This window comes from Oncorhynchus tshawytscha, linkage group LG05 (genome assembly GCF_018296145.1).
Source record: "Oncorhynchus tshawytscha isolate Ot180627B linkage group LG05, Otsh_v2.0, whole genome shotgun sequence".
NCBI classification, from domain to species: domain Eukaryota; kingdom Metazoa; phylum Chordata; class Actinopteri; order Salmoniformes; family Salmonidae; genus Oncorhynchus; species Oncorhynchus tshawytscha.
Genome location: NC_056433.1, coordinates 48,460,625 through 48,532,713, shown reverse-complemented (window position 1 = coordinate 48,532,713; position 72,089 = coordinate 48,460,625). Strand labels below are relative to the sequence as shown.

The 72,089-nt window shown below is 42.1% G+C and overlaps 2 protein-coding genes across 5 annotated transcripts in view; one reads left to right on the top strand and one right to left on the bottom strand.

Annotated features, from left to right (window-relative positions):
* The window catches only part of misp (mitotic spindle positioning), a 15,300-nt gene extending 13,040 nt beyond the window's left edge, over positions 1–2,260 (top strand). For both annotated transcript variants that reach the window (XM_042322017.1, XM_024421094.2), the window contains 3 exons: positions 878–1,134; positions 1,368–1,406; positions 1,512–2,260. In XM_042322017.1, the coding sequence (XP_042177951.1) occupies positions 878–1,134; positions 1,368–1,406; positions 1,512–1,601 (386 nt within the window). In that variant the 3' untranslated portion in view covers positions 1,602–2,260. The remainder of the gene's footprint in view (positions 1–877; positions 1,135–1,367; positions 1,407–1,511) is intronic.
* A 15,354-nt stretch (positions 2,261–17,614) lies between these two features.
* Positions 17,615–63,103, bottom strand: LOC112250717 (microtubule-associated protein 1S). 3 transcript variants are annotated; one of them, XM_024421092.2, is made up of 7 exons: positions 62,939–63,103; positions 46,326–46,427; positions 30,107–30,189; positions 28,930–29,070; positions 25,435–28,750; positions 20,758–20,981; positions 17,615–20,637 (listed from the first exon to the last, which is right to left on the bottom strand). In XM_024421092.2, exons 1-7 carry the CDS (start codon positions 63,093–63,095, stop codon positions 20,482–20,484), a joined length of 4,179 nt encoding a protein of 1,392 aa, XP_024276860.1. In that variant the 5' UTR covers positions 63,096–63,103; the 3' UTR covers positions 17,615–20,481. The 3 variants fall into 3 exon arrangements, with proteins under 3 accessions (XP_024276860.1, XP_024276858.1, XP_024276859.1); XM_024421090.2 differs by having other exon boundaries at positions 17,615–20,981; XM_024421091.2 differs by having other exon boundaries at positions 17,615–20,981; positions 25,531–28,750.
* Between the last annotated feature and the right edge of the window lie 8,986 nt (positions 63,104–72,089).

Below are 72,089 nucleotides of genomic sequence, written 5' to 3'. Positions count from 1 at the left end.
ACTTCTCTCTAGCTCACCACAAGCCTTGATAATTCAGTTCAGTTGTAGGCATCCGATTTGCAAAATAAGTCTTTACATCCGATTTGCAAAATAAGTCTTTACACTGATATTCTGATGTTCGTACAAGAACCCAATCGATCATTAGAACACGTGCTCTCGACAATCAACATATTCATGTATTTAACTGGAACTCTGGCCAAAACTCTCCCCTTCAGATGGTCAGTCAATCTGAGATGACCGTGTCTTAAAGTAATGATGGACTGTCTTTTCTCTTTGCTTATTTGAGCTGTTCTTGCCATAATATGGACTTGGTCTTTTACCAAATAGGGGGTTTCTTCTTGTATACTACCCCTACCTTGTCAAAACACAAATGATTGGCTCAAATGCATTAAGATGAAAAAAAATTCCAGAAATGTAACTTAACATGGCACACCCGCTAATTGAAATGCATTCCAGGTGACTACCTCATGAAGCTGGTTGAGAGAATGCCAAGAGTGTGCAAAGCTGTCATCAAGGCAAAGGGTGGCTACTTTGAAGAATCTCATAAATATATTTAGAATATTCATTTTTTTACATGATTCCATATGTGTTATTTCATAGTTATGTCTTAACTATTCTTCAATGTAGAAAAAATAACAATTCAACTTTGACATTACGGGGTGTTGTGTGTGTGTGTAGGCCAGTAAAACAATCTCAATTTAATCCACCTTAAATTCAAGCTGTAACACAACGTAGAAAAAGTCAAGGGGTGTACTTTCTGAAGGCACTGTAGTTTTCATGTTGCTTTCGACTTACATTTCGAATGTACTCTTAACACAATTACAAGCATGTGTGTTAACTCAATGTTTCTCTTTCTCTCCCCCTCCCCCCGATAAAGTGGACAGCGCATCTCGCTTTTCCACCTCCATTCGTCCCACTGCCCGTCTTCCCTCCTTTTCCATAGTCACTGCCCAGCCATGGGGCTCCCCAAGGCCCAGCTCCCCTGTGGTGAGCAGGGTTGCCCCCCTGTTGCCTGCTAGCCCGTGGGTAGAGATGGGTGGCTCCCCTGGGATCCCCACGCAAAAAGGCCTGACCGAAACACTGCTAGAGGACTTTGAGGAGAGGAGAATCAAACTGAAGCTGGAAGAGAATGCTGTGAGGAAAGACTGTAGTTATTGATGCTGTCTACATACATTGAAAATCCATTATAGACATAAGACATTTAGGCACAGTTTGGAAAGAAATACAGCAATGCAATATGCCTACAAAAGAGTACTGATAGTGTTGGCGAAACCATGTACATCTTGTGAAACTTCTCAATTCATAGGTTTTGTATCCTACAATGACAGTGTGCTAGTTGTTGAATTAGACTTTTCTGTTACCTCTAGTATGCAGGAATTCAGCCTACTGACGATGTGAACAATGAAGTAAGTGGTTGCTCTTCTCTCTGCTGATATCCATTGATTCATTTGTCTCCGAAGGCCTTTTATCACAGGTCCAATATGATATTGATGCTATTTCTTCCATTGCAGGTGTTGGAGGCGACCCGCGTCACCAGGCACAAAAACCAGCGGGCACTGCGCTGGGAGGCTGGCGACTACACAAAGGAGGACAGCCAATGAGTCCACCAGCCTTCTCCACTGGAGGGTGAGCGAGCATGGAAAGGAGAAGAGGAGATGGAACAACAGGCATTTTAGGGAAGTTGTCCCATCTCAGCACATAAGAATATACTCCGTCTACACACTACCTGGCTGAACTAATGATTGGTCAACTTTGTGATAAACCCCCCCCCGTCCATCATCTGCCACCCGAGCATTGCCCTGACTAGGGCAGGTACCCTTTCACGATTTAGAAGCGAAAGGTGAACTGAAAAATATGTAATAGATGAGACAGGTTTTTAGCTGAGGCAGAAAATGGAATGGAAGTGGAATTTAAGAGGAGTTCTGCGCCTGCTTAGAATGCATTGCCTTGTTTTGGGATAGAAAGGTGTATGAGTTATTTTTAAGTCTGGCAGTCACTGCTAGGTAGCTTTGATTAGGCCCATCCGCCCTCAAAAGGCTGCATAGAAAATGAGTGAGGGAGCTATTTTTGTCTTGTCAGTTGTGCTTTGCAAAGCAAAAACAAGCAAGAAACCATCGGATATCCATTATGTATTTAATAAAGCAAACATTTCCAAACCAATATCCAGTCCAATGAAGCACTTGCAGAAGTCTTCAGGAAATGTTGACTTTTGTCTAATTTAATATGAAATAATATCTAATAAAGAGTTAGCTACAGCTGATACCAGTATGTTTGTGTTCTTAATTGACTTGTATGTGCTGTGAGAGCAGAAATTTGTGCAAGACTTGAACCCGCCAGGTTCTTAGGTAATGTGTTTATAAAAATATTTAAGTACTACTAAAGTTGTTTTTTGGGGTAATTGTACTTTTACTATTTTATATTTTTGGCAACTTTTACTACATTACTGAAGAATTTACTTTTTACTCCATACATTTTCCTTGAAACACAAAAGTACTTGTTACATTTTTCTTAGCAGGACAGGAAAATGGTCTAATTCATACACTTAGCAAGAGAACATCCCTGGTCCTCCCTACTGCCTCTGATCTGGCGGACTCACCAAACACATGCTTCGTTTGTAAATTGTCTGAGTGTTGGAGCGTGCCCTAACTATCCGTAAATTAAAAAAGAAAGAAAATGGTGCCGTCTGGTTTGCTTAATATAAGGAATTTGAAATGATTTCTAGTTTTACTTTTGATACTTAAGTATATTTAAAACCAAATACTTTTACTCAAATAGGATTTTACTGGATGACTTACTTGTCATTTTCTATTAAGGTATCCTGACTTTTTACTCAAGTATGATAATTGGGTACTTTTTCCACCACTGGTTATATGAATGTAGCCTAGCAGTTAAGAGCCTTGGGCCAGTAACCGAATGGTCGCTGGTTTGAATCTTCAAGGTGAAAGAATCTGGCGACGTGCCCTTGGCAACCCTAGTTGATCTGGATAAGAGGGTCTGTTAAATTACTAAATTGTTATGTAAGTTCAATGACAAGTTTAATCACACTCTAAACCGGACTGTTTGCAACATGACACTATCTGGTTTTGATGGAAAGACTACGGTATGACTTACTGCTGAGAATAGCCCAGGGAATGTAGATGAGATTCAACTCTGCTACATTTGGTGGTAGCGGTGGGATACACTGCTTAAACGAGCGGCGATGTCAAATCGGATGCATTGTAGATGAATAAGAGAATGTCAAACTGATTCAAATGGAGTAAGACATTGCCATCTCCTGGGCAGACACTTGAACTGATTGTAGGGGATTTGAGTGGTTAACTGTAACGTTGAAACTGAAAAAGTATGACCATAAGTATGTGGACACCCCTTCAAATTAGTGGCTGTTTCAGCCACACCCATTGCTGACAGGTGTATACGATCGACAACACAGCCATGAAATCTCCATAGACAGAATGGCCCGTACTGATGAGCTTAGTGACTTTCAACGTGGCATCGTCATTGTCACCTCTCCGACAAGTCAGTTAGTAAAACTTCTGACCTGCTAGAGCTGCCCCAGTCAACTGTAAGTGCTGTTATTGTGAAGTGGAAACATCTAGGAGCAGCAACGGCTCAGCTGTGAAATGGTAGGCCACACAAGCTCACAGAACGGGATCGCCGAGTGCATAGAGTAAAAATCGTCTGTCCTCGGTTGCAGCACTCGCTACCGAGTTACAAACTGCCTCTGGAAGCAATGTCCGGACAATAACTGTTAGTCGGGAGCTTCATGAAATGGGTTTCAATGGCCAAGCAGCTGCACACAAGCCTAAGATCATCGTGCACAATGCCAAGCATCTGCTGGATTGGTGTAAAGCTCGCCGCAATTGGACTATGGAGCAGTGGAAATGTTTTCTGGAGTGACGAATCAATCATACTTCACCATCTGGTATTCTAACGGACAAATCTAGGTTTGGTGGATGCCAGAACGCTACCTGCCAGAATGCATAGTGCCAAATGTAGAGTTTGGTGGAGGAGGAATAATGGTCTGGGGCTGTTTTTCATTGTTCGGGCTAGGCCCCTTAGTTCCAGTGAAGGGAAATCTTAACGTTACGTCATACATTCTAGACATTTCTTTTCTTCCATCTATGTGGTAACAGTTGGGGGAAGGCCCTTTCCTGTTTCAGCATGACTGTTTCAGCATTCAGTGATACAACCTGGATTCGAACCAGAGTGTCTGTAGTGACGCCTCTAGCACTGAGATGCAGTGCCTTAGACAGCTGCGCTTCTCCAGAGCCCAATGACACCGTACACAGCGAAGTCCATACAGAAATGGTTTTTCGAGATCGGTGTGGAAGAACTTGACTGGCTTGCACAGAGCCCTGAACTCAAACCCAATTGAACACCTTTGGGATGAATTGGAACACCTACTGCGAGCCAGGCCTAATCACCCAACATCAGTGCCCGACCTCACTAATGCTCTTGTGGCTGAAAGGAGGCAAGTCCCCCAGCAATTTTCCAACATCTAGTGGAAAGCCTTCCCAGAAGAGTGGAGGCTTTTATAGCAGCAAAGGGGGGGACCAACTCCATATTAATGCCCATGATTTTGGAATGAGATGTCCGATGAGCAGGTGTCCACATACTTTGGTCATGTAGTGTATTTAAAGGGCAACTGCACCTGCTGATTTGGCATTGTTTTTTTGGCTTGCTCCACAAATGCTGGTGGCCATGAAAGAAGCCAAATGTGATTTGGCTTGGGGGTGTGGTTTGGTGTGGGTGTTCCTAGGGTGTGTCATTGCTGACGTTGTCAATCGAGCAGTGAATTGAGAGCTTCAACATTGTGCGGCCCTTGCTCTTTCCTAGTATTCCCAGCACCTATGTTTTTAAGGATGTGCGTATGACCACAAATGCTTCTGGTGTCCTGTATACAACATGAGTTTCCTGATCCTGGTGCCGACTACACAGGGTTTCTTCAACCCCATATTGACTGATACCGTTCAATTCAATAATAAAAGACCATTCAAGTAAAAGTGAACTACTGAAAATGTTATTCAGAGTGCCAGGTCTCTCTCCATTTAGAGACCTCAATATCAAGCCAATCTGCAGTGGTGTAAAGTACTTACCCCCAAAAAAACTACTTATCTGTACTTTACTATTTATATTTGACTACTTTTTCTCCACTACATTCCTAAACAAAATATTTACCTTTTACACCCATACATTTTCTCTGACACCCAAAGGTACTCTTAACATTTTGAATGCTCAGGCAGGACAGTAATATGGTCTGATTCACACACTTATCAATATAACGCATTGTCATCCCTGCTGCCTCTGATCTGGCAGACTCACTAAACACACATACTGTGTTTGTAAATTATGTTGGAGTGTTGAAGTGTGCCGATCAGTCCATAATTTAAAAAACAAGAAAAGCATTCCTTATGGTTAGCTTATTATAAGGGATTTAATGTATAGCATTTACTTTGTACTTTTATCCATGTATGACAATTTAGTACTTTTCCCACCACTCTACTTAAGTACATTTAAAACTAGATACTTTTAGACTTTTACTGAAGTAGTATTTTACTGGGTGACTTTTCTATTAAGTTATCTTTACTTCTACTCAAGTATGAATATTGAGTACTTTTTCCACCACTGCCTGTCTGTCAGTCTGCAAGTCTTCAAGTGCTGGCTCCATAGATGCATCTGTGAACACATACACAGTCACTGTTCTATTACCAATGGCAGTTAGTATAGGCAATATCTGACATACATACAGTGCCTTCAGAAAATATTCATACCCCTATACTTTGTTCCACATTTTGTTGTGTTGCAGTCTGAATTCAAAATTGATTAAATCTTTTTTTTCTCACCCATCTACACACAATAACCCATAATGACAAAGTGAAAACATGTTTTTTGAAATGTTTGTTTTTTGAAAATAAAATACAGAAATCCATAATTTACATAATCCTTTCACTCTGTCAACTAAATTAGGTCCGTATTGTGCAGTAACTACAATGTTGTTGATCCTCAGTTTCCATCACATCCATTAATCTCTGTTTTAGCCTCATGGTTAAAACTCAGAGGTTTCCTTTCTCTCCGGTAACTAAGTTAAGAAAGACGCCTGTATATTTGTAATGACTGGGTGTATTGATGCACCATCCAAAAAGTGTAATTAACTTCATCATGCTCAAAGGGATATTCAATGTCTGTTTTATTTTATTTTACCCATCTACCAAAAGATGCCCTTCTTCCAAGGCATTGGAAAACGTCCCTGGTCTTTGTGGTTGAATCTGTGTTTGAAATTCCCTGCTCGACTGAGGGACCTTATAGATAATTCTATGTTTGGAATACAGAGATGAGGTAGTCATTCAAAAATCATGTTAAACACTATTATTGCACACTGAGTGAGTCCATGCAACTTATGTGACTTGTTAACCACATTTTTACTCCTGAACTTATTTAGGCTTGCAATAACAAATGGGTTGAACCCTTATTGACCTAAGGTATTTCAGATTTCCATTTAAAGTAAAATCAAAAAACATAATTCCACTTTGACATTATGGGGTACTGTGTGTAGGCAGGCCATTGGCAAAAAAAATCTAAATTTAATCACTTTTAAATTAATGCCGTAACACAAAATGTGGGCAATAAAATCAAGGGGTGTGAATACTTTCTGCAGGCACAGTATGCTACAGTATGTTGAAGTTTGAACAGGTCAGACTAAACCTACCTAATACTGGTCTCCCCATTGCCAACCGTTGGTGAGCAGGCAAAAGGTGAGGCTGGAAGTAAGGACTTTGCCAGCGCCCCATTGATGAGCATGGCATGTCAGCTCTTGGTAACTCTGTTGCATGTTCAGCTGCAAACTGGACATCTCTTGAACAACTGCAGTAGGCAATCCTCCTAAAAAAAATGTGCTTCCTCATCTTATGTGGTGTTGACAGAGGCCCGTGACAGGGTGAAAACAATTGACAGCCAAGTGGTAAATTGCATTTTGTTATAAAGGACAAAGACTTTTGATAATGCACTTCACAACCAAAATGACTCTACTGCTTGTATCTGCTTGGCTGGGTAATTAATCTACTAGTTTATCAAACCTGGTATTTTTTCAAACAACTTTTCACATAACTGTTGAGGAAGCAGTCTGTGTCATTGGGGCAGTAACTTGGGACAAGCTAAAAAAAATACAGCAAGAGTCGCAGCACAGAATGAAGAAATAAAATAGTACTAAAATGTGTATTGGTTAGTTTCACCACTGTTGTTAGGGAAAACAATAACATTTCTCTTAACTCCCCGCCAATCAATACATGTCTAAGATTTCTTCCTGAGATTGCTATAATAGGTCAGATCTAGCCAGTAACTACAGGGGGGTGGAATACTTTGGTATCTCTTTGCATTCTAAAGTTCTGGCAGAAGCTGTAAAAGTTGGAACGATTCTACTTAAGTCACAAGCAGAATCAGATAAAGAAACTGAAAAGAAACAAACCAACCACCCTGTACAGCACAGTGCAATATTATTTGGTGGCAGGTTATAAACTTAATTTTTTTGTAATTAATCTACTAGTTTATCAAACCTGGTATTTTTTCAAACAACTTTTCACATAACTGTTGAGGAAGCAGTCTGTGTCATTGGGGCAGTAACTTGGGACAAGCTAATTCTAGGTGATCACTAGTTACCACACCAACAAAGTCAGAAGACCGCCTATTTCTACAATCCCGTCTTAAAATGTGATTCTAACCCTAACCACATTGATCCTGGTTTTGTGTTTGAGTTTCTTTGCCCTAGCACTATACAGGTGATTAAAATGAGTTGGTTATTTGAAATCAGTTGTGTAGCACTAGGGCAAAAGAAACTTGCATCGGGTGGGGGTTGAGTTTGGTAAACCCTGAGTTAGCTAGCCTGCCCTGCTAGATTATCAAATTATAACATTACATAGCCAGCTACATGTATAAGCTGCTAACTAGCTAGCTAACTTTACTGTATAGCTAAGTAAATCAAATAGCATCATTGTAAATTAAAAACACAAGCTCCAAATGTATTTGTAGATAACAGCCATGGAAGGGGGTGAAAGGACTGAAGCTCCAGCTGTCAGTTTCAAGCCCTAGTAAGGAAAACTATCAGGACAGAGAGACAATAGCAACATAATATTCAGTGCTGTGTAATTCTGTGATGTTTTATGCCTTCAGATACGGAGAGCTGTAAAAGCCTGTCCGCAGATGAAGAGGTCCCAATGAATGTCCCAAGAGACTAGGGGTATATCGTTGTATACCACTGGTTATGTGTACCTATTAGCAAATGTTGTATACTTGAGCAATATGGCCCGAGGGGGTGTGGTATAAGGCCAATATAATCACAAACCCTCGAGGTGCCTTATTGCTATTATAAACTGGTTACCAACATAATTACAGCAGTAAAAATAAATGTTTTGTCATACCCTTGGTATACGGTCTGATATACCACGGCTTTCAACCAATCAGCATTCAGGGCTCGAACTACCCAGTTTATAAAGTTAAACATTGCACAATGTATAACCCTATTACAACTGGAGCAGGCCAACCCTGCTCCTGGAGGTCTGCTGGCTTCTGTTCCAGTCCAGCACTAACACACCTGATTCACATAGTGCAAAGTGGTGGAATAAGGGAACTGTTTGTCAAATGTTGAAAGGGGAAAATATACAGTATTTTAAAATGTGATATTGTGAAAGCAATAATTTAATACTTTTTCATTGCATGAATTCACAATGGAAATACAACATATCTTGACATGCTATATCATTTCAACACCACTGCATTTGTTATAATAATCCATATAAAGTAACGTACAGTAATTTGTTAAATTAGAGGTACATTTGAAAGTAAAACCATTGTTGAAATACTATAAAAGACTGAGAGATGGCTGATCTTACTGTGTTGGAAGATTTGGCATATCACAGCCCTCTGAGTCAATGTTTTGGATGCAACAATCAGCTAAATGAACGGTAACATACAATTTCCATACACCATTGTGCAACAGATTGAAGTCAAGAGGGGTTTGTTACTTTGCAATGATGCCTTCCAACCTGGTATCAGAGCATTTTGTATTCTGTATGTAAATCTGAGACATGATAGTATGGTATGTATTTATTTGTGGATGACCCATTTCATATTATACATTACGAATTTGCAAAACCTAGAATATGTTACAAATTCTTGCTAGGTGGCTAACATTAGCTAGGCTAGGGGTTAAGTTTAGGTTAAAGGGTAAGGATGAGCAAAAGGGTTAGCTAAAAGGATTAAGGTTAGGGTTAGCTAACATGCTAAGTTGAAAAGTTGCTAATTAGCTAAAATACTAAAGTTGTCTGCGATGAGATTGGAACTCGCAACCACCCACCCTTTTATTTTTGCCTTAAGTAACCAAGTCTTATATAACCATACCAAATATAACGTATCATACTAGATGGAGTGTCGACTTAATGTACATAATACAACACGCTCAGACCAGGTTGGCGTTTAACACCTGGATTTGTTAGCAGTCAATGTCAACTAGGGATATCATGTCACTTCTCTGCAGTCCGGCGCAAGCAGGATCATACGGCCTACATTTAGGCCTATCCAGCAGCGGTTGCAGGATCATACGGCCTACATTTAGGCCTATCCAGCAGCGGTTGCAGGATCAGATGGAAAGCACTATCCGTCTTTAGTCTTTCTTCCTCACAAATATCGTAATCAATTCACGGGAATATGTTACATCTTCATCCCATGTAATGAAGGTAGTGCGATTTCACAGCTCTCTTTAGACATAAGCAGTACTACCACTGAGGTTTATAACCCACCCAAACTATGCCTATCTGAAATGTGAACATTATTAATGAAATCACCAGGTAGCTTACTGTCATGTACAGTCATTTAGCAGATGCTTTTACCCAGAGGCGAAGATGCGTCCGTAGCAGTTTGCTAAATTGTACTTTATATGAATATTATTAAAGTAGGTAGGCTACTATGTTTTTGCCAGGCTAAACCGGAGAAATTTAAACAAGCGCTACCTGGTCACTAATCTGGGTATGTGCGACCACTTTTGCGTTCCAATGCTGATGACTGGACATTGGTCAAATCAAACAACAGTCAAGACTTGCAACTTTTTGGTTCTGAAGCACAGATAAATAAATACGTGACCAGAACGATTAAGCAAAGGTATGAACATAAAAAATGGTAGGCTATATGTAGCCTATTAAAATATGTATGACTTGTTTCCCCCATTCAGTTTCACACTTGCAACCCCCGAAAACATTCTCACTGCTAGCTCAAATGACCTGTGTCGTTTCAGTTTGCTGGTCCAAATCAGAAGGCTGTGTGTTTCACTATAGCGTTTTATTTTTTTGCAAGTGCGATACCGTCTCTGGCTTAGTGGAGAGTAAATCCACTGGAGACCCAAATCCACAAAACCTGGCCAGATCATTTCAAGTCATCAGTCTCAAGTCAAAGTCCAGAGTCTTGAGGCACCCAAGTCAAAAAGTCACTTTATTTTCTATCAAGTTAGCAAATCTGTGACTCAAGTCCACACCTCTGGGATGCAGTTACCCCAGGGGGCTAGGTACCCCACGTTACCCTATAATGCCAGGAGCCGATATACGGTCATTCTGGCGTCTGTATTGGCCAAATCGCATTTACTGTGATGCAGGCCCCTGCAGAAGTCAGGGCATGCACTTCGCAGAGCTGTTGTGAAGGAAGTTGTCAAAAAAGTGAGTTGTGTGTTTATACAGGACGTACTGCCCGACCTACCGTTCAACCAATTATGGCAATGCGGAGCCCTTCGCATTGTTATCAGATTTGGAAGGCGCACAGCGATGCGGTAGAGCTTTATTTCGCCTGCGCCAGTCTCCAGAGACTTCACAACCTCCATACGGCGCCTCCGGATCGCATTGCCAGAGCAAGCATAAATGGGCTTTTACATGGCTTGAAGCAGATCTGATTGAATAAAGACCTTAACAGTATTATTATTCATGTGTCTTTTCCCTGCCAAGCAGTTCTTTAATTTGAACGTTTTTCTCTGGTAGCTAGCCTCCCTCAAGGTCTTCACCTCCACCTCTGGATGCATTACTTTCTCTGAAATGAGTAAAGACGATAATCCGTAATTATGGTAGCATCCACATGAAATGTAGAAGTTTTCAGAAACATTCTATTATTTACCATACAAAGGGACTCCAAATTGATCCAAATTATTTACCATACAAAGGGACTCCAAATTGACCCAAATTATTTACACAATTAATTTCTATTGGGCACAACACAATCCGAAACAAAACCAAAACAAATGGCAAATGCATCCAACAAGTCTTGTAGAGTCACGTGTTAGGAATATGGGACCAAACACTCAACTTTCTACAAAATGTCCAAATACTTATGACACCTTCAAAATGGGGGTGACGGGGACGACTAAATACATGCATTAATTTATAAAACGGTAATAGAGTCATATGAAAATACCCTCAAACAAAATTTGACATCGGTACTGTAGCCTCATAAAACATTTAATCTCAAATCCAAAATGGAGTAGAGCCAAATTAACAAATTTAGCTTCACTGTCCAAATAAATACAAATCAAATCAAATTTTATTTGTCACATACACACGGTTAGCAGATGTTAATGCGAGTGTAGCAAAATGCTTGTGCTTCTAGTTCCGACAATGCAGTAATAAACAACAAGTAATCTAACTAACAATTCCAAAACTACTGTCTTATACACAGTGTAAGGGGATAAAGAATATGTACATAAGGATATATGAATGAGTGATGGTACAGAGCAGCATAGGCAAGATACAGTAGCTGATATCAAGTACAGTATATACATATGAGATGAGTATGTAAACAAAGTGGCATAGTTAAAGTGGCTAGTGATACATGTATTACATAAGGATGCAGTCGATGATATAGAGTACAGTATATACGTATGCATATGAGATGAATAATGTAGGGTATATAAACATTATATAAAGGTAGCATTGTTTAAAGTGGCTAGTGATATATTTACATCATTTCCCATCAATTCCCATTATTAAAGTGGCTGGAGTTGTGTCAGTGTCAGTGTGTTGGCAGCAGCCACTCAATGTTAGTGGTGGCTGTTTAACAGTCTGATTGCCTTGAGATAGAAGCTGTTTTTCTGTCTCTCGGTCCCAGCTTTGATGCACCTGTACTGACCTCGCCTTCTGGATGATAGCGGGGTGAACAGGCAGTGGCTCGGGTGGTTGATGTCCTTGATGATCTTTATGGCCTTCCTGTAACATCGGGTGGTGTAGGTGTCCTGGAGGGCAGGTAGTTTGCCCCCGGTGATGCGTTGTGCAGACCTCACTACCCTCTGGAGAGCCTTACGGTTGAGGGCGGAGCAGTTACCGTACCAGGCGGTGATACAGCCCGCCAGGATGCTCTCGATTGTGCATCTGTAGAAGTTTGTGAGTGCTTTTGGTGACAAGCCGAATTTCTTCAGCCTCCTGAGGTTGAAGAGGCGCTGCTGCGCCTTCTTCACGATGCTGTCTGTGTGAGTGGACCAATTCAGTTTGTCTGTGATGTGTATGCCGAGGAACTTAAAACTTGCTACCCTCTCCACTACTGTTCCATCGATGTGGATAGGGGGGTGTTCCCTCTGCTGTTTCCTGAAGTCCACAATCATCTCCTTAGTTTTGTTGACGTTGAGTGTGAGGTTATTTTCCTGACACCACACTCCGAGGGCCCTCACCTCCTCCCTGTAGGCTGTCTCGTCGTTGTTGGTAATCAAGCCTACCACTGTTGTGTCGTCCGCAAACTTGATGATTGAGTTGGAGGCGTGCGTGGCCACGCAGTCGTGGGTGAACAGGGAGTACAGGAGAGGGCTCAGAACGCACCCTTGTGGGGCCCCAGTGTTGAGGATCAGCGGGGAGGAGATGTTGTTGCCTACCCTCACCACCTGGGGGCGGCCCGTCAGGAAGTCCAGTACCCAGTTGCACAGGGCGGGGTCGAGACCCAGGGTCTCGAGCTTGATGACGAGCTTGGAGGGTACTATGGTGTTGAATGCCGAGCTGTAGTCGATGAACAGCATTCTCACATAGGTATTCCTCTTGTCCAGATGGGTTAGGGCAGTGTGCAGTGTGGTTGAGATTGCATCGTCTGTGGACCTATTTGGGCGGTAAGCAAATTGGAGTGGGTCTAGGGTGTCAGGTAGGGTGGAGGTGATATGGTCCTTGACTAGTCTCTCAAAGCACTTCATGATGACGGATGTGAGTGCTACGGGCGGTAGTCGTTTAGCTCAGTTACCTTAGCTTTCTTGGGAACAGGAACAATGGTGGCCCTCTTGAAGCATGTGGGAACAGCAGACTGGTATAGGGATTGATTGAATATGTCCGTAAACACACCGGCCAGCTGGTCTGCGCATGCTCTGAGGGCGCGGCTGGGGATGCCGTCTGGGCCTGCAGCCTTGCGAGGGTTAACACGTTTAAATGTCTTACTCACCTCGGCTGCAGTGAAGGAGAGACCGCATGTTTTCATTGCAGGCCGTGTCAGTGGCACTGTATTGTCCTCAAAGCGGGCAAAAAGTTATTTAGTCTGCCTGGGAGCAAGACATCCTGGTCCGTGACTGGGCTGGATTTCTTCCTGTAGTCCGTGATTGACTGTAGACCCTGCCACATGCCTCTTGTGTCTGAGCCGTTGAATTGAGATTCTACTTTGTCTCTGTACTGACGCTTAGCTTGTTTAATAGCCTTGCGGAGGGAATAGCTGCACTGTTTGTATTCAGTCATGTTACCAGACACCTTGCCCTGATTAAAAGCAGTGGTTTGCGCTTTCAGTTTCACACGAATGCTGCCATCAATCCACGGTTTCTGGTTAGGGAATGTTTTAATCGTTGCTATGGGAACGTCATCTTCAACACACGTTCTAATGAATCTACATACAGGTGTACATTGTTTGACTTAATTGTATACAACATTTGCTAAATATGTACACATAACCTGTGGCATACAAGTATATAGCCTTAGTCTCTTGGGACATTCATAGGGACCTCTTCATCTGCGGACAGAAAACAAAAAAAACAGGCTTCATTATACTAAAATTTGACTGCACTGAATATTATGCTATTATCGCTGTCTAATAGTTGTCCTGACTAGGGTCTGGAACTGGAGAATATCTTCATAATGTCCTCCCACAAAATAACATACCCTATGCAGTCCTTTCACCCCTTCAATGTCTGTTATCTAAAATGCATTTGGAGCTTGTTTTTAATTTCTAATGATAAACATCAAGATAGTTAGCTAATAAGAAGTTTAGCTATACAGTGAAGTTAGCTAGCTAGCTAGCTGCTCATACCCAGTGGTACCTGCAGTTACTGTAGTTCGGTAGTGATTACATAAAACTACATCTTTTTTTTTAAGACTAAATGTATTTACTTACGTTTTTAGTTTTTTTGAAAAACAACGATTTGTTCCGGTCTCTTAGCATGTATTTCGGCTAATGGAAATCTCATTATGAATAAGAGTGCAAGGGTGAAAAAGAGAAGTAAGGCTCGACTCAATCAGGGGTGATAACTGATCAATGCAGGGTGGATGCTTGACTAGGGGAGGGTTGAGATTTGACTTGTGCAGGTTTGATACATGACTAGTGGAGGGGGAAAGTCTGAGGCGGAGGAATGAGGAAGTTCCTAATATGTATAGCAATTGATGAAAAGATCCAAGCCCCTTTCACTTGGATGTTTACCTCCAATGTGTTTTGAGAAAGAGGTGAGGAGAGAGGACAAAGAATTGAGGGAGAATTAGAATTGTTAGACATTGCAGCAGACTTTAAAAGCAAGTCATCACCTTGCATCATAAATAACTACTCAACAGTCAGTCAGTCATAATGATACATCATGGTTTTGATGCTGTTGAACACAGCCAACAACTGAGTTTCAAATCGGATCTTGCATGGTCGACAATGCAGCTTTTAAAAGGGACAATCAGCAGTTGCTACATACATTTTTGGACTTGTAAATGAATATGTTCCCATTGATTCTTGAAGAATATAACTCATAAATGCCTCATTAGCTTAGTCAACCTGTCGTATCCCAGCAGAACCAAAAATATAGGGCTCTAATTAATCTGTATCGCTGAAGCATTACATGTTTAAATTTCAATCACGCTGTCAAGCTGAACTTCTGCGATACGGATTGAATAGAGGGCATAAGCTTGTTTTAAATCAAAATCTAATTTTTCACATACGAATACAACAGGTGTACCTTACCGTGAAATGCTTACTTACAAGCCCTTAACCAACAATGCAGTTCAAGAAATAGTTAAGAAAATATTTACTAAATCAAATAAAGTAAAACAAAATAACGAGGCTATATACAGGGGGTACCGGTACCAAGTCAATGTGTGGGGGTACAGGTTAGTCAAGGTAAATTGTACATGTAGGTAGGGGTAACGTGACTATACATAGATAATAAACTGAGAGAAGCGGCAGTGTAAAAAAAAAAAAAAAGGGGGGGCAATGTAAATAGTCCAGGTGGCCATTTGATCAATTGTTCAGCAATATTGTGGCTTGGGGGTAGAAATTGTTGACGAGCCTTTTGGTCCTAGACTTGGCACTACCACTTGCCATGCGGTAGCAGAGAGAACAGTCTATGGGTGACTGGAGTCTGACGATTTGTGGGGCCTTCCAGGACCTATATACTAGGCGGTGTCAGAGGATGGCAGGAAGCTTGTCCCCAGTGATGTATGGGGCCATACGCACTACTTTCTGTAGTGCCTTACGGTAGGATGCCGAGCAGTTGCCATTCCAGGCGGCGATGCAACCGGTCAGGATGCTCTCGATGGTCCAGCTGTATAACTTTTTGTCAAATCTTTTCAGTCGACCGTCTTTGGACCATGATAGTTTGTTGGTGATGTGGACACCAAGGAACTTGAAACTCTCGACCTGCTCCACTACAGCCCCGTCGATGTTAATGGGGGCCTGTTTGGCCCTCCAGTAGTCAACGATCAGCTCCTTTGTCGTGTTCACATTGAGGGAGAGGTGGTTGTTCTGGCACCACACCGCCAGGTCTCTGACCTCCTCCCTATAGGGTGTCTCATCGTTGTCCGTGATCAGGCCTACCTCGATATATACCCTCAAAACATGGTTAAATCAGATGTTGAAATCGTGGATAGTAAGTCCTCGAATCCATAGCTCAGTCTATGAAGTTGAGAATGATGACATTCTCCAGCCCTATCCCAAAGCTTTTTACCGAAACAGTGGCGGGTCACCTGCTTTGCTATTGTTTCAACTGCTGACTGACCCTTTAAAAGGTCAATTCAGATTGCGGGAACATTGCCTTTAAAAGCAGCGAAGCCTATATCCCAAGATTCAAATTGAATCCCAGTGTGGTGATACTGGTTTGTTGGGACTGATGGTTTCTACAGTTGTGACTTTACGTAGCATGTTAGAACTAACGTAGCAGGTTAGGAGAATTAGGTTAAGGTTAGGAAAAGGCCAAGGCTTAGCTAAAACACTAGTTATCAACATTTGTTATCAACATTTCTTGTCCCAACACGACAACTAGATGGAGCTGTACTCCATCTAGCCACAACTGTAGAAACAGTGTGTTCTGATGGCAACTCCGCCTCCAGGGCACTGGCAGATACGAATGTGATTGGTTGGATGAAAGCTCAGTGGGCAGAGCAACAGGTCAGTGGGTGGAGTTTACAGGTGAGAGAAAAAAAAAGAGAAAAGAGGGCAGGTTGGTGGTGGATGGAGCGCGTTAAAACACAGGTTATGACAGACAAGATCGCCAGTTCGAATCCCAATACAGGTTGTTATCCGACATAACTAATCTACTGAAAAAAGGAGTGGTGCCCTACTGACGTAGTGGACTGTGATAGGGATCAGAAGGTCACAGGTTTTTTAAATTTTACCTTTATTTAACTAGGCAAGTCAGTTAAGAACAAAATTCTTATTTTCAATGACAGCCTATGAACAGTGGGTTAACTGCCTTGTTCAGGGGCAGAACAACAGATTTTTGTCAGGTCAGGGATTTGATCTTGCAACCTTTTGGTTACAAGTCCAACGCTCTAACCACTAGGCTACCTGCTTGAAAAGTCAGGGAAACAACACCAATTAAGCACACACATTTATAAAAGGGGTATATATATACTGCAAACCAAAACACTAAAATTAGTGTTTCAATACTGAATCAATCCACCCTGTCATTATTAATCTAACCACCACGCTCACGTGACACCGCTGAAACAGTCTAATGACATTTTTACAGACATTCATAGCATTTCCTGGGTGAATTCCAGACACTTGCAAGGGATGTGTGAACCACCAACAGGTTATGTAAATAGACAAACATACATGTATAGGTGCAAGGGAAAAGAGGTGTCTAAGTATAAAAAAATGTAGCGCCAAAAACTGAAATATAAAGGCTTTAAAGAAATGATATACCATCTCCCAAAATGTGCTGTTCAAGTTGGTTGCCAAAGACCAATACAACATATTAATCTCAATGGGCTTAGTTATGTTGCGGCGTGATTTACAGGTATGTACACCTATGTCCATGCAAAGTGCTACGGTCACTTAAATCGTGACTGAAGCGCAGGAGTGCCTCAGATTTCGACAAGAGGTTTCTCATTCACCTAGTTTTATTATAATGGGGGCAGGGACTGAAACAGAGAAACACAGGACCATTCTTTAGAATTATTATTTTGTTCTTCTATTGATTCCAATGAGCCAAATATACCACTGAACATGGCTTTCAGAATATTGTGACAATGAGGGAGAATCAATAGGTGGTAGTAGACATTCTGGGACACATCTTTGAGAACAAAGCCAAGTCATGTTATCAACAGCGGGTGTTACGAGACACACAATATCCAAACCAATGCATTGAGTCCAGAATCTGATATATAGAATGTCGTGATATATGGTGCACACAAATACAGACATGATGGATTGTCAAACGTTAAGTAATATATCTCATACTAATCTTAACTCCAGTAGTGTGAAATAGCTATCTAAATAAGTGATCAGTGTCATGCAACCCACTTTCAATCCTTTTTGCTCAGACTTATAGCTAATGCCAAAAAACATGTTGCCGTTAAACACTCTTCCGTGTGACAATGTGAGCTCGGTTCCACTTACTTTGTCCGGCCATTGGCTAATGATATCATGCGAGTAGCCTGTTGCTAATCAAATGATAGTAAGTGATAAAGTAGCCACACCACATTATTGATATACAGAAAACTCAATTTAGGAAAAACAAAAATAGAATTGCTAATGGATTGATAAAAGAAAAACAGATGACACTACATTTTTCTGTATGAAATAATTAGAATGATATGATCTGCCAACATGTGGCTGGCTGAACACACCCTTTTCACATATTTTCAAATGTACACGGTGCTCTCAAAGAGCCATGGCATTTAATTAAATTCAAATTAGATTTTAACTTGTGAGATCTGCATGCTTGTACATGGCCCAAAAATATTAATTTCAAGTGTAAGTAAAACAAAACACAAAAACAAGTACATTTCTCCAAGAATAACATTTAACCCAAGTGAAAAAAAAGTTTAAAATCCTTTCATATCCCTTCTCCTTGAATAAAATGAAAATATCCTTTGTAACAAAGAGCAATATAACATAAGTGCTTGGTCTGCAAGCAAAGTGGTGGGCATGGATGTGCAAGCAGTGCTGACATGCATTTGGACTCAATCTGCTTTGATAGAGAGCTAAAAGCGTCAACATTCACAGATAACATCATTTACATTTTACTGCAATTAACCAGATACACAAGCGATTGCTGATATAACGGTGATTTTCCATTCTTGTTAAAAATCATATGTTTAGCATTTCCTTTAGTTCACTTAGGCACAATAATAACCACTCTGTGATAAATGGAATGGACTGTCTTGCAAAGGATTGCTAATGACTTCTCATTTTGTGAATCCCTCTTCAGTGAAGCTTAACCTCTGGCGCATGTGACATTCATTGGTCCCATTGACATGGCATATTTAAGAAACAAGGCTCGAGGAGGTTTGGTATATGGCCAATATACCACGGCTAAGGCTGTTCTTACGCACGACGAAACACAGATTGCCTGGATACAGCCAGTAGCTGTAGTATATTGGCCATATACCAAAAAACTCAGAGGTGCCTTAATGCTATTATAAACTGGTTACCAACGTAATTAGAACAGCAAAAATATTTTTGGGGAAATACCTATGGTATTCGGTCTGATATACCTCGGCTTTCAGAAAAACAGCAGTCAGGACTCAACCCTCCCAGTTTATAATTAAAGGATGGTGACATCATGCAGCTTCTCTATGATAAAAACAACTCTGGTCTTGAAGAGGGACTCAAATAGAGGTTTGGATACAGTCGGTTTATTAGTGTGGAAATATACTGTACTGTTAACACTTCATTTAAAGTGCATTTTTTTCACGAAATAACTACTCGGTACTAGAACTGTAATTCAGTCATGCGAGTTGGTACATAAATGACTCAATTGTCTATTGACTTCCATCTAAAACTACTTACGAGTATTTATTTTGAGTACAAATTATTACCTAGTATTTACCAAGCCATTTAATTTAAAAACACACTGTCAAAAGAGTATACCACAGTATGCGCTCTAGATGAAGGGTTAAAGTGACTGATCTGAATGTTACACAAAAATACTGCACATTTCATGATTTCTTAAAACAATGGAAGTCCACGTTTCATCAATGTCAGAGTAATCCTTCTGTTCACATGCATACCATTACCTTCCAAGACATTGGCGATCTCCTTAATGTTCATAGACCGTCTATGAAACTCAAAATGGGATGTCGAAACATGTCGTCGTCCTTCAGTAAGTGCTGAGGTCTCTGCACGACTACATGTGCACCAGGAGACAACAAAGGTCCCATCTTCACCTCACACACCCTCTGCCTTTTTTAGTTTTTGATGGACATTCTATTCTATTGTAACACTGATTCTCTCACTGCGGTCCCCTTGTCTGTGGAAATTGATAACTGTGCAAATGGGTGCAGGGCTAAATATACCTATGAAATGCTATACGGATGAAATGATTCATCGTTGAAGGAAGAACTCAGGAGTTCAGCCCCAAGGAGGCAGAGGGTTTCCTACAGCTGTCGACTAGTTTTCTCTGGGCTGTTGCGGATTTGGATCACAACTACCTGGCTGCTGATAAGAAGTGTGAGGAACTTCGATTAGTATTGCCAGTCTAAGTCCACCTTACCTAGCATTCATAATGAACAACATTTCTTCATGTTGGTAGACCAAAGACTCTTGGATATCTTCATGTTCTGCCTTCATATCCATGGTATAGATGTACCCAGGCAAAGATGCTGGAGTCCGCTCTATATTAATAAGATTGAAAGGAGGAGAAAAGCCTGGTAATCCACCAGGCTATACGTGATGCATGCTAGGGTGGGAAATCGTCAGTTCAGAGGGGGGAAATGAGTCCATCACAATTTAAGAGTAGATAAAGTGAGGGGGATACTTTGGTGGATAAGAGTGCAGGGATCTGAAGATTCATCTTGTTCTCTCTCAGAACTCCACTTTACATGCAGGGAAGGTCTCCTCTTGCATGGCCACAGTGCTGTTGCTGCCCAGCACGGTAATGCCCAGCTCCCCCTGCCTCTCGTGGGTCTCCTGGTACCACTCATGCATCGTCATTGAGTCAAAAGTGGGGATCAGGGTCACCTGAGTAGAAAGGTAGATGGGTAAATAAAATGAGAGCATGAGTACATAGAAGTAGAGACTTGACAACGTACTACAAATAGGGAAAATGAGAAATAAGAGGAGAGGGGGGGAGAGGGTGACCTGCACATCGGGCCAGGCTGTCTTCCCGTCCAGTAGGGCATCAAGAATAGGTCTCATGACAGACTCCTTCAGGTGTTCATTGCCACTGACGATGTAGCAGGAGGAACGCAGGCGTCGGAAGAACTCCACGTCAATGGTGGTAGAGGCACAACCAGATGGGAGATAAGCCAGGTCCAAATAAACTGGTGCCCCTCCAGCTGCACTGGCCTTGCTGCCCACAGAACCTGTAGGACACAAAGCAGAGTTAGGCATAAAACACAATGTACACAGATTGTACAAAAAATTAGGAACCACATGCTCTTTCCATGACAGACTGACCAGGTGAAAGCTATGATCCCTTATTGAGGTCACTTGTTAAATCCACTTAGACAAGAATGCTAGACAAGAATCCACGTAGACAAGAATGCTGTTCATTGAACGCCTAGCTGTAGTCGACGCCATAGTACCATCCCAGCTCCTCATTAAGCTGGAGGCCCTGGGTCTCAACCCCGCACTGTGCAATCGGGTCCTGGACTTTGACGGGCCGCCATCCCAGGTGGGTAAGGTAGGAAACAACATCTCCACTTCCCTGACCCTCAATGCTGGGGCCCCACAAGGGTGCGTGCTCAGCCCCCACCTGTACTCCCTATTCACCTATGACTGCGTGGCCATGCACGCCTCCAACGCAATCATCAAGTTCGCAGACGACACAACAGTATTGGGCTTGATTACCAACAACGACGAGAAAGCCTACAGGGAGGTGGTGAGGGCATTCGGAGTGTGGTGTCAGGAAAACAACCTCAACAAAACAAAGGAGATGATCGTGAACTTTAGGAAACAGCAGAGGGAGCACCCCCCCATCCACATCAAAGGGACAATAGTGGAGAAGGTGGAAAGTTCCTCGGCGTACACGTCACAGACAAACTGAAATGGTCCACCCACAGACAGTTTGGTGAAGGCACAACAGCGCCTCTTCAACCTCAAGAGGCTGAAGAAATTTGGCTTGTCACCTAAAACCCTGACAAAATTTTACAGATGCACAATTGAGAGCATCCTGTCAGGCTGTATCACAGCCTAGTACGGCAACTACACCGCCCTCAACCGCAAGGCTCTCCAGAGGGTGGTGCGGTCTGCACAATGCATCACTGGGGGCAAACTGTCTGCCCTCCAGGACACCTACAGCACCCAATGTCACAGGAAGGACAAAAAGATCATCAAGGACAACAATCACCGGCGCCACTAACTGTTCACCCTGCAGAAATCCAGAAGGCGAAGTCAGTACAGGTGCATCAAAGCTGGGACAGAGAGACTGAAAAACAGCTTATATCTCAAGGCCATCACTGGCACATTAGAGGTTGCTGCCTACATAGACACTCACTAGTCACTTTAAACAATGCCACTTTAATAACATATCTTACATTACTTATGTCATATGTATATAGTGTATTTATACCATTTATTACATCTTGCCTATGCTGCTCAGCCATTGCTTATCCATATATTTATACATTCTTATTCCATCCCTTGAGATTTGTGTGTATTAAGTAGTTGTTGGGGAATTGTTTGATTACTTGTTAGATATTACTGCACTGTCGGAACGAGAAGCACAAGCATTTTGCTACACTTGCATTAACATCTGCTAACCATGTGTATGTGACCAATAAAATTTGATTTGATGAAGGGGAGGAGACCGGTTAAAGAAGGATGTTTAAGCTTTGAGAGACATGGATTGTGGATGTGTGCCATTGAGAGGGTGAATAGGAAAAACAAAAGATGTAAGCGCCTTTGAATGGGGTATAGTACTAGGTGCCAGGAGCACCGGTTTGTGTCGAACTGCAACGCTGTTGGGTTTTTCACGCTCAACAGTTTCCTGTGTATCAACAATGGTCTACCGCCCAAAGGACATCCAACCAACTTGACAACTGTGGGAAGCATCGGAGACATCATGAGCCAGCATCCCTGTGGAACGCTTTCGACACCTTGTAGAGTCCATGCCCTGACGAATTGAGGCTGTTTGGAGGGCAGAAGGAGGGTGAGGGGTGCAACTCAATATGTGACCGACTGGCTTGATTGTCTTATGTTACAACATTTGTAATGGATAAAAGTACAAATTAGAGCTAGAAAATGGTATATCATACACTGCAGTTGAGGAACAATGGAAAAGTAATTCTGCATTGAAAGTTGATAAACTTGTTACCTCACTTTTGAGAAAATGGCCCTTGAATGCTTTGGTTCACCTACTGGAGAGCTCTTCTTTGTCTACACCCATTCAGCATCATTCACACCCTCTAAAGCTTTAGCACCACCCATCTCCTTAAGCATTCACATGTGAGGCCATGTACTAAATAACCAAAGACTTCAAAACAATGCCTGGTTCATACTACGTGTGTGTTGGTAAATTTTATCTGGAGTGCCAGAGTGTTTTTTTATATAACCTTTATTAAACTAGGCAAGTCAGTTAAGAACAAACTCTTATTTACAATGACGGCCTACCGGGGAACAGTGGGTTAACTGCCTTGTTCAGGGGCAGAACAACAAGATTTTTACCTAGTCAGTTTGGGGATTCGATCCAGCAACCTTTCAGTTACTGGCCCAATGCTCTAACCACTGGGCTACCTGCCAGGTTCAATGATATCTAGCTAACATTAGAATATAACTAGCAATTCAAATGGCTCTGCGATATGAATAATATTACTACACAGATCATACACCTACTGTTAGCTAGTGAGCCAGCCAATGGTTGCCCTTAGTTTGAAGATGTATAAAGCACCTGTCTCTGGATTACAACGGCCTTCTGTGTTCTCTTTTCGACTATGTCTGCATATTTGCAATCAAACGCCAGAATTTTCTCCATCTCCTTAGCTATTATACTCAAATTCCACTCATTTCAAAACTCGCCCTCCAGAAAGTGGAGAGCAACACTTATGCAGTTCTACTATGTGATATCGTCCAAAAAAGACACGTTAAAAAGGATTACCTACACATACTGACCAGCTCATGTTATAGACAGAAGTGTACTACATGGCAGACCAATCCGAACTCATCTCTCGGCATGTCCAGCCCACTCATTATTCCAGCCAATTATTGCTAGCAGGAAGGTTGCTAATTTTTTCCGTGGCTAAACCAACTAGGTTTGTAATTTACCAATTTTATACGTGTTTAAGGCAGAAGAACGTTCAAATGTTCTAGAAGGCATTTCTGCCCAAAAAGCATTTTGATTAACTTCATTGGGATAGGGGGCAGCATTTTCACTTTTGGATGAAAAGCGTGCCCAGAGTAAACTGCCTCCTACTCAGTCCCAGATGCTAATTTATGCATATTATTAGTAGTATTGGATAGAAAACTCTGAAGTTTCTAAAACTGTTTGAATGATGTCTGAGTATAACAGAACTCATATGGCAGGCAAAAACCTGAGAGAAAATCCAAACAGGAAGTGGGAAATCTGAGGTTTGTAGTTTTTCAACTCAGCCCCTATTGAAGATACAGTAGGATATTTGTTATGTTGCACTTCCTAAGTCTTCCACTAGATGTCAACAGTCTTTAGAACGTTGTTTGATTGCTTTTCTACAGACAATGGAATTCTCCGGTTGGAACATTTATGATAAAAACATCCTAAAGATGGATTCTATACATCGTTTGATATGTTTCTACGACCAGTAATATAACTTTTTGGATTTTTCATCCGACCTTTCCGCTGGAAGTTGCACGCGATTTGTTTACCAAATGCCCTAACACAAGGAGGTATATGGACATAAATGATGAACTTTATCGAACAAATCAAACATTTATTGTGGAACTGGGATTCCTGGGAGTGCATGCCGATGAAGATCATGAAAGTGAATATTTATAATACTATTTCTGACTAATGTTGACTGTGCAACATGGTGGATATTTATTTTGGCTGGTTTGGGCTCTGAGCTCTGTACTCAGATTATTGCATGGTATGCTTTTTCAGTAAAGTTTTTTTAAATCTGACACAGCAGTTGCATTAAAATAAGGGGAAGTTTATCTAAAGTTCCATGCATAAAACTTGTATTTTCATCCACATTTATAATGAGTATTTCTGTAAGTTGATGTGGCTCTGCAAAATCACCGCATGTTTTGAAACTACTGAACATAACACGCCAATGTAAAATTAGAATTTTGGACATAAATATGCACTTTATCGAACAAAACATACATGTATTGTGTAACATGAAGTCCTATGAGTGTCATCTGATGAAGATCATCAAAGGTTAGTGATTAATTTAATCTCTATTTGTACTTTTTGTGACTCCTCTCTTTGGCTGGAAAAATGGCTAGGTCTTTCTGTGACTTGGTGGTGACCTAACAATTGTTTGTGGAGCTTTTGCTGTAAAGCATTTTTGAAATCAGACACTGGCTGGATTAGTGGCTGGATTAAACAAGAATTGTATCTTGAAATTTGATTTATGAGATTTCTGTTGATTTGGATTTGGTGCCCTGCAATTTCATTGGCTGTTGGCGAGGGGTTCCGCTACGTTCCCAGACAGGTTAAAAAGTTTACATTCAAATTACTCTCCTGTGAAGTAGTGAAGCTCGACATACGCCTAGCTTCCCGAAAAGAGTCACATATCTGGAAGGTGTTCCTATAATGCTTTGTAAATTGATTTTAGAAATCAAGTAATAAAAGATTATCAAATGTCATCGTTCTAAGTGTAAAACACTGACTGTGCCTACCTGAAGAAGTTGACCTTGCAGTCCCAGGTCTGGAGCCATTAGTGATATTGCGGGATGAAGGCCTTGTGTCAAGACTTGAGGTGATTTTCAACGTACCAGTTGTGCTGCCAGTCTTGGTCTTGCTGTTCAGAGTCGTACTGGTGGCTGACGTTAACCTGTGTGTGACCCCAGCTGGTTTCTTGGTTTTTGTGGCACTGCTCTTTGAGGTCTTGCTTGGAGCATCAGCCTCAGGGTCAGCCATGCAGGCACCGGGCTGGGGCGGCAAGGGTGGAAGGTCCTTCATTGGGGCTGGGGGAGGGTCCTGAGAGGAATGTTGAGCTCCCCTGTTGGAGGAGTGAGAGCTGGGATGGTCGTGTGGATGGTGGGGTGGGAAACTCCCAGAATCCTCATCAGAGTCCATGTCTGCAGTGATGGAGGGGCAGTCTTCAGTCCCTGGGGGTATGTCTGAATCTGTGGCTGTGTTGAGGGACTCACTAGCAGATGTGGGTGGAGTCTCCTGACCTTGTGGCGAATGTCGATCACTATGAATGACGCTTTGTGGCTTAGCTAGGTCCTGGGAGTGGTCGCTGTTTTCTGATAGTTCTCGCGGGCTACCTGTCGCTAGCCCCGGAGACAGATGCTGTTGTTGGTTCTCTGGGGATTTTGGGTGCTTGAATTCACAAGGTGAGACCAGGCAGAGGTCGACGTCATGGGGAACGTCAGGGAGAAGACCCTGAAATCCAGTAAGGCGTTCCTCTGAGCCGTCCCCTGGCGGACGCATGTTATGACATGTCCTCAAAGGTAAGGACATCCCCATTTTGGGGTCAGGATCAGCAAAATGCCCATTAGAGTAGGACCTGTCCATATGGTCTCCCTTGGGTGACTCATCAATAGATGGGAGCACCTGTTCAAAAGACACGGAAAGAGACTCATCAACTTCTGTTGAGTGTGGGGAACCGATTTCAGCAGGCATAGAGGTAATATTGGGGGAGACAGAGTCCGGCAGCATGAAGGGACTCAGTGTCAAAAGGCTTGATTGCTTCTCCTGGGACGATGTAGAGTTCTCTAGGTTCCCCTTCAAGGAGCCTACCTCAGAGTTCCTGCAAGAACCCATGACATGGCAGTCTTCAAACCCAAGGCTAGGCACCCTTCCCCCGAGACTACTGTCCTCACCAGAGCCCTGAGCATCCTCTTCAGGTGATTGGTGGAAAGGGGTATGCCCAGCGCTATTAGGGGCTGAGTCAGCAGGGGAGACCAACTCTAAAGTCTTCTCATCTGAGCTGGCACATGCATCTTGTCCATTTCGCAGGGCCCCATCAAGAAGTCTGTATTCAGTTGGTGTAATATCAAAGTTCACACTGCGGTCACTTTTAGGAGTTTTGGCAAGAGGTGAAGTGGTTCCCAGGGCCTTCTCTGGATTTGGGAGTGTCTCCATGCAGCGGAACTTTTCTGGACTTTCCAAGATGTCGCCCTTCTCTGCATTTTCTCTTGATCCATTCTCTGTTTCAGGTTGCGACATTCCTTCATTGTTAGCTATAGTGCTCACTACAACAGCAGTCTTTTTCTCTGACTCTCCATTTTCTGCTCTGAGCTTCTCGAATTCCGCTGTCATGTCTTCAGGCGTTGACATCTTAGAACGATCCGCATCCCCTTCAGAGGCTGAAGCTTTTTGATTCTCTGTCTTTTTACTCGTCTTTGACTTCCCCACCTTGTTCAATGAGTCTTTCTTGGGGATTGCATCCTTCTTCAAAGTTCCATTCTTGCCTACGGGTTTTTTTGCTTCTGCGTTTCCTAATGAAGGTCCAGCTGTCACTTTTTTGACATCCTTGCTGACAGGTTTTGTTGGTTTCTTCTCATCTGGCTTGATTTCCTTCTTGATCTCTTTCTTTGGATCAGGTTTGATGTCTTTCTTTGGTTTTAGACCAAGAGGTTCTTTCTTAATTGGTTCTCTCTTTTTCTCCACATTCTCATCCTTTTTGGCAACACCTGCAGAGGCTTTCTCATCCCTCTTTTTGACTTCTTTTTTCTCATCCTTTAAAGGTTCCTTCTTTGTCATAAGCTTTTCGGGCTTTGGAAGTCTTTGTTTAGCATCCACATCCTTCAGTTTCAACTTCTCATCCCCTTCCTTTTCTTTAGGAGCAATGTCACTTGGGCCTTTGGGCTTGGTCTTCACGTCTTGTTTCCTAAGGTCCCCACGTCCAAGTTTGTCCTTCAGCAAGGCACTGCTAGGTCTGGAGTCCTTGGGAAGGGACTTAAGGCTCTCCCGACTCTCTGCACGTTTTGGTTGTTTATCTGATTTGGATGCTTCAAGGTCCCTAAGGCTCACGGCGGGGTGTTTCAGGAATTCTAGATGCTTTACTTTGTCAAGTCCTTCAAGAATCTTGGCCTGCGGAGTACACCCAGGGAAGAGAACTCGAATGATCTTCTCATGAGTACTGGCAGGATGCCACACCAATAGAGCACAGATGGAGACAAGGCAAGGCAGGGGTATCTCTGAGCCTTTCATGTTAGATCCATTGCCGGGCCAGTTCTTCATCAAAGCCTCAAGCTCTTTACTGCCTTTGACTGGGTTAAGAACATACAGCTCTAGACGACCGACTCCCATCTTCTGGAAAAGTATAACAGGCTCAATGGTGGGTCCATTTGAGCGACTAAGAGGCTCTGAATTGATTGTTAGCCTGTCAAGGTGCTGCAACGTGAGTGCCACCTGATCGCAGCTCCGCAGTTCTTTGGGATCACCCTCGAATGACTTCAATCTCTCTGGAGCATTAAGAAAAACTATGCCAATATCAGGAGAAATTAGATTTTTCATCCAGTCCTCATTGATCTGAGAGTCGGCAGAATGTTCATCCTCCAGTTCTACCACTTTCCTTTGGAGAAGACTGTTCACCCCTGGAAGATTGTCAGTACCGATGTGGGTGAGGAGCAGGCAGTCAACTCTGTCCAGATGTCTAACCAGTTTCCAGAAACAGGAGCGTGGATCGGACCCACCGTTGACCAGGATGTTGAAACCGTTAACAGCAAAGAAGGCAGAGTCTCCTCTCCCACCTGGAAATACGTAACAGCAGGGGCGAGAGAGTTTGAGGAAGCCCACAGTACTGGGGGGCTCCAGCAGCTCAAAAGAAGACTGTGGCTCCAGGGACTCGGAGAGGTATTCTGTGAACTCTTGCAGACCTTCCATTTCAGGTAGCACTGATGGCAGGTTTGTTTTGATGTCAATGAAGTCTTGTAGGTTGTGTTTCTCCAACACTGAGTTCTTCCACACTCCAGTGTTAGGACAACTCAGTGTGAGGCTAGCTTTTTGTGTAGGGTCTGCCGAGCTCAATAACTCTCCAATCTATTCAAAAAGATAGAATGGTTTGATGTAAAATCACTTGACCAGCTTATTAATAATGCTTTGAATTTAGATTAAATCTGTAACTTAGAATATACACTGATTGTACAAAACATTAACATTTGCTATTCCTATGACAAATGTCTGGTATACTCTGTGTATATTACAGTAAAATAACTCACCTCTTCATCAGCAAATATCTGAATGAAGTCACTGAGAGAGAAACATCCTGTTTGTAAGACCAGGTCTCCTGCCTCTTCGACACATTGTCCAGCAAGAACCAACAACTTGTGGCGAGACACGTCAGATATAAGCCGGCGCACCTAGGGAAATGGAAGGAAAAGTAGTCATGAAATTAAGCTCCATTTAGTAGCCTATACAATTCCAAATAGGGCAATAGTTTAGATTGTGCTTAGTGTCACTGAAAATACAGATAAACAAGGCCCCTCATTCAAGTTTAAAAAAAAATGTTTACAGTCTATAATATGATAAAAAGGGAACATGGCAAGACAAACCGATCATCTTGATCCAAATTACATGCATACTAGCCAGATCGGATATTTTAAAAAAGTCTGCACACAATTTGTTTTGGTGCCTTAGGCCACAATCAACCCACATGCTGATTTCAATCTATAGCCTACATACAATGCTATTAAGTGATCAATACAAGGATCACGTGTTTTAAAATTTTCATGATAAAAGGCAGCCCCTCAAACTCCATGGCAATATTCTATTGTTACAAAACTTCTCAAATTCCTCATCCCCCCCCCATCCTTTCCCAGAGAAAGTATTTCAGGAATTACTGTTCACATACTCTTTACAGTACTAAACATACTGCAAACGTTGTTCAGCCATGACATTGAAATAATTCCCAAATTTACCCGCAGATATGCTCATACAGAATGAGAACGCAAGAGATTATTTCCCCTAATATTGAATGCATTCTGAAATATCGGTGAATTAAGCATCACAAGCATTAGCTGACAAGCACAGGCTGAATGAAGTAGATTGTTGGTTCAAGTGAGGCAGGTTATATTTCATTACAGCAACGACAGGATAGGATTTTCAGTATGAAATGAGCGCTAGATGGCAGGGCAAAGAACCGTGTAATGTGATGGCAGTGTGTACTGCAGGTGTCATCTGAGCAATTGGATCCTTTCCATCTCAGGACAAAGCAATTGTTATGCAAAGCAGAGCATACACCTTAGTAAATATCCTATTGTCATTCTGAACATAGTTTATTTTCCAGTATTTTAAAATGAATTTGGACTACACAAAATATACCTTGAAACCGAAATAAGACTTCAACACCGAGGTCTGACATTCAACAGTGAGAGATGTAGCCTAATTAAGTCTCACCTCTGAGCAGACCAACTCATGGGATGGGTTCCCCACCACCTTGGTGTCTAGAACGTCTCCACTGTGCTGCAGTGTCCTCTGGCCTATAGGGAAGGAGGGAGAAAGTGGTCAGACACCTGAGAGTGAGGGAAAAGGCTCCAGGGAGGTAGGGGTTAAAATAGAGCCTAGCCTGTTCCTTTAGACCTGACAAAAACAAGGGGTACTTGGGCAATAGTCTATGCTATATGTGGATAGTTTGGGAATAACAGATCCTGCATCCACCAAAAAGGTTAAAAAGGTTGGGAGAATCATATGTCAAAATATCTCTTTTTGTTTTGTTTTACAGTAAACCGATTAGCAGATGTAGATCACTTCAGCTCAATCAATCAAATCAAATGTATTTATAAAGCCTTTAATCTCTAGTGTAGTCTGTTAGTCTTGACCAGCTCACAGTTAATCTTGACCACAGCAAGAAAAAGATCCATGTCAGCATTAGAAACAGCCAGTCTATAGAATTGAATGCCTCTGTAAAGCGAGAGAAACTATGCTGCTCCAGGGCTTGATTTGAACTTGTTTAGCCCACTTATCACCATTTTTCACCATTGAATGATGCAAGGAACCACCTTACAAAACACAACTCATTACCATCTTTTTTACCATACAGAATCAGACAATGTAGGCTACACTCTGCCTAAAATACTACACCCTTTAAGGCTCTCCTGGAGGATGGTTGGCCACCATTGGTTGCCTATAACATATTGCAACATTACATTTACAACCAAATCTTTATAAAATAATTCCCTATAAAAAATATCAATGAGACTGATGCAACAGATCAGACCATTTAGCTTAAAATTGTAAAGTTTTATTTCGTCATATTATAAAGGTCAACAATGTACGCATTAATGTGCCAAAATGCATTTAGTGGCAAAACACTGTTCTCAAAACCGCACAACATGCACAACCGTTTATTTTTTAAATATATGTTTAACCTTTACTTAACTAGGCAAATCAGTTCATTAAAACCTCTACAGGATCGATGGGTCCCCCGCGGTACGGTTGAGCTAACGTTGGCTAATGTGATCAGCATGAGGTTGTAAGTAACAAGAACATTTCCCAGGACACAGACATATCTGATATTGGCAGAAGGCTTAAATTATTGTTAATCTAACTGCACTGTCCAATTTACAGTAGCTATTACAGTGAAATAATACCATGCCATTGTTTGAGGAGTGCGCACAGTTATGAACTTGAAAATGTATTTAATAAACCAATTAGGCACATTTGGGCAGTCTTGATACAAAAGTTTGAACAGAAATGCAATGGTTCATTGGATCAGTCTTAAACTTTGCACATACACTGCCATCTAGTGGTCAAAATCTAAATTGCGCCTGGGCTGGCATAATACATTATGGCCTTTCTCTTGCATTTCAAAGATGGTACAAAAAGGCATGTTTTTTTCTTTGTAATATCTTTTACCAGATCTAATGTGATATATTCTCCTACATTCATTTAACATTTCTACAAACGTCAAAGTGTTTCATTTCAAATGGTATCAAGAATACACATATCCTAGCTTCAGGTCATGAGTTACATGCAGTTAGATTTGGGTATGTCATTTTAGGCGAAAAATAAGAAAAAAAGGGGGCAGCTCCATGAACAAATGTTTATTTACAATGACGGACTATCCCCGGCCAAACCCGGACGACGCTGGGCCAATTGTGCGCCGCCCTATGGGACTCACGGCCGGATGTGATATAGCCTGGGTTTCACTTGAGAGATTAAAATATCTGTTAGAAATTAAGAAAGCGGGGAGATCTAGATGCATCAACTAGCATGGGTTACTAATATGACTAGGATTATGCCTTTGGGTGCTGGACAATAAAACAATTAATAAAAAAATGAAAACCAATATAACATGAGAAAACCAGCATTTAAGTGCTAATAAAATAATACATTCAACACTTCTATGGTCGTATTTTGGCTAGGATAGGTTACTTTGAAACAGGGTAAAACATGCTTCATAAGACATAAAACGTACAGGGTTTAAACTACGTTTATGGTTAAATAGTTTCAAAATGATCCAATTCTGGTCAGAATAATGAATAATGATTTTATATATATATTTTTTTTTACTTGTCCATTAAAATGTCCAACTTAAGTCTATATTCTTCTTGTCCAACAATTGTTTTTTTTGTTTTTTTGCTTTTTACTTTTCCGGGACAAGATGACCACAGTGAATGTCGACCCCTGTGCACAGTTTGAGGCACAGAGCTTTGCATAGCACAAAGATAAACCCTGGGCTTGCAGTGTGACTAACTGTTAGTGCAGGTCTGAAGAGAGAATAGGTTAAAAACAAGGCAAGGCACTGAAACCAGACAGGGCTGAAGCAAAAACCAAAACATGACTTACCAGAAGTTAGAATGTTCTTGGTAAAAGAAAATACATATACAATAATGCTATAAAACTCAAGAAACAAAAAAAGGCAACACTTTTATATCATATTTTTTGTTTTAGTCTATATTTGTTTAGAATTCTAGTTATAAGCAGGGTTCAAAAGCTGCAATGCCATGCCGAGGCTATCTAGGCTGAATAAACGACCTGTGAGTCAAAATCCTACTGCATCACATGACAGAATACAGTGGCATTCACTCATGTGCTGCACCCAACAGCATCCCCATTTAACCTACAATTTTCCACACCGAATCCCAATCATTATTAGGGGGTGGGCGTGGGGACTGTTTTATGCCTGGGGTAGTGGAGCTACATGATCTAAAAGGTGAAATAATCATGGAAGGCCGCAGAAATCAAGAACTGTGTGTTTATTTCTGGGTTCTATAAGTAACACACACTGTATGGCTAAAATGTCTGTGGGAGCGAGAGAAAGGACTGCCAGTGAGATAGTTCTGCTTTGAGTTTTTCCCCTTCTAACCGTATGAACATTTACACTACAAAGGTTCCGTCACTTACTACAGTGTCTGCTACATGAACAGCTCAAATGCACATTAACCAAAAGCTCAGTAGATCCAAAAGTGAGTGGACAGTTACCCAAGAAACCCAGCACAGGTCAGGTTGTTGGTGTGGATGGTCCAGCCAGCCAAGAAGGGAGATTTAGAAAGTAATTGTTGCTTGCTGTCATCACACGTGCTAGCAGGTATTGAACCTCTTATTGAATTACCACCCCGTTAGGGAAGTAACTATGGTATATTAGAACATGGAGATCATAGTGCTCAGTCACTCAATTATCCAGTGAACCAATCATTGACCACTGTCTGGTAACGCCCCCCCGAGTACTGTACATGATTGCGTCCTTATATGAAGATAAGTTGGTCATTGGTTATCCCCAGTCCCCCGAACATCACTGTAGTGCACAGAAGGTAGTTGTGGACAGCATTGAGAAACCAATGTCATTGGCGTATCAACTTCCCACCCTTGTCATTACCCTCATCAACCCTATTTGCTGTGCTGAAAGAAGAGGAACCATTCTTTCCAGTCACTAGAACGTGTAAAAAAAAAAGAAGAGACATGCTCAAAGAGAGGGCCTCGGCTCCAACCTTGACCCTGGTGTAGAGACGAAACCCAACACGAGAAAGCACTTCCTTCCTGTCAGCTAGTCGAGCTACGGCGTTGCTATGGCAACAGCTGCAGAGGCTATACACAGCCAGAGAACACAATAGCACAAGGAAGCAAAGAATTAAGTTAACACAAATTATCTTAATTCTATTTTGGAATGATTCAACAAGGCCCATGACCAGATCGTGTATATAATGGTACATCAGTGTGAATCTCACAGAGAACAGATATTAGTTGAATCCATGAATAACTAGAATTATTCAAATAAAAGGCTTCATGACTACGAAGATTTGGGACTACCACAGTCCTTTTCTCCATATGTGCCTCGTGTCTGGTTGAGCTCTATCCTATCAGAGAAGTGCCCCCTGCAGGGAGAAACTTGAGCGGCAAAGGCCAGCATCCGACTCCCCACCACGTGAGACTAAGACATTGTGCAAATGAAAACCAGCTAAACTGGACTTAAGGATTACCCTACAACAAAATCCGCTCCTCTGTTCCCCTGCCCTCTTTGATGTCTCATCTTTGATGGCTCTCTGGGAGTTGGCTCCATTTGCCCCTTGGGGCAGATCCTTCTACTGTCAGGTTCTTAATGTACATACACACATTGCAATGTATCATTCTGTGCGGCTGGAAAAGACAAATCTGAAAGCAGCCTGAAATATTCACAGCGATATGGCTGAAAGGAAACAGAGCTGGATGGTTCCAGTTTCTGCCTTTATTCTCCCTGGATAGAGGATTTTAATCTGAGCTGTAAACAGGGCAGCCAGTAAACCCCCCCAGCTCCAGACCGCAAACATTTAGTTGAACTTTGTGACCCTTTGACTTGGCTGTGCGAATTAAATACATTTTCTGGTCGCACTGGTGCAATCTGCACATTCTACATGGTCATCTCAATCAAAATGTATTTTTTTTAAGGTGAATAAAACCACCCTTACAAAAAATGATTGCAGTTTTGAAACTGCAGTAAAAGTACAGTAACAGCAGTCGACTGTGTTTGACGCTGTAATTGTATATTTGTTTTATTTAAATGTAACCTTAAACTAGGCAAGTCAGTCACAAATTCTTGTTTACAATGACGGGCTACCGGGGAACAGTGGGTTAACTGCCTTGTTCAGGGGCAGACGACAGATTTTTACCTTGTCAGCTCGGGGACTTTATCCATCAACCTTTCGGTTACTGGCCCAACACTCTAACCACAAGGCTACCTAACTGACGTGTACTGCAGTTAAAATAAGAAATTACTGCAGCAAAAAAAAGAAGTGTTATTTTGGACGCAAAATTTGCGGCATACTGCAGTTACAGTGGGGCAAAAAAGTATTTAGTCAGCCACCAATTGTGCAAGTTCTCCCACTTAAGATGAGGCCTGTACTTTTCATCATAGGTACACTTCAACTATGACAGAAAAAATGAGAAAATAAAATCCAGAAAATCACATTGTAGGATTTTTAATGAATTTATTTGCAAATTATGGTGAAAAGTAAGTATTTGGTCAATAACAAAAGTTTCTCAATACTTTGTTATATACCCTTTGTTGGCAATGACAGAGGTTAAACGTTTTCTGTAAGTCTTCACAAGGTTTTCACACACTTTTGCTGGTATTTTGGTCCATTGCAGATCTCTAGAGCAGTGATGTTTTGGGGCTGTTGCTGGTCAACACAGACTTTCAACTCCCTCTAAAGATTTTCTATGGGGTTGAGATCTGGAGACTGGCTAGGCCACTCCAGGACCTAGAAATGCTTCTTACGAAGCCACTCCTTCGTTGCCCGGGCGGTGTGTTTGGGATCATTGTCATGCTGAAAGACCCATCCACGTTCCATTTTCAATACCTTTGCTGATGGAAGGAGGTTTTCACTCAAAATCTCACGATACATGGCCCCATTCATTCTTTCCTTTACACTGATCAGTCACCCTGGTCCCTTTGCAGAAAAACAGCCCCAAAGCATGATGTTTCCACCCCCATGCTTCACAGTAGGTATGGTGTTCTTTGGATGCAACTCAGCATTCTTTGTCCTCCAAACATGACGAGTTGAGCTTTTACCAAAAAGTTATATTTTGGTTTCATCTGACCATATGACATTCTTCCAATCTTCTTCTGGATCATCCAAATGCTCTCTAGCAAACTTCAGATGGGCCTGGACACGTACTGGCTTAAGCAGGGGGACACGTCTGGCACTGCAGGATTTGAGTCCCTGGCGGCGTAGTGTGTTACTGATGGTAGGCTTTGTTACTTTGGTCCCAGCTCTCTGCAGGCCATTCACTAGGTCCCCCCGTGTGGTTCTGGGATTTTTGCTCACCATTCTTGTGATCATTTTGACCCCACGGGGTGAGATCTTGCGTGGAGCCCCAGATCGAGGGAGATTATCAGTGGTCTTGTGTGTCTTCCATTTCCTAATAATTGCTCCCACAGTTGATTTCTTCAAACCAAGCTGCTTACCTATTGCAGATTCAGTCTTCCCAGCCTGGTGCAGGTCTACAATTTTGTTTCTGGTGTCCTTTGACAGCTCTTTGGTCTTGGCCATAGTGGAGTTTGGAGTGTGACTGTTTGAGGTTGTGGGCAGGTGTCTTTTATACTGATAAGTTCAAACAGGTGCCATTAATACAGGTAACAAGTGGAGGACAGAGGAGCCTCTTAAATAAGAAGTTACAGGTCTGTGAGAGCCAGAAATCTTGCTTGTTTGTAGGTGACCAAATACTTATTTTCCACCATAATTTGCAAATAAATTAAAAATCCTACCATGTGATTTTCTGGATTTTTTTTCTCATTTTGTCGGTCATAGTTGAAGTGCACCTATGATGAAAATTACAGGCCTCTCTCATCTTTTTAAGTGGGAGAACTTGCACAATTGGTGGCTGACTAAATACTTTTTTGCCCCACTGTACAAGGGGTACCGGTACAGGGTCAATGTACAGGGGCCCCGATTAGTCGAGGTAATTGTACAGTGGCAAGAAAAAGTATGTGAACCCTTTGGAATTACCTGGATTTCTGCATAAAACGTGATCATCTAAGTCACAACAATAGACATTCACAGTGTAGGTTGGAAAAAGTATGTGAACCCCTAGGCTAATTACTTCTCCAAAAGCTAATTGGAGTCAGAAGCCAGCTAACCTGGAGTCCCATCAATGAGCTGCCTTGCACTATAAAAAAATATACAAATCAAATTTGAGTTTGCGATTCACAAGAAGCATTGCCTGATGTGAACCACGCCTCGAACAAAAGAGATCAGAAGACCTAAGATTACGAATTTTTGGCTTGCATAAAGCTGGAAAGAGTTACAAAAGTATCTCTAAAAGCCTCGATGTTAATCATTCCACAGTAATGGAGAAAGTTCATTAAGACCTTTAGACAGGTCATCATTCACAAGGCTGCAGGGCCAGATTGATTACCAGGACATGTACTGCGAGCATGCGCTGACCAACTAGCAAGTGTCTTCACTGACATTTTCAACCTCTCCCTGTCCAAGTCTGTAATACCAACATGTTTTAAGCAGACCACCATGGAACATGTTAGTTTGTTGGTGATGTGGACCCCAAGAAACTTGAAGCTCTCAACCTGCTCCAATACAACCCCGTCGATGAGAATGGGGGCATGCTCAGTCCTCTTTTTCCAGTAGTCCACAATCATCTCCTTTGTCTTGATCACGTTGAGGGAGAGGTTGTCCTTGCACCACACGGTCAGGTCTCTGACCCTCTCCCTATAAGCTGTCTCGTCGTTGTCGGTGATTAGGTCTGCCACGGTTGTGTCATTGGCAAACTTAAATGATGGTGTTGGAGTTGTGCCTGGCCGTGCAGTCATGAATGAACAGGGAGTACAGGAGGGGACTGAGCACGCACCCCTGAGGGGGCCCCCGTGTTGAGGATCAGTGTGGCGGTTGTGTTACCTACCCTTACCACCTGGGGGCGGCCTGTCAGGTAGTCCAGGATCCAGTTGCAGAGAAAGGTGTTTAGCTTAGTGATGAGCTTTGAGGGCACTATGGTGTTGAACGTTGAGTTGTAGTCAATCAACAGCATTCTCACATAGGTGTTCCTTTTGTCCAGGTGGGAAAGGGCAGTATGGAGTGCAATAGAGATGGCATCATCTGTGGATCTGTCTAGGGGTTCTGGGATAATGGTGTTGATGTGAGCCATGACCAGCCAATTATAAGCACTTCATGGCTATAGACGTGAGTGCTATGGGTCGGTAGTCATTTAGGCAGGTTATGTTGGTGTTCTTGGGCAGAGGGACTATGGTGGTCTGCTTGAAACATGCTGGTATTACAGACTCAGGGAAAGGTTGAAAATGTCAGTGAAGACACTTGCCAGTTGGTCAGCACATGCTTGGAGTAGACATCCTGGTAATCTGTCTGGCCCTGTGAATGCTGACCTATTTAAAGGTCTTACATCGGCTGCAGAGAGCGTGGTCATCCGGAACAGCTGATGCTCTCATGCATGTTTCAGTGTTACTTGCCTCAACGGAGCATAGAAGTAATTTAGCCCATCATTGCTTATTAGTAAATAAATAGGTCTGTAAAAAAGACTAATTAAAATAATATTTAATTATTCAATAAGGTTATTCTGGCTCGGAGGCCTATAATGCGCTAATGTTCTGTCAAATGGATAATGTGCCAATCCTCTCCAACCTGGCATGGTACAATTTGGAATCTGATAAATAGGCTATGGAAATGTTGCGTGTATTTACTTATATTTATATTATACTTATATTGTCAATTTCATCTTCATACGATTGCATAACTGTCTCTCCCCTTCATACTTTCCTTGTCAATTCACTAAGGTAGGCCTAGTTTTCTTTATACGTTTTAAGGAAAGGAGAAATATTTGCTTGTGTCTGACATACGTTGGTGTATTTGATTGACAGGTCATTTTATGGTGGTGTATGAGTTCGCTGATTCTAAAGTAGCTTGGACGCCATCTCTTTAATAAGAATCAAATGCTGCTGTCATGATTTAACCTTTTAAAAGGCCTATTTTCAGTAAAGACCCTTGCTCTTGTTTATGATGCTGTTCACACCAACTGCAAAATATCATCATCCTGTCACAATCCGTCAATTATTTATCCGGAGCAGTTTAGTTTAGTTTTTTTTTTTACGTGAAAATAAGCTGTTGACCAATAGAAATTGTTATCTGGGACACTGCCAGAAGTCTGTGGGCTCATTGGGTCAATTAATTAATTTCTCTCTGCCTGTTTTTTTACATTTGCAAAGCATCAGTGCAGAAAGATGTCAATTTAGCCAATGTGATCACATCACACCAGAGTTACATGTCGCTCTCATCATTCAAACTTCCCCACCAGTTCATTGCCAACACTGTAGCCTATTTTATAGCTATTCAGCAAGCAAGAAGTTCAAATCGATGTTTCTCTCCTCGAATAGGCCTCTGTCAGTTTTTTTAATTGCTCACAAAAAGTTTCAAACTACATTGAGGTTCATATACAGTCCAATCAGAAAGTATCCAGACCCCTTGACTTTTTCCACATTTTGTTAGATTACAGCCTTATTCTAAAAAATCCCCTCAATCTACATACAATATCCCATAATGACAAAGCTAATACAGGTTTTTTGAAAATGTTGCTAATTTATTAAATTAAACTGAAATATTACATCTACCCTTTACTCAGTACTTTGTTGAAGAATCTCCACAGAGGAACTCTTAAGCTCTGTCAGTGACCATCGGGTTCTTGGACACCTCACTGACCAAGGCCCTTCTCACCCGATTGCTCAGTTTGGCAGGGCGGCCAGCTATTTGGTGGTTCCAAACTTCTTCCATTTAAGAATGATGGAAGCCACTGTGTTCTTGGGAACCTGCAGAGGTATACAGACAATTCCTTCGACCTCATTGTATGGGTTTTGCTCTGACATGCACTGTCAGCTGTGGGACCTTATATAGACAGGTGTGTGCCTTTCCAAATCAATTGAATTTACCACAGGTGGACTCCAATCAAGTTGTAGAAATATCTCAAGGATGATCAATGGAAACAGGACGCAACGGAGCTTAATTGAGTCTCATAGTAAAGCGTCTGAATAATTATGTAAATAAGGAATTTCTGTTTTACATTTGTAATAAATTTGCAAAATTTCTAAAAACCTGCTTTCGCATTTGTCATTATGGGGTATTGTGTAGATTGCTGAGGATTCTTTTTTAAATCCATTTTAGAATACGGCTGTAACGTTAAAAAAATTCAAAGGGGTCTGAATACTTTCTGAATGCACTGTGTATTGGCTTCTCATTCAAACTAGAGGGGAGAAGAGATAGGCCAGCGGAGTTGTCAGTGGAGATGCCAGCGGAGTTACGTGAATTGCGCAAGAAGGGAACAGTGAAGACAGAAAAAAAAAAATATCAGCCGGAATTTACCCTTATCAATAAGTGGTTTCACAGATTCAGATAAAGCACTCAAAATGTTAAAAAATGTAGTGTCAACGTCACTACCCGTTGCGTCACAAAAATGTATCAACGGCTGAACATTAGGTTACGGACAGGTTGCGCGTGCGTGAGTTTTTTATTTTCGAATGGTTATCAATTTCATCTTCATGCCCATCACAGCTGTCTCTATCCCCCTTAACTTCCCTCGTCAATGTAGATCACATGCTACATTGATTTAGCGTTCTCCTACAACGTAGACCATTTTTTGATTATCCTACAGAAAGGATTTTAAGCGAATACGTTTTTAGGAAAGGACAAAATGTGATTTGATTGTGTCAGAGGGACGTGCTGCAGCCGGCTTTGATTGATGGGTCATTTTAGGTGGGCGGGTGTGCGTTTATCACTTCCCTAATTCTCTATGTCCATCCCGAAAGTTTCCTAAAATATAGGCCTAGCCTGTCTGGACTTCTTCTCTTTTAATCAGATCGAATTAAACTGTCTAGTTGCGAGGATTGGAATGACGACAGGTGTCAGCTCTGCGTTTGTTCTCTTATTAAATGGAGTGCGACTGAATGAAACGTAGCCAAACACCTTTCATGAGTCCTCATATAGGATGCATAAGCTTATATCTTGATATTTTCAGCAGCATATACGTTTTCCAGTAGTATATAATTTCTCTCATTACTGTGTCCTCTCTAGCCACTGAACAACATATTGCCACAGAGAATGACCGCAGCAGCATTGGTGACGTTTTGCGAATTGTTTGATAAAGTGGAGGGGGGAAAAAAATGTTTTGTTGTTGCAGAAAACACATGTAGTTATAAACATTATATAAACATTCAGCATCTGACAAGAGCGCATGAAAACAAACTATTTGATATAATGTACTCTGATTTTATGATCCAACAAAGAAATTGCACATATTTTAAGGGCTATTTGAAAACACAATGGTCAAATCAGTGTTGATTTCCATGACACCTATTAGACATACACAATCAAACCAAAACAAGTGTGTAATTCACAACTCAAATTGCAATTTCATCATAGAAAGCTATTATTCAAAGCCAATTTAAAACAAGTTGAATTGTCTGCTTTCACCAAAGCAATCGGATTTAAAAAGGTGCACTATGCAGAAATCACTCCGACATTTCCTGGTTGCTAAAATGTTTACTGTTTCGGTTAATATGACAAAACAAGCAAATATAGTGTAGGGAATAATTGTACCATCTGAACTGCTGTGAAATAGCTCTTCCATAACCAAAAATATTGTATTTTCAGCTGTTTGAAGCTGGTGTACAAAACCTGAAAGTAAAAGACGCAAAAACAAAGCGTAAGAATGGGAACATAGAAATAGTGCACTTATAACAGCTCTACTACCGCTTCTTTGACTTGCTTGCAATGACAGATCTATAACTCACATTTCTATGTGAATTTGGTCAGGTGGCCCAGAAAGTTACATATTGCAGCTTTAATGCCAGTGACATACATTACCCTGTTTTCATCACAAATAATCCAGAGCGGACTGCTTGAAGGACATTAGTAGTAGTCTTAAACTTGCTAAAAGAAAAAAAGGTCAAATTCATTTAACAGGGAGAATATATACAATAAAATACTGGGCTTCAGACTGGATTATCCATGAGAACTGACTCAAATAAGGACATTTTTGGCACTGTCCTCGGAGTTCATACGAAGGGAATTGAATGTGTACTACCAAACAGTTGCATTCACAGTATGTATATGCAATGTGGCAGTAGTACATACCAATACATCCTCAGTCATGAAAGGATTTACAGTAATAACCACTTAATAGTTTAGGCTTCAATACATGGACATCATTTCAACATGACAAATTAAATAATGATAAAAGCAGCTCTGATAAAAAACAAAATCCCATTGAAAACACAGGTAACTGCCCAAATAAAGGAAACTCCAACATAGTGTCTTAATAGGGTGTTGTGGCACCACGAGCCACCAGCTTCAAAGCACCGTGGCATGAATTTGACAAGTGTCTGGAACTCCGTTGGAGGGATGCGACACCATTCTTCCACAAGAAATTCCATCATTGGGTGTTTTGTTGATGGTGGTGGAAAACGCTGTCCCAGATGCCGCTCAAGAATCTCCCATAAGTGTTCAATTGAGATCTTGTGACAAACACACAGACACACACCACGTAAACAGCCTATGCTCCTTTGAGACCCTTCTTTCAGACACTGACATCTCTTCTTCTAGCCATGGTAGCTGAATAATGGGCAACGGGGCATTTTTATACATGACTAAGCATGATGGGATGTTAACTGCTTAATTAACTCAGGAACCACACGTGTGTTGAAGCACCTGCTTTCAATATACTTTGTAAAACACATTAGACTTTTCTGCTTCCACCAAACCAATCACATTGGTGGAACCTCAAATTCCAAATGCCCTAGCGGTTTATTTGTATTTATTTTTTAATTTGGGGGGGGTTTGCGACCAAATCATGGACTGGTGCCACCAGGGGAAAATGTCAGCCGGGAGCCCTGCCCACTGTAACAGGAGACAGTCAGCCGGGAGCCCTGCCCACTGTAACAGGAGACAGTCAGCCGGGAGCCCTGCCCACTGTAACAGGAGACAGTCAGCCGGGAGCCCTGCCCACTGTAACAGGAGACAGTCAGCCGGGAGCCCTGCCCACTGTAACAGGAGACAGTCAGACCCTGCCCAGTCAGGAGACAGTCAGCCGGGAGCCCTGCCCACTGTAACAGGAGACAGTCAGCCGGGAGCCCTGCCCACTGTAACAGGAGACAGCCCTCCCACTGTAACAGGAGACAGTCAGGAGCCCTGCCCACTGTAACAGGAGACAGTCAGCCGGGAGCCCTGCCCACTGTAACAGGAGACAGTCACAGTCAGGAGACAGTCAGGGAGCCCTGCCCACTGTAACAGGAGACAGTCAGCCGGGAGCCCTGCCCACTGCCCACTGCCCACTAACAGGAGACAGTCAGCCGGGAGCCCTGCCCACTGTAACAGGAGACAGTCAGCCGGGAGCCCTGCCCACTGTAACAGGAGACAGTCAGCCGGGAGCCCTGCCCACTGTAACAGGAGACAGTCAGCCGGGAGCCCTGCCCACTAACAGGAGACAGTCAGCCTCAAGGGTAGAAGTCCCCTTTTCCAAAACATATCTATCAGTATCATATTCATTAGCTTACAGCTATAGAGTAGCCGAATTACTAAAACTGTGTCACTCTGTTTGGTAACTTTCCTTCAATATACTGTATATTCTAACTTATTTGTATTGGGTATTTGTCATGAATTAGCCCATTCTGGATAAGGTTATACTGTAGGCCTGTGAAATGAGAGCAAGGCAAGGCACTGTGTGGCACACCATGTGCCCCCTGATGACTGTCATGAGCCCCCCTGCCCAGTAGCACTCCTCTAGTGTAAACACGCACACATACAGGCTCTGACGCCCCACATTCCTAACAGCTGGCCTGCAATTAGTCAGTCAGCCTGCTGCCCGGAAGAGGCTCTGCAGCACAGATTCCATAGTGGAGCACTGCAGTAACATCGTATTCCTTTTACAGAGCTGCGATAGCCTGAGCTAGCACGAAAGTGAAAGTGTGGATGTATTGCAGGTGCTGGGGGTGTGAGACACAGATTGTGAATGAGAGAGGCCTGAAGGTAGGGCGAGGTAGTTCTTGACACTCGAGGAGGAAGTTGTCCCGAGGATAAACAAATGTTCTGGTGACTGAGGGAAGATGGGCTTCAGGGCGAGGATGGTGCAAGCTGTGGCAAACTATTTTCAGCTGTGAGGTCACACACTCTCTCCTCCTCCCACTCTCCCTGGGATTTCTCTCTCTGCTTTCCATCAACCAACCAGTCTCATTCCTCTGTCCTCCCCACCAACTCTCCACGCAAACTACACTGCAAAGATACAAATAACAGTCGGAAGGAGCTACTCTGCTGAAGTTGCATTGTTGAGGTGTAAAAGGAAGAACACTTGAGGCCCAATAAGATTGTCTCCAGAGTACAGGTCTAATTTCAGTATTTCTACGGCTATAGTCTGGTGTGCGTGGCATTTAAGTTATTCTACAAGCAGACAAAAAAGGGAGGTTGCTTGTTGGCCTCTGGATCTCACAGGAGTGTTCTCACCTTGAGAAAGCTGACATTTCCAGGCGTCACTATACAGAGCAAACATGAGAATACGACATCTGGCTATGCAAGACAACTCCTGCTGTAACTAGGGTGGGTCGCTATCTTGGCTTTGGAAAACATCACTTAGCTTAAATTATCAACTGACCTGACATGAAGAAACAGCCAGCTGGCCACTGGTAGTGGACAGCACCCGTTACCACCCATGGCATTGCATACACCATCCCAGCCAGTCAAATAAAAACAGACATGAGTCAATCATTAGCGGCAGATGGGCAGATAACTAAGAAGGGCACACGCTTTCTGCCTTGACCAAGGCTGGTGATACTCTGCTAGATTTCTCAAGTAGATGTTTGGCTGAGGAGAAGACAAAACAAGTATTTTTCTCAGTCAATTCTAGAATTTTTCCAGATGTATTGTCGATTATCTGGATCGTAAATAAATAAAAAATAGCCCACTCATCTGAAAAGTTCATCAGTCTATCCAAAATGAGGCTTTTCAGTGGGGCTGAACTGAAAGACGCTGGCAGAGTCAGCAGATGTGAAAGATGGAGTTATCATAGGAGATAAAATCTCGTGGGGAAGCGAGCTCCATCTCCACTCGAGTGTGAAGACGCTGGGCAAGTGTAAACTCGCTGGTGTTTGCCTGACTGAGCAGACCCTGACCAGCCGAGCCAGTCAAACTTTCTAATCCACAAGCGGCTTGCAGCCCCCAGCTAACGGCTGCCACGGCCTCTCCGCACGCAAACCCCAAGTCCAAGGGTACTGCCGTGTTGCTAACCACTGTGACCCAGCATGCCAACAGCAGGGAGGGAGACACACACACACACACACACACACACACACACCTAACAGGGGTCAATAATAGAATGCGAAATTGATTGTAAGCTAGAGAGTAATGTAAGGAGGTTCCAATGGCTCAGTTTGTTGGAGCATGGCAGAATGGATATTCAAAGCAACTCTTGTACTATTTAGAATGGTTGACTAATTTATGCTTATGGCATCTTCTCTAAGAACTGTGACTGTCATGAGATGTAACAATGTGTTTCACAGAAAATTAGTAAAGCTTTTTTTTGCTTTTCATCATGTGTCTTTGCTCAATTTCACAGCTGTCGAGTTTGAAAAGTGGGTCATAAACCGCATTCAAAGATATTCAATGTAACTCATTGAATGAACTTTGATAAGGAGCCAGACAACATAATGAAAATAATAGCAGGCGTACAAGGGTCAATATTTGGACAGGATAAATAATGTCATTGTTTAGATCAATAGCTCTTCAGACATTTGGCAGCTCACGGATAGATCTGGCATTGAATGAACAGAGATTGAACATCAGCATGCACAATGCAAAGGTCAAAGAGAATGGTGAGATTTTTTAAGACCTAGCTAATTAATGCTACATCATTCTACCTATGTCAACAGGAGTTGGCATTTCGCGGTAACGATGAGTGGCAGCTCATCAAACAGGCCCAGGGACAACTATGTGGAACTATTACATGCCTTTGCTGAAACACGCCACCATGTTTGCTTTTTGCTCATGACCTATGATGGAATTTTCCACCCTATCGGTGACACAATGAAAGCACCGGAACGGCAGCGACAAGACTTCTAGTTCCTATGAGCGATTCGAGCTGAAATGCAATGAACTGGGCCTGGCAGAAAGCTAAACTCATAGTAAACGGAGTATAGAGGGGGCGAATCTATGACAACATACTGGACAATATCTATGTTCAGAAGAGAGCCAGGTTTGACCAATTTGGTGTACCTTTTGGTGTGTTGGTGTGTTGCCTTGGCTCAGTGGACCGCAAAAAAAAACTGAAACTATTTCACAACACCAGCAAACGAGAGCCTGTCAAAATATTCCAAGTACAGTTCACAAATGGTATGACACAAATCACCTGGGCAGCTCCTCAGCTTTTTGTTCCAGCATGAGCTGACACAGACTGTCGCAAGTTACTGCAGCTGGTCCTCACTATACCAACCACAACAGGAACCATTAAGACGTCCTTTTCTGCGTTGAAACGGATAAAGACATACAGTCGAAACCAAGCCGATCAAGGACGACAGATCCCTTGCCATGATCACCATTGTGTCGAGAGACTTTTAATACCGAAGGCCAAAAGGGAGGGGTTTCACAGCTCAGTCACTGATGTTTTTACCCAGAAGGATAGACGGATGAAAAAAGCTCCTTACCTTTTATTTCTTCCGAGAAGAAGGCAGAGTGTCGAGACACAAAGAGCTTGAGCTGCTCGTCCAGGTTACAGAATGTCAGGTCCACATCCCATGAGCGGATGCCTGTGAAAACACACACACACACACCAGGGTGGTTAGGAGAACACTCAATACTCAAGTCAACAGCATGTAATTAGCCAGAGCTGGAAGTAGAATGTGCCCAGGCTCAGAGTTGCTTCATAATAACATACACAGACATAACATAGCTCTCTGCCATTTTACAACCCGATTATTGGACAACACAGCCTAGTTGAATTACATCGTTGAGGTTTGTGTTAATGTCGGTCAGGCTAAGGGATTGTTTTTAGAGGAGAAAAGGGAAGGATTCAAACTGAAACTACAACTGGGGAAGCAAAGACTTCAGGGATGGGCTGAGAGACTAACTCACAGACAACATGGAAAATGCTACTTGTGTACCGGTAATCAAATTACAAACATATTTTGAGTTGAAGCTGCAATATGTAACTTTTTGGGCTACACCAGCATCAAACAGCTGAAAATACAATATTTTTGGTTATGGAAAATATATTTCACAGCTGGATTAGGTGGTACACTGATTCTCTACACAATGACTGCTTGTTTAGTCACAAACGGAAATTAGGCGAACTATTCAAATTTTAGCAACTAGGAAATGGCGGAGCAATTTCTGCATATTGCACCTTTAATAAGTAACTCACATACAGTAAACAATATAATAGGTTATGGCTCTGTCACTGTTGGAGGTACTTTTTGTAACGTCAACATGCTATAAATACCATGCAGCTAATAAGTGAACGGAGGCCTCAAATCCCTAGACTCAATGACATAGCAGAAGTACAGTAACATTATGTAAAAATAGACTAAAACCAATAAAATGACCAAGACATGAACTAAGAGTATGACAAATGGATAATAAGACAGAATATAATGTATACATTTCATCTACAATTTTGCTGCAATTAAGCTATATAGAGCATAGGTTAAAACGTGGACCTATACTGCCTGAAAAATGTATACAAAGGGTATGTATGTCATGTCTAATGTGGTACACGGGTGCAGTGTCAAATTCAAAATGGGAGGGCACAGAATTCATATGGTCCATATGATGTGCCCTGCATGACAAGAGAGCTACACTGCAGTAAAGGGATTGGCCATTTAAGGGCTTAAGCATTGCATGTGGTGATGGCATAACAAACTAACAGTGGGAGGGCAAAATCAGATTCAACTCCACTAGAAAAAGTAATGAATGCTAAACAGCCAAGTAGACCCTGGTGAGCAAATTGACAGACTAATTTAATAATCTAAATATTGTAATGAAGACATACTGCAGGCCTATTTGAACACAGAGGGCAAAAGACTAAAAAATGCATTCCCCTGCCTATACGACCATATGTATGATGAAAGATCTTCACTAAAAAAAACATTGCAGAGAGAAGATCTGCTTTTGAATTCACTCACCATAGTGAAGATCAAGAGGGACAATGACAAAGCAAGAGGAAGCAGCCTCCCCTTCTGTCTGTCTGGGACAAATTTAGCTCCGACCTCATCGGCACATGTTATTTCTATTACTTCTCCAAAAACACAGAAAAAAAGCAGTAGAAGATTTTTTTTAAACACGGCAAGGCAGCCCACTAGTCTCCCGAGAGGACAGTATCTCCTCAACAAATTGTATTCATTGCTCAGTTCCTGGCATGAACATTTTAACAAAAAAAGGTGAGAGACCACTGGTCTAGGGACCAAGGCCAAGGTTGTTTCATCTCATTCTGGAAATACTAAATGAAGATGGGACGATATCTATAAAATTCATTATTATACTCTGTGGCACTATTGTTAGGCTACTGCTGAACTGTTTGGCAAATTACATACTTATTTTCCACCATAATTTGCAAATAAATTCATTAAAATCCTACAATATGATTTTCTGGATTTATTTTTCTAATTTTGTCTGTCATAGTTGAAGTGTACCTATGAGGAAAATTACAGGCCTCTCATCTTTTTAAGTGGGAGAACTTGCACAATTGGTGGCTGACTAAATACTTTTTTGCCCCACTGTATAACAATTCCTAGTTTCATTTCTAGACTGAAAAGACTGAAGCAAATGTCTCAGAATAGCACCCAGGCTAGGGAAGAACATGGATCTGGGCATTACTTTACTTCCGTATAACCTCAACAGGCAAACATCTTTGTCTGGCAGTGATTTGGAACTTGCATTGAAAAGATCTAGCCATTTGTCCTGATTTGCATGCACATTCTAAGTGAAATGAATTGATTCAAAAGGAAAACAGTACTAAAAAAGGGTCTTACTGGACTCACCAGCTCCAGCTTTCTCTTGTTATGCACTTTACAAGGAACACATGACTGGCTCAACTGTTCTGGGGATCTACGGTAAGTTTCACGGTAAAATAATGTGACATGTGAAATGAAGAACGCAATCTGCTTTATCTCCTAACGTATTGCACAAGTTGACAGCAGGGATTAACTTAAAAAGTTGCAACAAATATTCAAAATCATTGAAAAACTTCCCCCCAAAAATAGTTGACGGTAGGCCCGGGCGATATAGATCGTGTGACGATAGAAAAACGTCTATCATTTAATATTATGCTCTATTGTTAATTTCGTGGTGTCGCAAAATCACTCTTTCCGGCAATATTGTTCGGCAATTGGAAGTCGCTTTGCAACACAAACAAGCATGGAGAGTGAACGCGACACAGAGCACGGAGACCGTACCTAAAAGAGGGTCTACTTTGGTCGCATGGATGTGGTTTGGGTATGAAAAGTCTGACATGGACCAGAAAACCGTCCTCTGCAAAATATGCCGCAGGCCGGTCCCAACAACAGGCTCAAACACCACTAACCTCTTACCACCTACGCAAGAATCACGTGAAACAGTACGGAGAGTCTACGGATGAGAACCAAAAAAGTACAGTCGAGTGCTCAAAACAAACCCCGGACTCAGACGTTGCAAGAGGCTTTTGCCCGCGGCACACCATATGGCAAAGAATTATGAAGATGGAAGGAGAACAGCTGCAGTTACAACTTGCATCTGCAAAGACATGGCCCCAATTTACATGGTCGAGAAACAGGGGGTTTCGTGAGTTGGTGCAAACACTCGACCCAAGGTGCCAAATGCAAAAACCTTTTATTTGTTGAGTATAATTCCAAATGTAATAAGAAATAAGCCTTCACATGGTCATTTTATATAAACTATTTATTCACAGAAAATGTGTTTTTCAAAGTATTATATTAAGGGGGCTGAATAATTTTGCACGTTTGTTAAAAAGTTTGAAATATCCAATAAATGGATCCCACTTGTTGTTGATTCACAAAAAATACAGTTTTATATCTTTATGTTTGAAGCCTGAAATGTGGCAAAAGGTCGCAAAGTTCAAGGGGGCCGAATACTTTCGCAAGGCACTGTACAATGACCTATATCACTCGACCCAAGGTGCCAAATGCAAAAACCTTTTATTTGTTGAGTATGAATAAGAAATAAGCCTTCAATGATTTTATTCACAGAAAATGTGCCATTTCGTGATATGTATCGCCAAGCCCTATATGGGATTTTGGCCATATCACCTTTATTTGATGGTATTGAAAAACCATACCATGGCTTTTTCCAAATACCCCGGTATACCTACTGCTCAAGCCTGCATACCGCCGCAACTGATTCATAGATGACGCAATCGCTATTGCACTCCATACTGCCCTTTCCCACCTGGACAAAAGGAACCCCTACATGAGAATGCTGTTCATTGACTACAGCTCAGTGATCATCACCATAGGGCCCTCCAAGCTCATCACTAAGCTAAGGACCCAGGGATTAAACAACTCCCTCTGCAACTGGATTCAGGACTTCCTGATGGGCCGCATATCCACCACATGGGTGCATGCTTAGTCCCCTCCTGTACTCCCTGTTAACCCACAACTATGTGGCCGGGCACAACTCCAACACCATCATTAAGTTTGCAGAAGGCACGACTGTGGTGGGCCTAATCACAGACGACGAGACAGCCTACAGGGAGGAGCTCAGAGACCTGGCAGTGTGGTGCCAGGACAACACCTTCTCCTTCAACGTCAGCAAGCCAAAAGGAGTTAATCGTGGACTGCAGGAAACAGAGGGCCGAGCACGCCCCCATTCACATCAACGGGGCTGTATTGGAGCGGTATGAGAGCTTCAAGTTCCTCTGTGTCCACATCACTAAGAACCTATCATAGGGCTGGGTGATATGCCCCCCCAAAAAAAATATATATATATAAAATTGGGCCACATTTTCTCTTAGCTACTTCATGTAGCTAACATTCTTGCTTTGTGTATTCCTCTTTAATTTAGAAGATACTGTTGCAAAAACATGCTGATTTAGGTCTAAACCATCACTAGTATTATCAGACTGTATAGCTAATTATGTTTGCTCTTACTCAGTACATTTATATTAGCTAGCTAGCGATTAGCATTAACAGCTAACAATCAGCAGCTAACAAGATTTAGGAACAACTTGCTAAGAAACTAGCTGTTTGCAGATGTAAGAAACACAAACTAATAGTGTAATTATAAAACGTTAACGTAAACTGACTCACTTTTGCACATCGCCTTGGTCCGTAAAATTGACCTAATTTTAGCGCCCCAAAACCGTAATACTTCCAGATCAACTGTAATGTCAATACCATTGTAAAGCACAACTTCTCTCATTTCCAACAGAATCAATTACATGTACCCCACGCTGCCCGTTTCTGCATGATTCAAGAAGGCAATGAGCCTTGTCGGGTCTTTTTAAAAATGGTGGGGACGGGAAACTAATGCGTGATAGTGAGAAGGAGATTTTTATTTTATTTTTCACTCGATCTGTCCAACTTATCCCCTTATGGCCTCTAAAATGTAAATAAAAAACTATAAAGAGTTGCTATGTGTCATTACATACTTATTTGAAGGTTTTGAATGGAGTTTAGGGCGGTGCTAAAGTGATCTTCGAAGTAAACAGCGGCTTTGAGAATGATGATCGCATGCAATGATGATGCAAAAAATGACTAGGTATCCCCCTTTACCCGTCACTGTCCATTTCTTGTTTTTAAACGATGCGAGAAGTGCTACACCTGGTGGAGAGAGATTGTAAGACAGAAATAATTGCTTTATGCGTGCTGTACGTTACTCCATGACACGTCACGATGTAACGGAGGGTCAGTTCTCAACTTTACTCCAAAAGCAAAGTAAAAACAGCGTCGTTGTCATCAACATTGTTGCATGTGCTGCATTGACCATGCAGACTGAACGCAAGTGTCTCGTGGTCGAAGGAACAACAAATGAGCTCCTTGAGTGAAAGGTCTGTGTGGAAAGCGGCATCGACAGAGAGTGGCTAGAGAGGACTCAAGTAACGAAGCCCTAAAAATTGTCAAAGACTCCAGCCACCAAGTCATAGACTGTTCTCTCTGTTACCGCAATGGAAGCAGTAGCGGAGCAACAAGTCTGGGATCAAAAGGCTCCTGAACAGCTTCTACCTCCAAACCATAAGACTGCTGAACAGTTAATCAAATGGATACCCGGACTATTTGCATTGAGCCCCTTTTTTTAATGCACTAACATTCTTGTACTGGCTCCATGCACAGTCACTGGACCTTACACACACACACACACACACACACAAACTAGGGCTGGACGATAAATTTAATGAAGTAGAATGAATGTTTTTGCACGATATTCCAAATGCCTGTATCGCAAAGCATCAAGGTTTTGTTTCTGTGAGCGTTTATGGCTGCTTGTTCTCATGTTGTCTTTTTAGTCTCGTCTCCTTCTGTGCTGTGTGCACCTTCCCATTTACACCAGAGATCTGTATGTAATGACGAGATGATCATCCTAATATAATATCATCCTAGGACCATGCCTCAGGACTACCTGGCCTGATGACTCCTTGCGGTCCCCAGTCCACCTGGTCGTGCTGCTGCTGCTGCTCCAGTTTCAACTGTTCTGCCTGCGGCTATGGAACCCTGACTTGTTCACCAGACGTGCTACCTTGTCCCGGACCTGCTGTTTTCAACCCTCTCACCACCGCACCCTGCTGTCTAACTGAATGATCGGCTATGCAAAGCCAACTGACATTTTCTCCTGAGGTGCTGACCTGTTGCACCCTCTACAACCACTGTGATTATTATTATTTGACACTGCCGGTCTCTATGAACGTTTAAACATCTTGGCCATATTCTGTTATAATCTCCAGCCGGCACAGCCAGAAGAGTACTGGCCACCCAATTTCAATTGATAATAATGGGAGTCGTTGTCCCAAAGAAGGGAAGGCAGGCGACAAGCTGAGGTTCAAAATAAGCCCATAGAAACACATTGGGCTTATTTTGGCGAGACTGAAACCTCGCTTCGCCTCTTCCTCTCTCTTTACTAGGGCCATCACAGACTAAAAAATAATTTGGTAGAACGAGAGTCTTCTGTTCTTTCAACCAATTGATAGGTCGAAATATGAGATATAGATGCATGTCTGTCTCGGTTGGTCGGTCTACACACAAAGGTTTTTCTTGATTTTTACTCTTTTCTACACTGTAGAATAATAGTGAAGATATCAAAACTATGAAATAACACATATGAACTCATGTAGTAACCAAAAATAGCCACCCTTTGCCTGGACAGCTTTGCACACTTGGCATTCTCTCAACCAGCTTCACCTGGAATGCTTTTACAACAGTCTTGAAGGAGTTCCCACATATGCTGAGCACTTGTTGGCTGCTTTTCCTTCACTCTGCGGTCCGACTAATCCGAAACCATCTCAATTTGCTTGAGGTCAGGGGATTGTGCAGGCCAGGTCATCTGATATACCGAATGTATAATTTTTTCCCCTTTAACGAGTCCAACGTGAATGACATACTGCTTTCCCGGGAACAGGCCCAAATCCCAGTCATTTGTGTGAAGACGGAGAAAAAGGGGATGGCGGTTGGGCTTCTGAGAATTCATAGGCAAACGAATAAACCCCCACTGCTTTCCGTTCTACTAGCTAACATGCAATCATTGGAAAATAAAATCTACGACCTACGAGGAAGATTAAACGACCAACCGGACATTAAAAACTGTAATATCTTATGCTTCACGGAGTCGTGGCTGAACGACATCATCATCAACATATCAGCTGGCTGGTAAAACAGCCCTTACACAGCCTGGAGGTGTGTTGGGTCATTGTCCTGTTGAGAAACAAATTATAGTCCCACATTGAAGCCCAAAGGTATTTTCTACCTGATCCTGATAAAACAAATATCCTATAAATCACATTGGCTATGCATGGCCTGTTTGCAAGAAACTTGAAACATTGTATCAACTATTGTATTAACTTGGTCCAGCCAAAGCTGGTGCTAGCAAACACTGAATAAAAATATTCAGACGCTAGTGAGCGCCGTATAGACAAACACAGCCATTGGCTGTTTTGCACAAGGGATAAGTAGATCACCAGATCAGAGCATGACATTTTTTTGCCCCCCTTTCATGCCTAGTGGCAATCAGAAAATTGTGTACAGATCCTTGCGACATGGGGCCATGCATTATCATTCTGAAACACGAGGTATGAATGGCATGACAATGGGCCTCAGGAACTCTCTCTCTCTGTGCACTCAAATTGCCATCAATAAAACGTAAGTGTGTTCGTTGTCCGTAGCTTATGCCTGCTCATACCATAACCCCAATGCCACCATGAGGTACTCTGTTCACAACGTTGACTTCAGCAAACCGCTCGCCCACATAACGCCAATCACATGGTCTGCGGTTGTGAGACCGGTTGGACGTACCGCCAAAACTCAAAAACAAAGTTGGAGGCAACTTAAGGTCGAAAACATAATGTTAATTTATCTGGCAACAGCTCTGATGGACATTCCTGCAGGCAGCATGACAATTGCATGCTCCTGCAAAACTTGAGACATCTGTGGCATTGTGTTGTGTGACAAAACTGCAAATTTTTGAGTGCCTTTTATTGTCCCCAGCACAATGTGCACCTGTGTAATGATCATTCAATTTAATCAGCTTCTTGATATGCCACACTTGTCAGGTGGATGGATTATCTTGGCCAAGGAGGCTCTTGGCCAAGGCTCACTAACATGGATAAACAAATTTGTACACAAAATTAGCATTTTGAAAATATGGATTGTTTCTGGGATCTTTAACTTCAGCTCAAACATGTTGCCTTCATATTTTTGTTCAGTATATATATATATATATATATATATGGCAATGTGTATTATGCAATATTGACATATCTTTGGTTATACTGCGTAACAGTATCCGGTTCTCTTTATTGTGTCCCCGTCGATGGCAACTGTCAGATGCATGGTGCTCATGACAAACGTTCTTTCTTGCATTTAATTGGTACAGTGTGAGTGTCGTCATTCTTCAGCACCATTGTGGAGTACAACGACTGTGCAGGTGTCTTATTTTGAGGGAGGAAGCTCCCAGTCTTGCTTTGTTCATGGTGCCGACTAAGCTTGTTTTATTTGCAAGCAACTTGTTCACCGATTACAGTAAAGTGAAGAAATTGTCCACTGTGACATTTCTCCCCTTGCCAAAGTAAAGTTCCACAAGCCTCATCACCACATTCTCCAACACTTGCTCACCTGCTGCCCGATGTGGATCTTTTCCTAAACGGTGCCTTTCCCTTCCTTTCTCCTCTCTCACCGTTTCATTTGGTGGTGGCGCGGGGGACCTGCTCAGTGCACACCGTTCTGGCTTTTTTGCACTTAGGCCTCGGAGGTGTAGAATCAGAAGAATAATCAGAGGTCATGATTCATTTAGGTTCAGTTGAGGCAATTACCGGGTTGATTATCAACTGGCCACTGCACCTTCCAACGTCGGGAGAATGAGCAGAGCAGGAACTACTGATGGGAGAAGTGGCAACAGGGAAAACCATTCAAATAATGACACGCCCTCCTAAAACTGGTTCTAATTCCAGTTCTGTTTGTGATATAACAATTCTAACAACGGCAGTGTGTTATATAGACTTATTTAGGAAAAGTCAACGACGGAGGGGATATGGCTTTAAAAATGGCAGAATAATAAAATAAATTCATGAGCTGTCAAAATGGCCGCTTTAGCGGGTCTAGTGTTAAGCCAGTGGCACATACAACACAGACACTCAAGAGGGAGTACACTGGACACTGGTGGTAGCAGATGGGAAATTGGGCTGGGAGGATTCTAGAGTACACAGAGGCAGCTGCTAAGTCTCAGACAAGAGAAGACTTGTCTGGGCTAGACTAGGGCTGGTTTGACCCACTGTTGGGTTGGAGCAAAGAAAACCCCAGCATGTCCAAATGTCTGTTATCTTTTCTAGGCCATCCATCAGCACATTACAACAACACATAAGAATCAGCACAGCTGAACCAACTAACTGACAGACCATCTACACAGCGTTGTTCTTTCAATAGGAAGCCCCTCTTCTATTTGCACTTTGCCAGCAATCACAAGCATGTTGACCATGTAGGAGGGATACAGTATTCAGGGGCTGCATTCATTAAAAAAATATAAAAAATTGACAGTCATCACCAAATACTTTTAATCATGTTATACTCAGAATCTTCAACACAAGACCGTTTCTTCAGGCTTGTTCCCCAAACAAAATCATTAACAAAGCGCCTGCATCCATCACTAACCAGGAAGGGAAGGATATGGTGAGCAGTGTGAGACACACACACACACACACACACAGAGGAAGTGTTTGTGACATCAGTCACATAGCCTCAACACAAATACTGACGGGTAATTTCACTGTAACAGAATTAAGCTTTAACACAGTTTTAGCATTAAAATGTACACTAAAAAGGATTTATTTCAAAAGTTTAACAAAACATACAACTCTATGCACAAGGACTACTTTTAACAATTTCCATGGAAAAATGTACAAAACCTAAATTTAGTGGAAGAACTTTGCAGATGCAAACTTTGGTAATGGAATTACGGTAAAATCTGTTTTTAAATGCAACCAGGTTTTTCAAAAAAAAATATCTGCTCCAACTTAAGATTCAAATATGTCTGCAGAAAGAATGGTATGTCCGCTATGACATGGCACCTTGAGTTTGAAAAAAATCTATTTTGGTTATTAAACTACAGTAAGTGAAGTGGATTTACACCTGGTAATGGAATTACGGTAATGAATCCCTGATCTGTACAACACAGAAATGCAGAAATGTTTTTTAAAAAGTCACCAGAAGTAACATTCCCAGTCATTCTACAAAACAAATCTTCCAGGCGGAATTTACCCAGACCCCCGTAGCCGGCTAACTTCTCCATTGCTTTAAAACAAAGTCCTAGGGGAAACACTGCTAATGACTGAACTTTACACATCAAGTCTCATTATGGGGCTCTCAATAAGATGCAGCCAGAGTCCAGTATTTTCACACTCAGACACATCGAATGCCACTACCCACTTACCCAACCTCTGCTTTTTAAGCACAATGTTCTCGTAGCAACCCAGGGTGTTATGGGTAGTGCATCCACACCTCGCCTCTGAACTGCACGGTCGTTGGAGTCTGTCTGGATGGTGATAAGGTAACTCCGAATAGCTAATGCTAAAGAGGTAGTGGAGGAACCAACGTATACGTCCTGACAACGGAGACTTTTATTCTCTGCCACGCTGGTGAAGCCAAGCTGAAGTAAATAGGTTGCATTATTTATGCTCGGCAGCGTAGCTGGGCACTCAGGGCTGCTGGCTTCTTCAAGAGACTTCACCATTCCATCACACTGAACGCTGCCAAGGCACACTGACGCAGGCATGACAATTACATATTTTGAGACCAAAACTATTCATTGACATTTGCGGTCAATCCTTGTAATGGTACACAAGTTGCCAACTTGCATGAATTTATGGGAATCAAGTAATGTTTGTGAGCATGGGGAAACTATCCGAAAGAGAACATGCTATAAATGTAGCAGCAGAGTCTACAAGCCTATGCAAAGGGCACAGAAATCAAATCAAAGTGATTCCTTGTGTAACCCAGACAAAAGAAGACTGTCCAATGTCGAACCAACTTTGCCATAGGTCGAACACCAGCCTGCTAATTGGTGAAAGAAGTTAGCTAGCACTGGTTAGGCTGTTTCAAGATATCTAGAAGGGTGAGTGACTAAAGGTGTACAAGTGATGCGCGGGTTGACTCATAACACGCAGTCCCCACGGTTATATCCGCAGGGTGGGCGGGTTTAGGGCCATGAAATATTCAAGTTTCAATGTCACATGCACAAGTACAATGAAATGCCTTTTTTGCAAATTCAAAACTCAACAATGCAATAATCAATAACAATGTAATCCGTAGAAAAGAAAACATGAGAAATAAGAAATATGACAAACACAATAAGTAAGTAAGCATACTATAGACACACAGGTTCAGTTCCAATACCATATTTGCAATGTGCATGGATACTGGAGTAATGGAGGTAGATACAGTGCATTCAGAAAGTATTCAGAGCCATTAACTTTTTCCATATTTTGTTACGTTACAGCCTTATTCTAAAATGTATTGAATATTAATTTTCTCATCAATCTACACACAATACCCCATAATGACAAAGCAAAAATACGATTTTAGACATTTTTGCAAATATAGAAATAGGGGGAGTACAACATTCGCATAAGTATTCAGACCCTTTACTCAGTACTTTCTTGAAGCACCTTTGGCAGCAATTACAATCTCGAGTCTTCTTGGGTATGACGCTACAAGATTGGCACACCTGTATTCGGGGAGTTCGTACCATTCTTCTCCGCAGATCCTCTCAAGCTCTGTCAGGTTGGATGGGGAGTGTTGCTGCACAGCTATTTTTAGGTCTCTCCAGAGATGTTCGGTCGGGTTCAAGTCCAGGCTCTGGCTGGGCCATTGAAGGACTTTCAGAATTTTTGTCCCGAAGCCACTCCTGCATTGTCTTGGTTGTGTGCTTAGGGTCGTTGTCCTGTTGGAAGGTGAACCGTCGCACCCAGTCTGAGGTTCTTGAGCTCTTCCTCTGTACTTTGCACCGTTCATCTTTCCCTCAAACTTGACTCGTCTCCCAGTCCCTGCCACTGAAAAACATCTCCACAGCATGATGCTGCCACCACCATGCTTCACCGTAGAGATGGTGCCAGGTTTCCTTCAGACGTGATGCTTGGTATTCAGGCCAAATAGTTCAATCTTGGTTTCATCAGACCAGATAATCTTGTTTCTCATGGTCAGAGTCTTCGGGTGCCTTTTGGCAGACTCAAAGCAGGCTGTCATGTGCCTTTTACTGAAGAGTGGCTTCCATCTGGCCTCTCTACCATAAAAGCCTGAATGGTGAAGTGTTGCAGAGATGGTTGTCCTTCTGGAATGTTCTCCGATCTCCACAGAGGAACTTCTAGAGCTCTGTCAGTGACCATTGGGTTCTTGGTCTCCTCCCTGACCAAGACCCTTCTCCCTCTATTGTTCCATTTGGCCAGGCAGCCAGCTCTAGGAAGAGTCTTGGTAGTTCATCATTCTTAAATGGAAGAAGTTTAGGAGGCCACTGTGTTCTTGGGGATCTTCTATGCTGCAGACATTATGTACCCTTCCCCAGATCTGTGCCTCCACACAATCCGGTAATGTAACAAAATGTGGAAAAAGGGAAGGGGTCTGAATACTTTCAAAATGCACTGTATATGTCAACAATCCTTCTACCAAGGGACTATTCTATGGATTACATTTTGTGAAAATCCCCAAAATCATTATTTTTTGTCTGTGTTTGAGGAATCACTCATCACCATTTGATTTGTTACTCATTTTCAAAGTAGCCGGAATAAATAAAAAATTAAAAATGGCATATGCTTCCATTAACTAACGCTACACAGGGTGACACACAAATCAGGATGTTGACGTTACTTGGAAATATAATTTCCTGCTATTCATTGAAGTTTGAGTGGGAAACAAAAAAATCAGCTACAAGCAAGTTACAAACAAGCTTTGTGAATGTTACTAGCCTTGGAGTGTTCGAAGCTCACCGCAAACTGTTTCTTTCTACAAAGTCGGAGCTATTAAGGCAACACCCTGACAGATGCGCAGGGCTGTATGTCAGTAACTAAACTAAAACAAACAGCAAGGAGGCACCCTTACAAGCCTGGGGAAAAAGCCCACCCATTCCGTGATTTCATGTGAGACTAGAGGACCCTGGAGGTCTTGAGTGGTCTCAAGAGGCCAGACCTTTACAATGATCCCCTGTCTTGACCCTGGAGAAGTCCCTCCCCGGTGAGAAAAACCGTGGCATCATGGAACCAGACAGGAGTCTTTAAACACGGTACATTTTATGGATGCAAGCCAAGATACATTTTCCCCCAAATCAAGCAGTCTTAAAGGGATGAGGAAGATACAACGTAGGCTAAATGTAATCTAAAATGTCTCCGCCTGCTCAATGTGTTTCCTGCTGTGTTTAGTAAACAAACATACCACAACTTTTCTCTGGAGCAATGTCCTTGGAAAGTGAGGCAAAAGCTATTCGGCTCCTTAGCTAGAGCGGCGGGTACAAATGTTGAGCCCTTCCATTGGCTTGTTGCAATGGGGTGAAAGAATGATCTGCAGTGTGGCTAGTAATGCAAGTCTGCAAAAGATGAACTCCGCATAAAACAGCTTCCCTCAGCTAATCAAAGTGGGAAATGACAGCTATTGGATTTCTCAACACTACGAGCCAAGCAAATTCCAATGCACACACAAACTGGAGCCCCTGCCACTACCAGACAGAGGCAACTCTGCATCATGTCATGTGATCGTGGAATTGAAATAAATGTGATTCATGATAGAAGTGCAGTTACCTTAATTCACTCAGAGGCACTTGCAGTCATCAAAAACAATCTTATATGGTGTACAGACAGAAAACGAAATGCAGCTTAACTGCCCAAGCTATATTTATATATACTTATACACACACACACACACACACACAGGTAACAAAATAGCAAATAACATTTTTATGAATATGCTTCAATGACAAGGTCCTCAAAGCCAATAATTAGAACACTGGTGACCACCTGCACATCATAGTCATTCTAGGTAAGGTAACAGAAAATGAAGTCTTGTACTTTCAAATCAAATCTTATTTGTCACATGGTTAGCCAATGTTAATGCGAGTGTAGTGAAATGCTTGTGCTTCTAGTTCCGACAACGCAGTAATAACCAACGAGGAATCTAACCTAACAATTCCACAACTACTACCTTATACATACACAAGTGTAAGGGGATAAAGAATATGTGCATAAAGATATATGAATGAGTGATGGTACAGAACGGCATAGGCAAGATGCAGTAGATGGTATCGAGTACAGTATATACATATGAGTAATGTAGGGTATGTAAACAAAATGGCATAGTTTAAAGTGGCTAGTGAAACATTTTTAAATCAATTTCCATCAATTTCCATTATTAAAGTGGCTGGAGTTGAGTCAGTATGTTGGCAGCAGCCACTCAATGTTAGTGGTGGCTGTTTAACAGTCTGATGGCCTTGGGTTGGGATAGAAGCTGTTTTTCAGTCTCTCGGTCCCTGCTTTGATGCACCTGTACTGACCTCGCCTTCTGGATGATAGCGGGGTGAACAGGCAGTGGCTTGGGTGGTTGTTGTCCTTGATGATCTTTATGGCCTTCCTTTGACATCGGGTGGTGTTGGTGTCCTGGAGGGCAGGTAGTTTGCCCCCGGTGATGCGTTGTGCAGACCTCACTACCCTCTGGAGAGCCTTACGGTTGTGGGCGGATTACGGTTGTGGGCGTGATACAGCCCGACAGGATGCTCTCGATTGTGCATCTGTAGAAGTTTGTGAGTGCTTTTGGTGACAAGCTGAATTTCTTCAGCCTCCTGAGGTTGAAGAGGCGCTGCTGCGCCTTCTTCACAACGCTGTCTGTGTGGGTGGACCAATTCAGTTTGTCCGTGATGTGTACGCCAAGGAACTTAAAACTTACTACCCTCTCCACTACTGTCCCGTCGATGTGGATAGGGGGGTGCTCCCTCTGCTGTTTCCTGAAGTCCACAATCATCTCCTTTGTTTTGTTGACGTTGAGTATGAGGTTATTTTCCCGACACCACACTCCGAGGGCCCTCACCTCGTTGTTGGTAATCAAGCCTACCACTGTAGTGTCGTCCGCAAACTTGATGATTGAGTTGGATGCGTGCATGGCCACGCAGTCGTGGGTGAACAGGGAGTACAGGAGAGGGCTGAGAATGCAGCCTTGTGGAGCCCCAGTGTTGAGGATCAGCGGGGTGGAGATGTTGTTACCTGCCCTCACCACCTGGGGGCGGCCCGTCAGGAAGTCCAGTACCCAGGTGCACAGGGCGGGGTCGAGACCCAGGGTCTCGAGCTTGATGACGAGTTTGGAGGGTACTATGGTGTTAAATGCTGAGCTGTAGTCGATGAACAGCATTCTCACATAGGTATTCCTCTTGTCCAGATGGGTTACGGCAGTGTGCAGTGTGGTTGTGTCGTCTGTGGACCTATTGGGGCGGTAAGCAAATTGGAGTGTGTCTAGGTTGTCAGGTAGGGTGGAGGTGATATGGTCCTTGACTAGTCTCTCAAAGCACTTCATGATGACGGAAGTGAGTGCTACGGGGCGGTAGTCGTTTAGCTCAGTTACCTTAGCTTTCTTGGGAACAGGAACAATGGTGGCCCTCTTGAAGCATGTGGGAACAGCAGACTGGATAAGGATTGATTGAATATGTCCGTAAACACACCAGCCAGCTGGTCTGCACATGCTCTGAGGACGCGGCTGGGGATGCCGTCTGGGCCTGCAGCCTTGCGAGGGTTAACACATTTAAATGTTTTACTCACATCGGCTGCACTGAAGGAGAGTCCGAAGGTTTTGGCAGCGGGCCGTGTCAGTGGCACTGTATTGTTCTCAAAGCGAGCAAAAAAGTTTGGAGGAAGGGTTTGGGACATGTCTGACACTTGAATCCCAGAATGATTACTGCGAAATGTTGTGTAAAGAAAACTATGTAGTGCTGAAATGTGTTAAATTTAAATAAATGAATGATAATTTACACAAAATATGTATTCATAAATATTGACAGTATTTAAGATTTAAATGTCCGAACTAATCATTATAGAGCAAGTGCTACGCCATTGCATTAATTGGTCTCTTACCTTTACATTTTTGCCTGATCATTTTAAATAGTTCAAACTTCCGTTGCTAACCTAGCAGTCTAGTTTATGGTCTGATTGACAGCTGGTCTACCAGGCAAGATCATCCAAAACTAGTGATCAACTGGTAAATCAGATTTTGTTATGTTAACTTACACACCATGCAGATGCCCTCTGCTAACCATCTGCCAGGAGATCCAACATCCTTGTTGCTATTATATCCCTCACTGGCTTCTTCCTCCCTTATCTTTCCATTTAATGTCTACTACAAACGGGGTTTGCGTGTGGCAACATCTTTAACGTTGTATTTCGTCGTGGAAAACATTTACATACATTCACGACCCTAGTGGGATATTTCAGTGACAATTTGCTGATGTGTGTGTTGATTTGCAATTAGAACCATTTGTTGACGGAATATACTTGAAAACGCAGTAATACAGTATGCAACGTCACCTGTACTGAAGGCGCTAGCTCGAGCCAAATCGGGAGGTGGAAGCGCGGTCTGGCACTAAATCAATCAACATTGAGCCACATTACCTCTCTTTATCTCTGCCACCACGTAGTCCACAAATCCAGTCCGACTATGTCCACCGACAATGACGAGCAGAGAATACTTGTCGTTACTGAAGCCAGGATGCGAAGTTCGGTTCGCATTTTCCATTGCTTCGATCGCTTCCGTTTGTTGTGTCGCCATGTTGAAAAGTTTGGCAAATGATGTCATACAGAGACGCCCCTACTTTATCTATAGGGCGGAAAATCTGTAGATTGACACTTCGCAAGACCAACCGAATCCCTGTGGTCAGTGTTAACGATACATTAAAGAACCAATGGTGTATATAAACCCCGGACTGCTAATGCGATGTATTGGCCATTGCTGCCGCGTTTAAAACAACTGGAAACTCAAACAATCTCGGACTTCAGACTTCATCAGTGCGTTCAAAACATCTATGAGAAAACACTTTCAAGATCAACTGGTTGAAAGATGTTTGATCAATACTGATTCAATATGGTATTTCATTCCAAATAATGTGTTTAATAAATTGGGAGGTCTTCAATTTTTACTGAAATGTAATTATATTCCTGAAAGATTACCTGCTAAACTGGCTAGGTTTCACCAACAAGTGTTAATAGCCTGGAAAATATGTGTCCTGCACAATAAAGCTCTTTTGTGGAATAATTCAGACATAACTGTAAGGAATAAGTCATTTTTCTACCCCAACTGGCATGAGAGGAATATTGACTTTGTTCTTGATGTTTTCGACAAGGGTAATATTCTCACATATGAACAATTTATAACATTGGAAGAGTTTATTTCTGTGATCAAAGCCGTTCCCAGTGGTCTAACTACACAAATGAAAACTCATCTTAGCTTTGGTAATGATCACAAAGTTTATCCAGAACTTAGATTGGAAGGCTTGGGCTTACTTGAGAAATCTTGTTGTAATAAATATATAAGACAAGTTCTTCATTCCCAAAACCAATTTACACAGAGAGGAAATTTTCTGGAACTTGCTTATTCCTGACATTGTCTGGAAAAAATGCATGGTTAAGGCCTTACAAATATTGTATACCAAACAAAGTTAAGGAAGTGCACTTTTAAATTTTACATACGATATATCCATGTAATTCTATGATATCCAAATTTGTGGCTATTGATGATATCTGTGTTTTCTGTGAAAAAGAACGTGAGAATGTGTCTCACTTGTTCTTTGAATGAAAATTTGTGTCAGAATTTTGGAAAACCCTTGCAAAATACTTATTTCTTTTAGCTAAATATGTAGGTTAAAAATATATACTTCTGTGTATTGATTTTAAGAAAGGCATTGATGTTTATGGTTAGGTACACATTGGAGCAACGAGTCCTTTTTCGCGAATGCGCACTGCATCGATTATATGCAACGCAGGACACGCTAGATAAACTAGTAATATCATTAACCATGTGTAGTTATAACTAGTGATTATGAATGATTAAGTTTAATGCTAGCTAGCAACTTACCTTGGCTTCTTACTGCATTCGCTTAACAGGCGGGCTCCTCGTGAGGCAGGTGGTTAGAGTGTTGGACTAGTTAACCGTAAGGTTGCAAGAATTAATCCCTGCGCTGACAAGGTAAAAATCTGTCGTTCTGCCCCTGAACAAGACAGTTAACCCACAGTTCCAAGGCCGTCATTGAAAATAAGAATGTGTTCTTAACTGACTTGCCTAGTTAAATAAAGGTGTAAAAAAAAAATATATAAAAAAAAATCGAGTCCAAAATGACCGATTTCCGATTGTTATGAAAACTTGAAATCGGCCCTAATTAATCGGCCATTCCGATTAATCGGACGACCTCTACCTGTATGTGAGTGTTTGTTTAAAAGTGTAATTTTAAGGATGGTCCTTTCACCAATCTACAGATACTTAATCAATTACTCATTTGACAGATTTACATAAAAAAGTACTCACTCTTAAAAACATCACAAAGTGGTCCACTGTCCATCCGATTTGGTTTATTTGACATTGATACAGAGATCAGAAATGGGCAGTTACATGACATGAATGACTACCCATGTTTTTGACATGAAAAATATAATATGTTACTATTGCAATAATAACAAGACCATTGAAATGATTGTGATTTTTTTTATTCTTGTTGCCAAATACTTTATACACCAACAAAAATTCCAAAATTCTACACCACAATTACACATTTTTTGATTGAATTTAACTATTTTATTAAAACATTAACCCTAGTGCATAATAACAATAATAACATTTTCCTAAATCATTACAATAAGATGTTTTCAGAGAGATTACAATTGCACTTGAATTGTTTATTTTTTCAATTTTTTTGTTTGTTTTTGTAACGCTTGTCGTCGGTGGAAGAAGGTGAGGAGGACCAAGGTGCAGCGTGGTAAGAGTTCATATTATTTAATGAAATATGCAACACTAGACAAAACTACAAACACGACAAACAAACAGTCTTGAAAGGTGAAACAAAAACACTAAACAGGAAACAACCACCCACAAAACACAATGGAAAACAAGCTACCTAAATATGGTTTTCAATCAGGGACAACAATTGACAGCTGCCTCTGATTGACCACCATACCAGGCCAAACACAGAAATAGAAAATCATAGACAACCCACCCAACTCACGCCTTGACCATACTTAAACAAAAGACAAAACAAAGTAACTAAAGTCAGAACGTGACAGTACCCCCCCAAAGGTGTGGACTCCGGCCGCAAAACCTGAACCTATAGGGGAGGGTCTGGGTGGGTGTCTGTAAGCGGTGGCGGCTCTGGCGCGGGACGTGGACCCCACTCCACCATAGTCTTTCTCCGCCTCCTTAACCGCCTCCGTGGCTTCTTAAGAGCGGCGACCCTCGCCGCCGACCTTGGACTGGGGACCCTAGCCAAGGGTCCCGAATGGAGGGGAGATTCCGGCAGCGCCGGAGTGAAGGACGACTCCGGTAGCGCCGGACAGGCGGGAGACTCCGGCAGCTCCAGAGTGAAGGGCGATTCTGGCATCGCCGGCGTGACAGGCGGCTCTGGCAGCTGCTGGCTGACTGACGGCTCTGGCAGCTCTGGACAGACGGGAGACTCTGGCAGCGCTGGACAGGCGGGAGCACCTGGCAGTTCAGGACAGACGGGAGACTCTGGCAGCGCTGGGCAGGAGGAAGGCTCTGGCAGTGCTGGACAGGCGGGAGCACCTGTAGGGAGAAAACGGAGAGACAGCCTGGTGCGGGGGGCTGCCACCGGAGGGCTGGTGCGTGGAGGTGGCACCGGAGAGACCGGACCATGATGGCGCACTGGAGCTCTTGAGCACCGAGCCTGCCCAACCTTACCTGGTTGAATGCCCCCGTAGCCAGGCCAGTGCGGCGAGGTGAAATAGCCCGCACTGGGCTGTGCTGGAGAACCGGGGACACCATGCATAAGGCTGGTGCCATGTACACCGGCCCGAGGAGACGCACTGGAGCCCAGATGCACTGAGCCGGCTTCATGGCACCTGGCTCGTTGCCCACTCTAGCCCGGCCGATACGAGGCGCTGCAATGTACCGCACCGGGCTATGCACACGTACCGGGGACACCTTGCGCCTCACGGCATAACACGGTGCCTGCCCGGTCCCTCTCGCTCTCCGGTAAGCACGGGGAGTTGGCTCAGGTCTCCTATCTGACTTAGCCACACTCCCGTGTGCCACCCCCCAATACATTTTTGGGGCTGCCTCTCAGGCTTCCTTGCCAGCCGTGTTCCCTCGAAGCGCTGGCTCCCATTACCTGTTGCCTCCGCTCTCCTGGCTGCCTCCACCTGTTCCCATGGGAGGCGATCCCTTCCAGCCAGGATCTCCTCCCATGTGTAGCAACCCTTGCCGTCCAAAACGTCCTCCCATGTCCAGGAGTCCTGAGATCGCTGCTGCCCGATACCACACTGCTTGGTCCTTTTTGGTGGGTGGTTCTGTAACGCTTGTCGTTGGTGGAAGACGGTGAGGACGACCAAGTTGCAGCGTGGTAAGTATTCATATTATTTAATGAAATATGCAACACTAGACAAAACTACAAACACGACAAACAAACATTCCTGAAAGGTGAAACAAAAACACTAAACAGGAAACAACCACCCACAAAACACAATGGACAACAAGCTACCTAAATATGGTTCTCAATCAGGGACAACGATTGACAGCTGCCTCTGATTGAGAACCATACCAGGCCAAACACAGAAATAGTAAATCACAGACAAACTAACATAGACAACCCACCCAACTCACGCCCTGACCATACTAAAACAAAAGACAAAACAAAGGAACTAAGGTCAGAACGTGACAGTTTTAGTATTTTCTCATTAATCCCTGTATTCTGTTTTGTATGATGTAAGAATGTAAATTGTTGATCTGCATTTAGATTTTTTTTTTAAAGAAAGAAAGAAAAAGAAAAAAGAAATGAGCTCCGAACTGTGAAAATCAATTTGAACGGTCTTTTTAAACATTAAAATTAAAATTAAACAATATATATATTTTATTAAACGGTAACATACAAAACACAAAAACAGAACAGCCAGAGGGATTACACAAAGAAATAATTAGGAGAAAAATAATCCACATTATATCAAATCAAATACAGACATGTATCGAATCCTTTGTTTTACATTTTGTTTTGTATACGTTTTAATGATTCAAAATAGTTTTCCAAATCAGATACATTTGAATTAGTTTGAAAAATGTTCCTAATGAAATAAAGAGATTTATGATATACTGACATTCAATTGTGGAATCAGTGTAGTAACAATGTAACAATTACAGAATAAGTGTTCGATAGATTCCGTTTCTAGTTCAGAAAAACTGCGTTCACTGGTAACATTAGGTATATATTTAGAAATCAAGCTATTACACGGGTAGAATCTATGGATAATCATAAAGGAGATATCCTTTACTTTATTGGTCACCATACATTTGTGTGGAGTGAGCCAAGCATGGCGCAAGTTTACAAACAATTCCTGTATAAAATATCCCTTAATAAACAATTGTTGAATTCATTATCTAGTAAACCTATGCCATTCACCTGGATATCGCTTACAATAGGAGATGTTCCAAAACATGCATTATTCTGAAGTAAAGTTTTTATCCCACTAGTTATAGCTTTTATAACCGTGTCATTTTCCGAGCTTGAAACCTTACAGTTGTATCTTTCCATAAATTCTCTCAGCGTAAATAGATTCCCACTAATATTAACTAATTGGCTGACAAGGACAATGTTTTTTGAGAACCAGTTACGGTAAAATAGCATCCTGTTTCTAAGTAATATAGACCCATTATTCCATATAAAACATCTATGAGGTAGGTGAAAAGTTGTTTTTATACAGCAAAGCCCAGGACGTTAAAGCCTGCGTGTGAAAATCCACCAATTTCACAAGAAGTTTACCCACAATATAGGGACATTGTAGTAAAAAAACTAAGCTCAGAGCTTCTGAAAAACAAAATGAGATATAATATTCCAGAAACTATGATAATTTTTTTAATGACGTTTGATATCTGATTAAAGAGAGTGAAGTCTAAGACATTTAGACTGCCATCACAAACCCTGTTGGTGATAACATCTATTATCTTATGTGGCTTGTTTTTCCATATGAAGTTGTACAATAGCCTATCTAAGGTACAGCAAGTGGATTTGGGAAAGTCAATAGATGAAAAACAGATAGGATGCACGAGATAGCCCCTCAGCTTTTGATAAAAGCACTCGGCCTTTTGATAGATCCAGTTACAGGATTCAAATTAAGAACATTCACCGCCTTAAGATGTTTGGTGATCTTTACACCGAGGTATGTTACAGTATCTTTTTCAGAGATGCTGATTGACAGCTCCTTTCAGAACAAACATCTCACAGTTGGAAAGATTTAAAACCAAACCTGAGATTTTGGAGAACTGGTTCACAATATCCAATGCTAATCTAGCTTGTGACACATTTTTCAAAAAAAGTGAAGTGTCATCCACCATATATCTTGATCTCTCTGGCCTGGAATGAAATGCTTTCAAACTGACTTTGATAAACTAGTGAGCATAAGATTTGAGATACTAACAAAAATAAAAAGGTAAGATTGGACAACCTTGTCGTATTCCTTTGTAAATGTTAAACCTTGAGAATGTTCCATGAAAGAGTTTGATAAAGCTATTGCCACCATTATACAGAGTTCTAATAGCATCAACAAATAAAGGTTCAAACTTCAAATGCTTAAGACAATCAAAGATAAAATTGTGACTTACGGTATCAAATGCTTTCTGAAAATCCTAAAATAAGATAACAGGGAAGTAAATCAATAGACCAGCCTATGGCGCCCTTTCATAAACCCTGATTGACATTCATCAATCAGATCATTCAAGCATGACTTTAACCCTTCACAAAGATTGAGGCGATAATTTTGTAGTCGTTATTTAGGAGTGTCATTAGACACCAATTATCAATATTTAATAGATCCTTGTGTGGTTTAGGTATAAGAGTAATAACCCCTTGCTTCAGTGATGCAGGTAGTTCTCCCTTCTTTATAGTCTCCTTAAAGGTTTCAAGTAAAAATTGTGCTATTTCTTCAGAGAAGGTTTTGTCAAATTCAGAGGTTAATCCATCACAACCTGGAGATTTGTTATTTCGTAATTGACCAACCCTATATTGGATGTCCATAATTGATAAATAAATAAAGACTGATTTAATTCTTCACTAACCGAGTTCTCTATAGAATCAAGGAGATCCTTAGAGTCACTCAAACTGTTATCTGTGCTATCTAACCTCCAAACGAGCTTCAATGCTGGACCTTATGAAGGCTCCTCTAGCCTTTTCCGCTTAAAATGTATCAAGTTGCTTCTTTTAATCATTCAATTTAGCTTTCTCATTAAGATCAAGATGCTCAATCTCTGCGATATCAACAATTGTCCAAGAGAGCTCTGCGACCTCACAGCTCCTTCTTAAAGCAAGCCATTTCCCATAAGTAATACAGGCTGAGCAGATTTTACGTTTCAGAAGTTCAGAAGTCCAAATATTTCCCATATTCTGCATTAAAGGTAGCTAAATTCCAGTAAACAGAAATTTGATTCTTAATCACATTGCAATAACAATGATTTATTGAATCTCCATTAACCACCAGAATATTTCTTATTATAATTACTGCATATTCTTACAGTTACTTTATGACTTTATGATCCCTTCGGGACTGCAGGCAGTATTTTTACCTCTACAGTCTTGGGTTCAAGACTAGAGGTTATCACCCACAAGTAAATTATTTAAAAAATATTTTGTTTGTTTTTTGTTTTTTACCCCTTTTTCTTCCCAGTTTCATGGTATCCAATTGATAGTTACAGTCTTGTCTCATCGCTGCAACTCCCGTATGGACTCGGGAGAGTTGAAGGTCGAGAGCCGTGCGTCCTCCGAAACACAACCCAACCAAGCCGCACTGCTTCTTGACACAGTGCCCATTTAACCCTGAAGCCAGCTGCACCAATGTGTTGGAGGAAACACAGTACAGCTGGCGACCGTGTCAGTGCGTACTGCGTCCGACCCACCACAGGAGTCACTAGTGCGCAATGGGACAAGGACATCTTTTCCGGCCAAACCCTCCCTAACCAGGACCGCTGGGCCAATTGTGCGCCAACCCATGGACCTCCCGGTCACGGCCAGCTGTGACAGAGCCTGGGCTCGAACCCAGAATCTCTGGTGGCCTTAGACCACTGTGCCAGCTGGGAGGCCTGGTTACTCCATGAATATCAGTCTGAAAGAAGTTGTTCAAAAGAGCCAGTAGTCTCTACAAGGCAGAATGTTGAATAAAATTATATTTACACGTTATCGGTTGTACATGCTGTTGGTCATTTTGGCAGTAGGATGTGGAGATAGGGTATCCACAAGAAAGAGTTGCACGGGTAGGTTCTGTTGCTTTGATTTTTAATATGTTGACGCATTGCATGTGATGCACAATATGTAAACAATAGCCGAACATTACCGACTGTAGTTGACCGAAGCGCGTTTCCTCGCAATCAGCTGAAAGTGTTTGCCTTTCGGTTAGGCTCGGCCATATTGTGAAAGATGGAGGCCTATTAGTCATCTAGTGTATACAGTGCCTTCATACAGTATTCACACCCATTGACACATTTTCCACATTTTGTTGTGTTACAGCCAGAATTGAAAATGGTTTCAATTTACATTTATTTTTTGTAATTGACCTACACAGAATACCCCATAATAGGTATGGAATTGTTTTTCAAAATTCTTCACAAATTAATTAAAAATGAAATGTCTTGAGTCAATAAGCATTCAAAACCTTTTTATGACAAGCTTAAATAAGTTCAGTAGTAAACATTTGCTTAACAAGTCAAAAAAAGTTGCATGGACTCACTATATGTGCAATGATAGTGTTTAACATGATTTTTGACGTGGCCAAAACTTTTGATATGGTAGACCATTTCATTCTTGTTGGCCGGCTAAGGAGTATTGGTGTCTCTGAGGGGTCTTTGGCCTGGTTTGCTAACTACCTCTCTCAAAGAGTGCAATGTATAAAGTCAGAAAATCTGCTGTCTCAGCAACTGCCTGTCACAAAGGGAGTACCCCAAGGCTCAATCCTAGGCCCCATGCGCTTCTCAATTTACATCAACAACATAGCTCAGGCAGTAGGAAGCTCTCTCATCCATTTGTATGCAGATGATAGTCTTATCCCCTCCCTGGATTTTGTGTTAAATGCTCTACAATAAAGCTTTCTTTAGTGTCCAACAAGCTTTCTCTACCCTTAACCTTGTTCTGAACACCTCCAAAACAAAGGTCATGTGATTTGGTTAGAAGAATGTCCTTCTCCCCATAGGTGTGATTACTACCTCTGAGGGTTTAGAGCTTGAGGTAGTCACCTCATACAAGTACTTGGGAGTATGGCTAGACAGTACACTGTCCTCCTCTCAGCACATATCAAAGCTGCAGGCTAAGGTTAAATCTAGACTTGGTTTCCTCTATTGAAATCGCTCCTCTTTCACCCGCTGCCAAACTAACCCTGATTCAGATGACCATCCTACCCTTGCTAGATTACGGAGACATAATTTATAGATCAGCAGGTAAGGGTGCTCTCGAGCGGCTAGACATTCTTTACCATTCGGCCATAAAATTTGCCACCAATGCTCCTTATAGGACACATTACTGCACTCTATACTCCTCTGTAAACTCGTCATCTCTGTATACCCATAGCAAGA

Excerpts from the sequence above, each read along its gene's own strand:
- LOC112250717 (XM_024421090.2), bottom strand. The coding sequence starts at position 63,095 with ATGGCGACACAACAAACGGAAGCGATCGAAGCAATGGAAAATGCGAAC. Across the intron at positions 46,428-62,938 it reads GGTGGCAGAGATAAAGAGAG|GCATCCGCTCATGGGATGTG; the intron begins GTAATGTGGCTC and ends GTGTTTTCACAG. Across the intron at positions 29,071-30,106 it reads ATGAGTTGGTCTGCTCAGAG|GTGCGCCGGCTTATATCTGA; the intron begins GTGAGACTTAAT and ends CCATTTCCCTAG.